Source organism: Moschus berezovskii, chromosome 21 (assembly GCF_049115385.1).
Source record: "Moschus berezovskii isolate FMDL1 chromosome 21, NW_MosBer_1.0, whole genome shotgun sequence".
In the NCBI taxonomy this organism is placed as follows: domain Eukaryota; kingdom Metazoa; phylum Chordata; class Mammalia; order Artiodactyla; family Moschidae; genus Moschus; species Moschus berezovskii.
In genome coordinates, this window is record NC_142480.1 from 47493430 (window position 1) to 47555107 (window position 61678).

Genomic DNA, 61678 nt, shown 5'->3' on the forward strand with positions numbered 1-61678 from the left:
CCCTGGACTTGGTTATGCCTATGACCTTGGTCTCCCCAAGCAGAAAGTGATTTGCTTTTGGTCACATGTGAGAGTCGTAATACATCATATGGGAAGAAGGGTGTGTTTTTGTGTTTCAGGGTTTCTCCAGTGATTGCCTACCCTCTTACCCTCCACCATTCTTCTGGTGAGAATCCCCAATCTTTGGAAAACTGCCTCTCCCCTACTCCACATTGCCCTGAGTTCCGGGACAGGAATTTAAATCTTGAGTGGAAGGAGACCCACTGGAGCCAACAGCAGTAGCTCCTGGGAGGCAAGCTCCAGAGCTACTATGGCTCCTGCCTTTCTAGGTCCTGTGAACTACCCCACACCCTTCCCATGAGTCCCTGCTCGTTGCTTAGACTGGTCCAAGTCCATTTCTGTTATTCAAAACCTGAGAAACGTAACGGTCAGTGTCTGAGACCACCTCATACGTCTCTGCCTCCCACTGGTGGTCAGCTCAGGGTCTGGCATAAAGGAAGTCTGCTCAGTATGTCTGAATGAACGGGTGGGTGAACAAACAAATCAACAACACCAAGGCAGTCTGGATGTGCAGGCTGGGAGAGTGGGGCACAAGAGGAGGTAGAGAAGTCAGAAATGTCTAGTGGAGGGGGAAACACAGGGCAAAGAAAGGCCTGGGGCTGAGAAACCTCTGCAGCTGGGAAAGCCGGAGACAGTCCGGAGTAACTGAGAGGATGACGGCACTGGTCATCCCTTCGGCTGGCCTTGCTGCAGTGGAGGCAGTCGGAGATACTAGGCATCTCCCCAGCTCTACTCTTCTTTCCTGGGTTCCTTTCTTTGCGTTCCTCTTCCAAATGAAGGAGCAGTTCCAAAGGCCTAAGCACCCTCATGCTCAGGGACCCAAGTCATTTTCCCAGTGATACAAGAAGCACAGACTGTATGGCTGTGGCCATGGAAGGCTGAGACTGTCAATCCAGGAGCCAAACCATGGATCTATCTTTCCAGTGGGTCCAGGGACTGGAGGATGTCCTCAGAAAACCCTGCCTGGGGAGAGGGGACCCTGACCCCGTACACCTACGACCACACTAGAGGAGGTGAGCTGGATGCACAGTGGCTGCCTTTATTGCATTCCAAGGGGACTGGGCTAGCTCTAGACTCCCCCCTCCCAGGCCTCAAGAAGGGCTCTCAGGAAGGACCCAGAGTGCTGGGCTGAGGACAACTCCTCAGGAGCCCGTACTGAGGCCCAGAGCTGGAGGCCCAGGATCGAGAGCTGAAGGTTGGAGGCAGGGGTCCTAATCCCCAGACAGAGACGCTTGTCCACCCCACGCGGGGATAGGCTGCATTCTTCCCAGAACTCCCACGTGTACTCCCTCTGGAGAAGAGTCCAGCCTGCTGTCCCCGGTCAAGAGGGCAGTGTGGAATTCACTGTGACCCCTCCCCTTTCAGTAAGGAGCACGAGGTCTCACAAAGTTGACGCCTTCCCTCTGGCCACAGCTGCTGATACAACCCTCACCTCACGGCAGAGGGCCTGGGAGGAGGGGACAGGTGTACTGGGGGTGGCAGCTGAGAGGCCAGAGGGTGTGCTCCTTCCCGAGGTGTGATGGGTAGGGTGGGGGTCAGCTAGGAAGCCCTTGGGTAGGGGGACAGTCAGTGAAAGGCAGGCACAGGCTGCAATCAGGCTCAAAGCCAGGGATGGGGGATGGGGAGCAAGGGGGCAGGGGAGGCAGAGGAGTGAGTGCCTGAGCAACAGGGAAAGGCTGGGCATGAAAACGCATCACCAAAGACCACTGCACAAGAAGGGGACAGGCCCTGAGCCCCATTCGGGCTCAGGGACAAGTTAGTGGCAAGATAAACTGGGATAAATGAGGCAAAATGGCTGAAGGAAAAGACCCTGAGAGTCACCAGGCCAGACAGGGCAGAGGAAGTCTGGAGCCCTGAGGGCAGGGAGAGATCAGAGCCAAGTGAAGGGAGAAGGGAGATGCTGTACCACATGCCCCAGAGCATGACGTTAGTAGCAGGGTCTGGGCAGGACATTGGCTGCAGATCATGCAGAGGACTCAGGGCGGCCCCAGCAGTGGCCATGTAAACTTCAAGGACGGCCAGGCTGCCAGGCACTTGGAGGTGGGGCCTGGGAGCCCTGGTGACAATGGCACCAGGAGAGGCCACAGGACTGGGTGCCACACGTCCAGTGTCTGATGAGGAGCTGAGTAAGGAGCGGCTGCTTGGAAAGGCCCTGGGTGGAGCCTCCTGGGGCACACCTGCTCCAGTTGGTTCTGTACTGGGAACATCTCTGGCGGTTTGAGCTGCTTCCTTGTTGGTCTGCTGCTGGATGGAGGCCCCCAGCCTCCTGTGGGGGCTACCGCATGCCTTGGGCCTTGGTGCCCCCCTCTTGGATGGGAGGCTGTCCCAATAATTGGGTGGCAACCACCTCTGAGGCCTGAGGGGTGGCTTTGGAGCCCGAGGCACTCTTCCGGGTGCCCTGGGGACTTGGGGGGCCTTTCTTCTGGGGCTGAGGACTCAGCTGGGGGCCCTTCCTGCCGGCAGATGGACTCTTGGAGCCTTTGGCCTTGGCTTGGGGGTAGGTGGCCTCTGGGCCCTTGAAGGGTTTTAGCCCCAGCATCTCACAGAAGGTGTTGCACTGGTGGGAGGAGGCAAACTGGTCCAGCAGGGCGGGGAAACAGCTCTCCTTGAGGCCTTGGTACCTGCGGCAGGACACAAGAGCTGAGTGGGGTCCCACCCAGAGAGACAGTCCTCAGGGGCAGACCATGCGGTGGCCATGGCATGGTGTCATGCCCAAGGTACCTCTTACCTCACCTAGGGGTGCTGGGGAGTCCACCTCAACTGGCAGCACCCAAAACCTCACTTTTAATCTGAGACCTCATTTGGCCTTGGCCCACGGAATTCATCATGTGGGATGTCACTTGGTGTGAGGAGGCTCTGCTTTATCAACATAAATTAGTGCAGACTCCAGGTCCCCACTCCACTCACAGGCCCTGTTTATCTGCCCCACAATGAACCTCTACAAGGTTTCTCTGTGAGAAAGCAGAGGAGCGGGTTCACTGCAACCCCAGAATGCCAGGCAGTCCTTTGTGGATAGCAAGAGCTGCTGGTCAAGATCCGGGGTCAGGGCCGCAGCAGGTGGGGAGCAGAGGTTCCTAAGACATTAGGACATGGCCTTGGGCACAACTGGGGCTACTGAGTCACAAGGTCCAGCACCTCGAGGATGGAGAACCAGAACTTTGACATTTTACACCCCAAGACGCCTCTCAGAGGGCATTCTGTCGCCAAGAAGCACTCACCCTCGCAGTTTGGTAGCAATCTGCACATCGGTCATTTTCCAGTTAACCCCTGAAAAGAGAAAGACAGAGAGTATTGGGAGCTGGTGGTAGCCTGGGGCAGTTCTAGGGCCCCTAGGTCTCCAAGATGCATATCATTTTAGATGGGAACAAGCCAAGCTCTAGGCACATCTTCGGGCTCCCTCTCACTGGGCATCACCCAGCCTGTCTCAGAGGCAGTGTGGGTATATTTGTATTATGAGCAGTAATAACAGTTCCATTTTCACAGGTGAGGAAATTAAGTAACTTCAGCAGAGTCATTCATTCATTCATTTAGTAACTGGGCACGGTCTGTGTTCAATGACCACTGTGAATTAAAGTATCATTCCTAGACCCACAAGTCTTCCAGCTAAACTATTCTGTCTCTTCTGGGTGAGATTAGGTCATCCTAAACTGGGCAAATCTCTGGCTTTGAGCTAAACTTTCTCCTCCTCCTTAACAGATCAGCCCATCTGGACAGAGAGAGACGGGTGGAAATGGAAAGGTGTAACAGGGCTGGGCTGGCAGAAGTGTAGCATGGGTAAGACCAGCTTCCACATACTCATCAAGGCAGCAAGCAAGCACTCCAAGCAGCCAGACGGGCTCCAAGGTTAAGAGAGCCCTGAAGGACAGAGCTGGGCAAACTGTGATGGAGGATACACATCCCACCCTGGCCAGGCTACCCCAGCACCTTAACATCGTGCATCAGGCCTGTGACCGCCCTTCCCGTTTGCACTCTGTCCAGCTGCCTTCCTCCAGGAACCAAGCTCTCACTAACAGGCCTGAGTGCCAGTAGATGACAGAGCAGCATAGATGTGGGCTTGAAACCAGGCAGATCTGGACTTCCATTTTGGCTCTGTCGCTTTGGAGCCGTGTGTGCTTGGCCAGTCACTTCCTATCTCTAATCCTCGACAATAAACCCAGTGATCATGCTGCCCATCTTGTGGGGAATTAAGATGATCACGGTATGTGTCAGACCCTAACTTAGTGTCTGAAGCATAGCAGTTATGCAATAAATATTCAATTCTTTGTCTTTTCTCTTTCAGCATTTTTCACATTCCATTTTGCATGATAATGCTCATGATCCCTCATTTGCACAGAACTCTGGTTTGCAGAGGGCATTCCCAAATACAGTCTCATGGAATCTTCATAATAAGTCTGAGAGAGAGGCAGGGAGGATACTATTATTCCTAGAGAGGGAAAGGAAATGGAAGCTCAGAGGGATGAAAGACGTAATCTGTCTGAGCTTCTTTTCTTCTCTGTAAAACAGAGACCCAGCTAGAAAATGAAGAGGCCTGGGCTTGAATTTCTTTTTCTTTTCTTTTTTTAAGGCTTGACTTTCTTTGATTTCCAAGTCCTTCTACTATATTATGTTATTATCCCATTGTAGAAATTGGTATATTTATTATAAATTCTTGAGGACAATGGCTATTCCTAATTCACCTTTTTATCTTCTCAATATTTAGTGATATTAGATGAAAAAAAGGAAGGAAAGAAAAAGGGAAGGAAAAATTTATGAGTTAACAAACGGAATGAATAACAGTTTAATGTGTTACTAGCTCGCCCTTCCAGAGAAGGCAATGGCAAGCCACTCCAGTACTATTGCCTAGAAAATCCCATGGATGGAGGAGCCTGGTAGGCTGCAGTCCGTGGGATCGCTAAGGGTCGGACACGACTGAGTGACTTCACTTTCACTTTTCACTTTCACACACTGGAGAAGGAAATGGCAACCCACTCCAGTGTTCTTGCCTGGAGAATCCCAGGGACAGGGGAGCCTGGTGGACTTCCGTCTATGGGGTCACACAGAGTCAGACATGACTGAAGTGACTTAGCAGCAGCAGCTCGCCCTTCAACATCTAGAGTTATATATAAATATTTATTGTACAGCTTACCCCCAACGCTAAGCACACTTAAAGTCAGTTTTCTATCTCTGGTCCTGGTTTTCTCACTTCCTTACATCAGGCATAAAATGCAATAATGTGTGACATCCCCAGCATCCCTCAATGTGTGTAGGCAGAACTGTATCTTTTCCTTTCTCCTGCCAGGTCTGGTTAAAGAGTGTAGGCCTGGAGAGGAGAAGTCAAAAAAGGAAGGAGAACTCACGCTTGCTGGCCTCCCTTTTTTGGGAAGAATCTGAACAATGGAAAAAATAGAAATAGACTAAAGAGAAGTATGAGAGACTAAGTTTGCTTACATAATATTAATAAAACAACTACCAAAGACTACTCAGTTGGTAAAGAATCTGCCTGCAGTGCAGGAGATCTGGGTTTGATCCCTGGGTTGGGAAGATTCCCTGGAGAAGGGAAAGGCTACCCATACCAGTATTCTGGCCTAAAGAATTCCATGGGCTGTATAGTCCATGGGGTTGCAAAGAGTAAGACACAACTGAGCGACTTTCACTTTCACACTCACCAAAGACTGAGGGGGGAACAGAGAAGGAGGAGACAATAAAGCTCTGTGTGCAAGGGAAGAAGAGAGTTTAGAAGTTAGAGAGGAAGAAAGTTCAGAGCAGAGCTGCAGGGAAGAAGCGTGATTTTGAAAACATGGTCATGCAGCTTGAATTAGATCCCATGAAATAGTCTTCGAAATAATATATTTTTTAAGTGGAGCCTGGAGTATACTCCTTTAAATACAATTGCAGTAAGAGACTAGGCTCCATGAGGGTCTGGTATGTACTAGGGTTGCACACAGAGTGGTTTCTGTCCAGTGCACTTTAAAAGGTTACTGTGAAAGCAGAGGAGAACACATGCGGAAGTGCGCTGCACATCAGTGCCCTGCCCTCTGCATGCTCTCCTGCACATCCACACACCCACCTCACACCCTCATACCTGCCAAGTCTGTGACAAGGAAGCTGCCGTTCGTCCACAGATAGAGCCAGTGCTGGAAGGCCTGGCATTTCCACACGGCCTCAGAGTTGCTAGGCGCTGCAGGAGCTGCAGCACAGCCCCAGTCCCGGGAGCAGTAGGACTCCAGGGGTTGGCCCAGGTCCTCCTCCAGAGTGGCATAGGGGATGTTGTTGGCAGGCCGGTAGATCAGATACAGTGGGATGATCCTAAACAGTGTCACCCCGCAGTGAGCAGGACTGACTGCCCCGAGAATGCCTCCCTCCACCTCAACTCCACACACTTGGAGACAAAAGGAAGGCCCTTCCAAAAAGGGAACTCAGCTCAGAGCCTGAAGGGCAGCAAGGACAGGAGTTCCCCACTGGCTTCAGGGTCCTGTCCATCCTCTGAGGTCAGTGGGATGAGAGCTGAACCCTGCTCTGGCCCCAGGAGGCCTCTGTGCCTGAGTGAGGGGCTGGGACCCATAAGTGACAAACAGTAAGGAATACCTCTGAGAGGATTCAGCCAGGCTGTGTCCACGCCCACTAGACCCTGGATGCTTTAGTCTCCCTGTCACCTTCAGAGAGGCCCAGAACCTGCCATGCCTAAACTCCACAATCAGCAAAAACTGGGAGAAGAGGTAGGGAATTCGGGTGGGTGAGAGGAGACTGGAGACCAGAGCAGAAGCTTTTCTAAAGTGGGCCATGAATCTTGAGGTCTTTGTTTCTAGATCCTGTGGAACCACTGAGCTGAGCATGGGGCTAGCTGGGGGCCCATTTGCACATTACCATTACTCAGGGGGTCCCCAGAGGCTGTGAATCATGGCTCTGTGCAGAAGCTCAAGTCAGACTGCATGACCCCCTCCCTGTGCACTTACTCAGGCACCTCTCCAAAGCCAGGAGCAGCCCGGGCTTCAGCCGCAAAGATTTTGCAGTACTCCCGGCTCATGTTCTGGATCTTGCACCCCTGTGGATTGAAGAGAACCAACTCTAGTCAGCATGGACGCGCCCCTGCTCTCAGCCACGCCTTGCTCTAAGTGGGAGGCTGTCTACTAGAGGCTGCAGGGAGGATCCCAGCCCTGGGGAAGGTGGGGTTCACTCCTACCTGCCTCCCTCATCTGCACCTCATTTTTCTCATTTGTAAAACAAGAGGCTTCGGACATGTTTTCAAAGTGGTTTCCAAACTGTGTTTGCTGGAGCCCTAGTGATAGGTGGCTGTGCCCCAGGGGCCACGCTGCAGAAAGTGCGGCACCTGCCCCACCCACAGTCACCCCCTGTCCCCTCACAAATAAGGCTTCTCTGTGCAAGATACAGCTGAGGGAAGTGAAAAAGGTTTCTGCTGAAAAATACAGTTTGAAGACTATGATCCCAAAGATGTAGCCTGGATTACATCTCAGGCTCTCCTCAAGGTAAAGCAGAGACTGAGATGTCATCCACCTCCATATGGGGCTTCCCAACAGGACCAGGCTAGGAAGGGGAGGGATGAGAGGGTGGAAGCGGGGGCAGGGGCATGGGACAGTACCTGGATGGTGACGTCATAGTTTCTGCCCAGGAGAGAAGTCTCGCTGCTGGGCCCGAACACAAGCAGGCTGGACACCTTGATGATGCACGTGCGGCCTGACTCGAAGATGGGTTCCAGCCCATAGATGACCTTGGCCTGTGAGGCCTTTCTCAGGCTGCAACCGTGTCCACCCCCTCGAAGTTCCTCACTCACCAGGCGCCCAAAGAGCTTGTCCCCCCAGCAGCCAGAGTCAGCCAGACCCTTAGCAAACACCATGGGGGTCATCTCAATCTCTTCTCCAACTGGAGGGAACAGGAAAAGTGTGAAAAAACTAGAAACTCCCCCTCAGGACGAACCTGGCTGTCCAGGGATTAAGATTACGCTTTCAATGCAGGGGGCATGGGTTCAATCCCTGGTCAGGGGACTAAGATCCCACATGCTGCAGGGAGCAGCCAAACAAATACATAAATACACATTATAGAAGCTCCCCCTGACTAATGCAGAATCCACAGGGCAGGAAAAGCCTGGAACTGGTACACACTCTGTCCATTACTGCTCTTTGGGGGTGCACTGTGGGGTCCCTACTGGACTGTGAGCTCCTGAGGACAGACCCTGTAGCTCTGCAACCCTTGGTCATTCACAGTGTTTGGGTGTGAGAAAGTAAGGGCTCAGCCTGTGTCTGTGGAAGGCAGGGGTTTTCTGAGGAAGCAGCAATCAATACAGACTATCAGGATTAGTTTGTTTTAGAATTTGGTGTTTTGATCAAGTGAATAAGTGATTCCATCTCAACCAACATGTTTGACTGAAAAAAAAAAAGTTTGAGACCAATCCAATAGCAGTGAGTACTCCTAGTGCTCAAATTGTGATCACTAAATACCATTTTCCACTAAAGTGAAAGGGAAAGTCGCTCAGTCTGACTCTGCAACCCCATGGACTATACAGTCCACGGAATTCTCCAGGCCAGAGTACTGAAGTGGGTAGCCTTTCCCTTCTCAAGGGAATCTTCCCAACCTAGGAATCAAACCAGGAATCAAATCAAATGCAGGGGTCTCCTGTATTGCAGGCGGATTCTTTACCAACTGAGCTATGAGGGAAACCTATTTTCCACTAAAAGGAACCAGAACTCCCTGAACAAATGGCAGGAAGTGTCTTGGATTAGCCAGAAACATCCAGGGATCAGAAAGTAAGTGAAGTATCAAAAACAACTGGTTGCTTGTCACAAGAACACAAGAGCCAACCTGAAGGGGCTTCCATTGGCCAAAAAAAAAAAGAGAGAGACAATTTTACCAACAAAAAGAATAACTGCAAAGTATTCAACATTCAAATGTGTTAAAATCCATACTTTCATAATTATAAAAATAAAAAAAAAAACTTTCTCCTGGAGAATAAGAGAAACCCTCATTGGTGACCTGTGGAAGATGTTATAGCACTAATTCATTATTCTGAAAGCTTAGCAAGAGGGAAAAGAAAGTAATTTCCATTCATTTTTTTGTTGGACCTATATGTATCAGGATTACCAAATAAACATTTCCTTTTTACTGAAAAATTTTAGCTAGTGAATAAAGAAGAAATGACAGAATTAAAATACTCCATGTTGTAAACCTTAAGGAAATAAAGGATTGAAGTAATAATCAGTGACTGCTAAAACTCCTCGATAATGACAGGGGTTGTATCAGATACAGTTTTAATTAATTTTTTTTTTTAATGTGCCTTGCAGTAAGTGGGAATCTTAGTTCCCGTAACAGTGATTGAACCCAGGCCTGGTAGTGAAAGAGTCAAGTCCTAACTACTGGATTGCCAGAGAATTCCTGTTTATTATTTTTTTTAACTTTAAAGGGGATAGATCAGGCAGAAAACATGTGAATAAACTCAGTGATCATTCTTAGTATTACTAAAACAAACAGATATCATGCGCCTGAAGATTGGAGGTAAAAGGAAACACACAGCTCACCTGTGAAATGTTCCTCCAAATTTGCACCTGAATCGGAGCACCTCAAGCTAATCACCAGTTTAGAGGAAGCCCATTGATGAAGCAACATGTTAAATGGTGATACAATCAACAAAATCCAAAATGGAAGAAATTCTACACATCAAGTGACTTCAAGAAATAAATGGTAAGGAGGGAAAACAAGAGAGGGATGAGGAACTATTATACACTTGACAGATTTAAGAGATATGTCAGGGACTTCCCTGGCAGTCCAGTGGCTAAGACTCCATGCTCCCAGTGCAGGGGGCCCAGGTTCGATCCCTGGTCAGGAAACTAGATCCCACAAGCCACAACTAAGACCTGGTGCAGCCAAATAAATAAATAAATATTAAAAAGAAAAAAAAAGATATGTTAGCCAAAAGCACTGAGTGGTTCCTAATTCAAATAAACCAACACCTACAAGATAGGTAAATCTGATTTTGTGAGAATAAAGTATTATTTGGTTTTAGGCATAAGGTTATATTTGATATTAACTTTGATTTGATAACTGAACAAAAGGTACTAATTGAATGGATGAGTAAAGGAGTGAATGAAGGAAGGAATTCATGAAGCTCTAGAAATCTTTCCATCACCAGCTGCCTTCGCAGTCCCGAATCCTTAATGTGTCTTTTGCAAGAGCAACACAAAGTCTTCCCCTAATATTTGTGCCTTCAAACTGTTTGTCAAACTTCAGGGTGTATGACAATACCAGGGTGTCTATTGACATGCAATCATGTTAGGTCCTTCCCCAGAGACTGTGATTAAGAGTGTCTGCAGCAGGGCTCAGGTAACGGCATTTTTAGCAGGCTTCCCATGTGGGTCTCATGCAGGAATTCACAGACTCCTGTGAGAAACTCCAGGGAGGAAGCCAGCAGGGAGAAGTACCCTGATAGCCAGTCCTGCTCTCGATCAAGGGCTCTGACGAGGGGAGAGGGCACAGGCTGAGTGAACTCCTTGTGGGATGGCCCTCTACCCTTCCTCCCCCCTCAACTTCTGAAGTAGCTGTCCCCCTCCACCTCCTCCACAAGCCATATGCTAAACTAGGAGGAAAGGGTAGCTGTATGTGGAGATGAATGTGGCATTTGGAGCAGATTCCAAGCTTCTCTTGTAACTTAGTTGGTAAAGAATCTGCCTGCAATCCAGGAGACCCAGGTTCGATTCCTGGGTTGGTAAGATTCCCTGGAGAAGGAAATGGCAACCCACTCCAGTATTCCTGCCTTGAGAATCCCATGAACAGAGGAGCCCGGCAGGCTACAGTCCATGGGATCCCAAGAGTCGGACATGACTTAGCGACTAAACCACCACCACCAAATCTTTAAAAAACCCCTGCAGAGGCAGGCCGAGGGACACAGGCCCATTCATTCCTCCCCCTGAGGGGCACTGTACCTTGACCTTCTTCTCTGGAGATGAATCCTGACAGCACTGTGTGGAGAAAAAGAGGAAGTCGCTGTCCTCAGGTGGGTATGCCCACAGAAAGCTCTACCTCTGCAAAGATGACTATCCCCATCCTCCTTGGAGCAGAGACCAGGCGGAGGGGGCAGGGTCACACTCACCCTCGGGGCTGAGGCAGAAGTCGGTGGAGGCTGAGCCATGCTCGTTGTGGATGGTGCATCGATACACGCCACAGTCCACGGGTGACGCCTGCACGATGGCCAGGGCCGCGGGCCCCTCATCCCCGGCACTGCAGAGAGGAGACCCTCCCCCTGAGGCTATCACCATGGCACAGCCCAGGTCAGACTGTGTCCTGAGGGTCCTCAGACCCCACTGTCAGAGGCTGCTGTGGGCACAGGCTCCAGGAGCTCTGGGCAGAGCCAGGCCTGCATCACACAGTCCAGGTTTGCAATCCTGACCCTCACTGGCTGTGGGACTCTGGGCAAATGACTTAATATCTCTGAGCCTCAATGTTCTCTTTACAGTGGGAGTACTAGAGTCTCCCTTACAGGGCTACTGTGAGGATTAACTGAGAGGGTGGATCCAAACTTGGGATGATGCCCCCACAGGATCACTGCTGCCATGTCTTAGGGGGCCAGGTGGGGGTGGCACCCAGCTGGCTTACCTCCTGCCCACCTCGCCCACTGGGCGCTGATCCTTGGCCCACGTCAGGACTGAGTCACTGAGAACATTGAAGAACTGGCACCAGAGCTTCAGGCTGCCGGAGGCGTCAGGAAACTGCTCCACCCGAATCTTCCGAATCACCTGTGGGGCTGGGAGCAAGGGCACAGTGGGAAGGAGTAAGCCCCCTCCCCGATGTCCTGTGCCCTCTCTGGCCTTGCCCCCACTTCCCTGGGTGTCCTTGGTGCACAGGCTGAGAGAAAACAGGATTCAAGTCTCCACACACACCCACACTTCACCCGCCCCCGCCACATCTGTGTCTCTGAGGCCTCTGCCCTGACTTCAGAGCACACAGCTTTGCTAGAAAGAACCCAGCTGTGCGCCCCCACTCCAGGCCAGGCAGAGCCTCACAGCTGAGGCCAAAGACAGCAGTCAAGAGAGGACATTCAGCCTGCAGCTTGGGTTCCTAAGCCTAGGACCCTGCATTTGAGTCCTGTCTGCACCACTCTGTACTCGTGGGACGAGTCTGAAAAGGGGATGATGGTGGTGACGACCACGATGATGATGCTAGAGCTAGGATGCTAAAGAAGCCGGGCCCGGGCCGAGCCCGTGATTTATCCTATCCCACTGGACCTCATAACGCTGGTCCTATTATCAGCTCCAAGCCACAGAACCAGGACAAAAACTAAGCTTTCTGATTCTACAGCCTATGGGATTATTACACGGGAATGCCTTTACAGAGGTGCACCAGGTCTCCAGCAGGCAGGTAACCCAGCAGCATCCTCTGCCTTTACAGAGGTGCACCAGGTCTCCAGCAGGCAGGTAACCCAGCAGCATCCTCTCCTGGGAGGCCATACCCAGTACTCACCTTTCAGCAGGTCTTTGGCCTTCCTGGACTTAGCCGGAGCATCCTGATTGCCTTCCTCCAGGGCCAGTTCAGCATCTAGACTGCTGGCTTTGGGGCTGGGGGCTGGGTCTCCTGCTGCCGACTCCTCCTCTGCCCGTGGCACCTCCAGCATGCCTGCCTTTCTGCCTTGAGTCGGGGAGCGTCTCTCCCGCCCAGGAGTCCCTGGGGACCCAGGTGCAAGGGCCTTCCTGGGGCCCCTGGGGGAGACCGAGGGGCTCTCCCTTTCTTCGTGCTTGGCAGCCTCTCCATCTCCCGCAGCTTTTACCTTTGGGAGAAATCTCTTCCTCCGGGCCCCCAGAGCCAGCTCCTCGGGCGTCGCCGCAGGGAGCACCTCCCCCGGGGCCTCCTCCTCTGGGGAGGGCTCCTGGGCGCTGCTCTCTGTTGACAGCAGGCCCTGCCCAGGGGCTGCCTGCCCACCACCCTCCTCCCTAAGCAGCCCACCCATGCTGCTTTCCCGGGAGGCCTCCAGGAGACCAGGCCCCTCAAGGGGAAGCTCTCCCTCATCCTCACTGGATCCTCCTGAGGCCAGCCCAGGGCCCTCCTCCTCACCAACCACAATGGCGGGGACCGAGAGGGGGCTGGGGCCTGGGCGCCGGGCAGCAGCCAGGGCCTGCCGGCCAGCCTCCACCTCACGGTCCAGGAGGCCGGTGAGGCGGCGGGAGGTGCAGGGGCTCAGCAGGAGGGTCTGTGCACTCTGCACCAGGTGGTTGTTTTCCACGCGCTCCAGGATGCGCCGTGACGTTCGGGGACTCAGTCCGGCCACTTCTACAGTGGGGGCCAGGGTGGGCAGGGGCGCCGGACCTGCAGCAGCAGCTTCCCCCTGAGACTCCAGGCCCCCTCCACTTGTTTCTGAGCTGGACAGCTTTAGCAGCAGAAGCAAGTAGTTCTTCAGGGAGTCTATGAGGCCAGGATCACAGGTCCGGGGACCTGAAGTCCTCCCATCCACATCTGGCACCTTGGCGCAGGCCCCCTCACTGTTTGCCACTACGGTTTCTGGAGGGGGACTCTGGCTGGGTGTCCCTGGCCCCAGGTGCAGTGAGGGAGCAGAGCTCAGCAAGGTCTTGTCTTCAGAGGGCGGGAAAGCAGCTGCACTCCTGGGCTGAAAAGCTGGGATGCTGGGCAGCCCCCCCTGGGAATGACGAGTCAGGCCAGCCTCAGGAGGAGAGGGCAGAGGGCGCCCCTCGGGGCCTAAGCCCCCTGGAGGATGGCCACCCAGAGCTGCAGGTGGCACTCTTTCCAGCTCTTCCTCCCTTGGACCCTGGAACAGGCCCTCCCTTGGTTTGTCCCTCCCTGGAGCGGACCACTCCAGCCCTCCAGAGCGCTCTCCTCCCACCTGCTCCAAACAGACCTCAGGAGGCAATTGTGCCCTGGGAGTGAGGTCCCTCGCCATGGGACCCAGCACAGCTTCCTCCCGGTTCCCAGAGGCTGGTCCTGGTGTCTCGTCAGATGTGAGCATACAACCCGGTTTGTCTGGGACAGAGAACTCTTCCTGGCTCTGTCCAAAGCCTTCAATAACCTGAGGAGACCTAGGATCCTCTGAAGGTGGGCGTTTGGGGGCTCTGGAGTGTGGGCTGAGACTGGTCATGGACGACTTCTCTGAATGACCTTTCATGGTTGAGGGAGTGCTCCCCTCTGACTGTGTCCCCTTGTCTTGCTGCATCCATCCGTCTTCCTGGGTCCTCTCTTCTGCCTGCGTCCCCACCCTTCCTTGTGCCATGACATCCTCCTGGGAATTACGGTCAGACTCTGACCTCTCACTTTCTTGCATCACAACATCCACTTGTGTCATCCTATCTGCCTGTGTCCGCTGGGAGGCTTCTGTTTGGTCTCCCTGTGTCCTCCCATCCACTTGCATCTTCCTGTCTACCTCTGTATTCTTTTCGCCTCCTGTTTTCTGGTCTGCAGACATTCTCCTGTCCTCCTGGGTTTCTGCATCCATGGGCTCAATGATGCCCTGACTTCTAGAGGTGCTGTGACCAGCAGAGACTGGATCGGAGCTGCTGCTGGCCGATGCAGGAGCCATGGTTGCCTGGGACTCCTGGACCTGGGAACACATGGACAAAAGCAAGAACTTAACTACAGGTGCCTTAGGCTCTCTTTCCAATCTGACGTCCCAGTCTCCTCGGGCCTTAACTACAACTGCTGTGATGGAAATCTGGCCACCTGGTTTCTCAGGCCTGTTAGGGGTGACAAAGTCCTATGCCCATCCACCAAACCCCTGAACCCAGAATCCAGATAAAGTAATATCCAGAATCCAGGTCTAGCTCTGGGCCTTCCCACCTCTCCCTGAAGAAATCCTGCCTTTCCTGATGGACTCTGCTCAAGTACTACCCCTCCCCTCACTCCCACCATTTGGAGGGGAGTGTCCTCTCTCAGGGCTTCTGAGCAATCAACCTTTCCCTCTCCTGTGGCACCACTGCTCTGGAGAGAATGATGGGTGAGGTGGGAGAGTACTGAAGGGTCTCCTTGACAGCATCGGGGGTAACATCAACATTAATGTTGCTGCTGCTGCTGCTAAGTCACATCAGTTGTGTCCAACTCTGTGCAACCCCATAGACGGCAGCCCACCAGGCTCCTCTGTCCCTGGGATTCTCCAGGCAAGAACACTGGAGTGGGTTGCCATTTCCTTCTCCAATGCATGAAAGTTAAAAGTGAAAGTGAAGTCGCTCAGTCATGTCTGACTCTCAGTGACCCCATGGACTGTAGCCTACCAGGCTTCTCCGTCCATGGGATTTCCCAGGCAAGAGTACTGGAGTGGGGTGCCATTGCCTTCTCCGCCATTAATGCTGAGTGAGCGGCAATTATATAATGCTAGACATAGAAGGTTAAAGTCATTGTGAATGACAGGTATGCCAGGAGATCCATGATATGTTACAATGTTACCGCTCTGAACACCCATTATTTGTAAAACATTATGCTAGGCCCCCATTTATTATATAGGTATTACCTCATTCCTCACAACAATATGAAATAGTTATAAGAATTATCTCTTTTTTAGAGATAACACTGATGGTCAAAGAAGAAATGTGGTTTGTCCATTATCAGATAGTAAACAGTAGAGTTTATAAGCCAGGTGTGTCTAACATCAAATTGCAAGTTCTTTGCTTTTATACTATAATGTCACACATTTAAATATAATTAAAGGACCTCCTATCTAAACACAGTGGTCTAAACAGTAATTTACTTCTTCCCTCTTCAGTTCAGTTCAGTTGCTCAGTTGTGTCCGACTCTTTGCGACTCAAAACCAACTAAGTAAACAAAAAATAAAGCAAATTCCATTGTTAGTGGAACTGGAGGCTGATAAAACCTATAGTCTCAAAAAAGTATGGGGAGATGAGGACTGCCAAAAGCACACAGATCAAATTGACTGTAGGATTGTGGAAGACTGGGTGGAAATCCAGCAGAAGACATATAAGAGAAATGTCCAAAGGAGTCAGGGAAAGAAAAGTGGAACAGCCTACTGGAGGCAGATCTCAAAAAACATCAACAAAAACCACTCCTAAAGAAACCTCCTGAAAGTTGCTAAGAAAATTGTTTTTGAATATGCAAGGGCTTAAGGATAAGTGTTCCCAGGGCCCTGGAGGAAATCACTGGAGAACAAACTTTAGTCAACCAAAAAATGATTGGGAAACCACAGCAAAACAACTGATGGTGAACAGTGAATATGCAGTTAACCCTCTGGTTAATCAAGACTAAAACCAAAAAAGTTTAGAGTGGCAGATCAGAATGTCAATGCTTATGCCCTGACAATGCAGAAAAGATACAACTAGCATAGAAGGGGAAGGAGCAAGATGAGTGGTGTGAGTGCCTTAATTGTATCACTTATACAAGCTAGGACTCAGAGGCATGATTTAAAGCTGAAAACCCAGGTTATAGAAATATAGGATATTTATATATATAAAGATAGCCACTTAGAAATACAACTTTGGGCTAATAGGAGAGAGAAAATGAAAGGGAAAAAAAGATAGGGAAGAAGTGGAAACACCACTCATAAGAAAGAAAAAGACATTAATTAAATGTAAAACTATAGACATTATATAGAATTTAAATTATACATTATTACATACAAATATTTCCAAGTATCAGAAGAACCACACACAAAACCATAGCTAGAGGGAAGCTGCTGTATATAGCACAGGGAGCTCAGCTTGGTGCTCCATGATGACCTAGAGGGGAGGGATCAGGGAGGGGGAAGAGGGGCTCAGGAGGGAGGAGATATATGTATAACTATAGCTGACTCACGATGTTGTGCAGCAGAAACTAACACAACATTGTAAAGCAGTTATATTCCAATTAAAAAAAGAGCAAAGAGACTATATAATGAAAGACTTTATACATAAACTAAAGTCTAGAATTTAAAGCTACTTTACTGAATATGGAATGCTGTCCCTGGTGGCTCAGACAGTAAAGAATCTGCAATGCAGAAGACCTGGGTTCGATTTTTGGGTTGAAAAGATCCCCTGGAGAAAGGAATGGCAACCCACTCCAGTATTCTTGCCAGGGAAATCCCAAGGACAGGGGAGCCTGGCAGGCTACAATCCATGAAGTCGCAAAGAGTTGGACGCTTTTCAAGTGATCAACTAACACTTTTACTTTCATGGGATGCTGAATGAACAGTATGAATTTAAAAAAAAACAGAGTTTAGAGAATACTCAGTTCAGTCGCTCAGTCATGTCCAACTCTTTGGGACCCCATGAATCACAGCACGCCAGGCTTCCCTGTCCATCACCAACTCCCGGAGTTCACTCAAACTCATGTCCATCGAGTCGGTGATGCCATCCAGCCATCTCATTCTCTGTCGTCCCCTTCTCCTCCCTCCCCCAATCCCTCCCAGCATCAGAGTCTTTTCCAGTGAGTCAACTCGTCGCATGAGGTGGCCAAAGTATTGGAGTTTCAGCTTTAGCATCGGTCCTTCCAATGAACACCCAGGACTGATCTCCTTTAGAATGGACTGGTTGGATCTCCTTGCAGTCCAAGGGACTCTCAAGAGTCTTCTCCAACACCACAGTTTAAAAGCATCAATTCTTTGGCGATCAGCTTTCTTCACAGTCCAACCCTCACATCCATACATGACCACTGGAAAAACCATAGCCTTGACTAGACGGACCTTTGTTGGCAAAGTAATGTCTCTGCTTTTTAATACGCTATCTAGGTTGGTCATAACTTTCCTTTCAAGGAGTAAGCGTCTTTTAATATCATGGCTGCAATCAGCATCCACAGTGATTTTGGAGCCCAAAAAATAAAGTCTGACACTGTTTCCACTGTTTCCCCATCTATTTCCCACGGGAGCCATCAAATATTAAGTCCAACTGAAGAATGTTAGTATCTTTTTACTTCTGATATTCTAGGATTAGGAAATATTAATATGGACATGAGAGCTTTAAATTTACAAAGGAAATGCTGACTTTGCACACATGGCTCACGTGAACAGAACTTTTTATTTTTTTGGCCTTGCCTTGTGGCATGTGAGAACTTAGTTTCTGGACTAAGGATCGAACCTGCACCCGTTGCAGTGGAAGCAGTGTCTTAACCACTGGACCGCCAGGGAAGTTCCATGAATGGAACTGCTAATTAAAGCTATCTTCACTCCCCCTCACCCCTAAACTGATCAGTCCTATAGAACCTACAACTTCACTACCTCAATATCCATTCCCTTCTGTCTCCACAGCCAAGAGCCTAATCTAAGCTGCCAACAATTCTGTCTTGCCTAAGCCTCCTAATTGGTGTCTCTGACTCTAGTCTTTGCCTCTGCAAATTTGCAGCCCAGCTGATCTTTCCAAAATATAAATCTGATTGTGACACTCCCCTGCTTAAAAGCCTCTCAGTGATGATAAGTCATCATCACTTATCATCACTTACAGGTTAAAGCCTAAAAGCCCCAACCTAATACAGCAAGAATTTGAAGAATACTCTCTGCCTGCCAGGGTGTGAGGAAACAGGCATCATCACAGCCTTCACGGAGAGCAATCTGGCTTTACCTACTTAAACTGAAAATACACTCTTTGACCCCAAAATCCCATTCCTAAGAGTTTATAGAAATACTTCCATGTTCAAATGGACATACATACAGGGATATTTGTTGCAGTATAGTTTACAATAGCAAAAGACTAGGTATGATGCTGGGAAAGAATGAAGGAAGAGGAGAAGGCGACGAGAGAGGCTGAGATGGTTGGATGGCATAACTGATTCAATGGACATGAGCTTCAGCAAGCTCCGGGAAATGGTGAAGGACAGGGAAGCCTGACGTGCTGCAGTCCTGACTGAACAACTACAAAAACAGCAAGAAATGATCTAACTTACCTCCATATGGGATTAACTCAATGAATTCTGGTACACCCACATCCCAAATAAGTAAAATAAATATCCAAATAAAAAAGCAAGGTATTGGGACGGAAAATATCATACATCACCCGTGTGTGGGAAATACAGACACATATACTTGTAAATGCACAGAAAACAGATCTAGAAGGATGCCCAGCATACCAGTTACAGGAACTGACTTCAGGAAGAGGAATGGGATGGGGGCAGTAGAGAAAGGGTGAAGTTTAATATAAATACTTCTCATAATTTACGAAGTTTATACCATGTGCCAATGACACATATTCCACAAAAGCTAATGAAGAATGAAAATGAATAAGTAAACAGGCCCTTGTGTGATCAGTGAGGCCTTTCAGCAGGAGAGCCAGGTCTGTCTCTCCAGGCTCATCTCTTGGGTTCCTCCATCCTATAGCACTGACACCATACTGACTTCTGTGCTATTTTATAACCACTTTGTTTCTTTTCTGCTGGACATTCTCAATCTTCTCATTGCTCACCTGTAGGACACCTTTTCCCTAAAGACTTCCCTCAAGTTTCTTCTCTTCTCTGAAGACTTCTGAGTTCCCTTGTGCTGTGCTGTGCTTAGTCGCTCGGTTGTGTCTGACTCCTTGCGACCCCATGGACTGTAGCCCACCAGGCTCCTCTGTCCATGGGGATTCCCCAGGCAAGAACATTGGAGTGGGTTGCCATGCCCTCCTCCAGGTGATCTTCCAACCCAGGGGTTGAACCCAGGTCTCCCACAGTGCAGGCAGATTCTTTACCATCTGAGCTACCAGGGAAGCCCAAGAATACTGGAGAGGGTAGCCTATCCCTTCTCCAGGGACCTTCCTGACCCAGGAATCAGACCAGGGTCTCCTGCATTGTAGGCGGATTCTTTACCAGCTGAGCTACCAGGGAAGCCCTTGAGCTCCCTTCTCCATCCCTAAAAATTTAAGTGGCTTCCTGTCCGATGTACCCACGGCAAATGTACCTAATTCTATCATTATACCCTCATTCTCTGTGGCAGTTATTTGTTTCATGCACGTTTCATCTGCTAATCTTTGAACTCCTCCCTTACGAAGAGGGCCCAGCTCAGGTCCAGGGTTAGATTTGGTACACAATAACTATAAAGGTTGATGTCTCTAAACACTACGGTGTGTGTGTGTCTGCATCTGGAACTGGGTAGAGATCTGAGGAGGAATGCCATGTACTTCTTAAAAATAAAACTTGTGTGAGCTGGGGTGAAACTAGCTGGTTCTCTGGGAGCTTTTTCATTATGAAGAACATTAGCAGTTTTAATTTGCTATCTTGTCTTTCTGTCTTCCCTGTAAATTCTCAAAGATTAAGGAACCAGTTTGATTTACCTTTGCAATGTTCATAGGCCAAGGCACATAGGAGGTTCACAAAAATGAACCAGTGAATGACAAATACTATGGCTTGTCACCCTCTGAGAGGGCATGACCCTGGAGCACTGGTTTTGGGAAGCAGGATTCAAAGCCAAGGGCTTAACAGGGATGAAGCTGGGCAGTGTCAAGGACCTGGAATCTATTTCTTGATGAAACCCAGACCCAGGACTCATATTGAGGCTTCGTCATCTTTAAATCTTTGATATAATTTCCTAGTGAAACCATGTGGCCCTAAAGATTTTAGGGGGAAGACTTAAAAATTACAAATTCAATTTCTTTAGCAGTCATAGGGTTCTTCAAATTATCCTATTTCATTTTTACATGAGTTTTGGTAGTTTCGGTTTGTTTTTTTTTTTAAGAATTATTCTATTTCATCCAAGTTGTTGAATTTGTGTGTGCATTTTTTTCATAATAGAACTTTATTATCCTTTTAATGCTTGCAGGGTCTCTGGTGATATCCCCTTTCATTCATTTCTTAAAAAGCTTCACTGAGGTATAATTGACAAAACAGTATGCATTTAATATATACAACTTGATGTTTTGATATACCTATATACTGTGAAATGATCACCACAATCAAGCTCCTCTTTCATTCTGAATACAGGTAATTTGTCTCATTTTTTTTCTCCTTGTGAGACTTTTTAGAGGTTTATCAACATTATCAATCTTCTCAAATAAGATTCTGGTTTATTTTTCCATAGTTTTGGTTTTCTATTTCATTGTTTTTTGCTCTTTTCATTACTATTTCCTTCCTTCTGATTGCTTTGGGTTAATTTTGTTCTTTCTTTTCTAGTTACTCAATATAAGAGCTCAGAGTTTTGACCTCAGACCTTTCGTGTTTCTAAAATAAATATTTAATGCTATAAATGTTCATCAGTACACTAATTTAGCAGCAGCAAAATTTTGAGATGTTGTATTTTCACTTTTATTCAGTTCAAAATATTTCCCAATTGATTGAAAGGTCTTCCTATTTGACCCATAAAAGTGTGATATTTAGTGTTTGAAGACTTTCCTATTATCTTTCCATCACTGATTTCAACTTTTATTTCATTTTTGTCAGAGAACATGTTTGTACGATTTCAATCATTTTATATTTGTTAACGCTTATGACCCATCCATATATGATCTATTATAGTGAAGGTCTTATATGTACCTGAAACTAGTAAGTATTCTGCTGTTGTTACACAGAGTATTCTATATGGCTATTAGATCCAGTTGGTTGATAAGGCTATTCAACTCTACTCTTTAAAAAAAAATTATTTATGTTGTGCTGGGTCTTCATTGTTGCTCCTGGGTTTTCTCTAGTTTAGGAAAGTGGGGGCTACTTTTCATTGAGGTGCATGGGCTTCTCACTGTGGTTTCTTCTCTTGTGGAGTACAGGCTCTAGGCACATGGGCTTCAGTAGTTGTAGCGGACGGGCTTAGTTGCTCCATGGCATATGAAATCTTCCCGGACCAGGGACTGAACCTGTGTCCCCTGCACTGGCAGGTAGATTCTTAACCACTGTACCACCAGGGAAGTCCCCTGGTTCTTTTTTATTCTTACTATTTGCTAGTTCAATTGATTATTGAGAGGAGTTTTTAAATATAGTCTCCAATTATAATTGTCGATTTGTCTGTTTCTCCTTTTAGCTCTACCAGCTTTTCTTCATGTATTTTGAAGCTCTGTTGTTAGGGGCAAACTCATTTTCATTTTCTTGAATTGACTCTTTTATCATTATGTAATGCATTATTTTTTCCTGGTAATTTTCTTTGCTCTGAAGTTGGCTTTGTCTGGGGGCTTCCCAGTGGTACAGTGGTAAAGAAGCAGCTGCCTGCCAATGCAGGAGAGGCAGAAGATGCAGGTTCAATCCCGGGTTGGGAAGATTCCCTAGAGGAGGGCATGGCAACTCACTATAGTATTCTTGCCTGGTGAATTCCAGGCAAGCAGGCACACACATGCTTTGTCTGATATTAATATATGAAAGTCAAAGTGTTAGCTAGTTGCTCAGTCGTGTCTGACTCTTTGCCATCCCATGGACTGTACTCCACCAGGCTCCTCTGTTCATGGAATTCTCCAGGCAAGAATACTGAAGTGGGTAGCCACACCCTTTACCAGAGGATCTTCCCAACCCAGGGATCCAAGCTGGGTCTCCCACATTTTAGGCAGATTCTTTATCATCTGAGCCATCAGTTCAGTTCAGTTCAGTCGCTCAGTCGTGTCCGACTCTCTGTGACTCCATGAATCACAGCACGCCAGGCCTCCCTGTCCATCACCAACTCCCGGAGTACACTCAAACTCATGTCCACAGAGTCGGTGATGGCATCCAGCCATCTCATTCTCCGTCGTCCCCTTCTCCTCCCGCCCCCAACCTTTCCCAGCATCAGAGTCTTTTCCAGTGAGTCAACTCGTCGCATGAGGTGGCCAAAGTATTGCAGTTTCAGCTTTAGCATCAGTCCCTCCAATGAACACCCAGGATTGATCTCCTTTAGAATGGACTGGTTGGATCTCCTTGCAGTATAAGGGACTCTCAAGAGTCTTCTCCAACACCACAGTTCAAAAGCATCGATTCTTCGGCGATCAGCTTTCTTCACAGTCCAACTCTCACATCCATACATGACCACGGGAAAAACCATTGCCTTGACTAGACGGACCTTGGTTGTCAAAGTAATGTCTCTGCTTTTTAATATACTATCAAGGTTGGTCATAACTTTCCTTCCAAGGAGCGTCTTTTAATTTCATGGCTGCAATCAGCATCTGCAGTGATTTTGGAGCCCAAAAAAATAAAGTCTGACACTGTTTCCAGTCCAAATTTCCATTGATTAGTGTTTGCATTATACATATTTTCTATTACTCTACTTTTAAATATATATATTTATTTATTTTGGCTATGCTGGGTCTTTGTTGCTGCCCTAGGGCTACTCTCTAGTTGCAGTGTGCAGGCTTCTCATCGTGGTGGCTTCTCTTGTTGTGGAGCACAGGCTCTAGTCATTGTGGGCTCAGTAGTTGTGGCTTCCGGGTTCTAGAGCAGCAGCACAATAGTTGTGGTGCACAGACTTTGTTGCTCCACAGCATGTGGGATCTTCCTAGACCAGGGATTGAACCCATCCCCTGCACTGGCATGACAGATTCTTTACCACTGAGCCACAAGGGAAGCCCTGTTATTTTTATCATTGGAATTGAAGTCAATTTCTTGTAAAAAACAGATTTGGGTAGGTGTTTTTGATCCAGGCTCAAAATTTATGTCTTTTACTTCATGTATTTAGATCACTTAACTTTAATATAATTATTTAGATGTTTAGACTTAAATATCGATTATTTTATTATTTGTTACTTCAGTTATTTCTTCCTGTTTCCCCTGTCCAGGTTTCTTGTAGATTATTTGACAATTCTTAGTATTCCACTTTAAATTTGTATGTTGTGATATTTACTATATTTCTTTGTATAGTATTTTAATTATTACTCTAGGGCTTACAATACATACACAGAACTTCCCACAGTCTCCTCAAAGTCAACACTTTACCATGGCAAGTGAAATGAAGCAATCTTACAACCACATAGGTCCCTTTACCCTCTCCCTCTTTATATATTAATATTACATTCACATACATTAAAAACTATCAACACTATAATTTTTTTGCCTTCAAACATATTTTAGAGAATTCAAGAGGAGAAAAATAATTATATTTACCCAGATATTTATAAGTTTCTTTCTGGTATGTCCCTTTTGTCTGAAAATTTTACTTTAGCAATTCTTTAAGAACAGGTCTGCTAGTGACGTAGTCTCTTAGTTTCCCTTTATCTTGGAATGTCTTTATTTCATCCTCAATGCTTAAAGATATGTTTGCTGAATATAGAATTATTGATTGAAAAGTCTTTTCTTTCAGCAGTTAAAAAATATTATTTTACTTCCTTTTTAATCTCCACTGTTTCTGATGAGAAATTGCAGTCATCTGAGTTACTGTTCCCCTATAAACAGTGCATCATTTTTTTTTCTACATTCAAGATTTTATTGTTTTTTTGTCCTTAGTTCTCAGCAATTTATTATGTGGGTGTTTCTTATTTGGGGTTTGCTGAACTTCTTGATCTGTAAGTTTGTGGGGTTTTGTTTTTATTTTTTTGCCAATTTTGGAAAGTTTTCAGCCATTATTTCTTCACATATTTTTTATGCACCACACTCTCTTCTTTCTGGGTATCCAAGGACATGAATTTTAGACATTTTGCTATTGTACCACAGATGCCTGAGGTTCTCTTCATGTCTTTTTCTCTCTCTTACTCAAATTGAATAATTTCGACTATTTTCAAAGTACACTATTTTCTATCGTCCTCATTTTTCTGTTGTGCCTAACCAGCAAGATATTTTATTTCAATTATTTTATTTTTTCAGTTCTAAAATTAATATTTAGTTCTTCACATCTTGTATTTCTTTGCCAAGACTTTCTATCTTTCAACTTATTTCCAGACTGTGTACCCTTACTTTTTGTTATTGCTTTAAAGTCAGATAATTCCAATATATCTGCCATCTTGACATTGTCATTCTTTAACTGCCTTTTCCCATGTAAGTTGAGATTTTCCTTACTTTCTCATATACCAAGTAATAATCATTATATCCTGGACATTTTGAATATTATGAGATTCTGGTTTCTTAAATAAATCCTATAGAGGAATCCTATAGAGGATGTTAATACTTTTGTCTCAGAAGACAATCTACTTGGTTGTGGTCAGGCTCCAAGTTCCATTCAACCTTCTGCGATTATAATTTCAATGGTAGTTCCATTTTCAAAATCTTTGCAGTGTTATTCAGATCTGTGCGTGTGCCACCCAGTGGCCAATCTGGGACTTGGATAATGGTTTCTTAGAGAAGGCAATGGCAAGCCACTCCAGTACTCTTGCTTAGAAAATCCCATGGACGGAGGAGCCTGGTAGGCTGCAGTCCATGGGGTCGCTACGAGTCAGACATGACCGAGTGACTTCACTTTCACTTTTCACTTTCACACATTGGAGAAGGAAATGGCAACCCACTCCAGTGTTCTTGCCTGGAGAATCCCAGGGATGGGGGAGCCTGGTGGGCTGCCGTCTGTGGGGTCACACAGAGTCGGACACGACTGAAGTGACTCAGCAGCAGCAGCAGCAGCAGTGGGTTTTTTTGGTTGCTCCCAGAGGCAAGTGGGATCTTAGTTCCCCGAACAGGGATTGAACCCATGCTCCCTCCACTGGAAGTGCAAAGTCTTAACCACTGAACCTTGAGGGAAGTCCCTCTTAGTTCTTCCTGATACAATGTTCAGAACCAGATCCATGCATGAATAGCTTGGAAATAAGCCCAGGAATTTATCAACAGCTTATGAAGTCACTTTCCCCAAACTTCCTCCCCATGATCTACCCTTTACTTCCTGAGTCCTTAGGATTACCTTTTCCACTCCTCTGTCCAGATACTTAGGCTTCACTTAGCCTTCTCTGTCGCATACTTTCATACATGAGCCCCTGTCCTGGGCCAAGGAAGAAATCCAGAAGAGAAAAACAACAACAGAAATTGATCCCACCCTCTTGGGACCACAGCTCCTCCAAACAGAAAGATTCTCCTCCATTCTCTTCCCTCTTCTATTTCTCAGGCCTGTCTTGAAGGCCTTTTCCTGAATCTCTCTCTATACTGGTGCTTACTTCTGAGTTTCTGACTGCATAGACTAGGCCAGGGAATAGTAGGAGATTTGACAGATTTTATCTTCTTGGGCTCCAAAATTACTGTGGACAATGACTACAGCCATGAAATTAAAAAACGCTTGCTCCTTGGGAGAAAAGCTATGATAAACCTAGAAAGAGTATTAAAAAGCAGAGAAATCACTTTGCCAACAAAGGTCTACACAGTCAAAGCTATGGTTTTTCCAGCAGTCATGTATGGGTGCAATAGCTGGACCATATAGAAGGCTGAGCACCAAAGAACTGATGCTTTCAAACTGTGGTGTTGGAGAAGACTCTTGAGAGTCCCTTGGACAGAAAGGGGATCAAACCAGTCAATCCTAAAGGAAATCAACACTGAATATTCATTGGAAAGATTGATGCTGAAGCTGAAGCTCCAACACTTTGGCACCTGATCTGAAGAGTTGACTCATTGGAAAAAAAAAAACCCTAATGCTGGGAAAGAGTGAAGGCAAAAGAAGAGGGCGGCAGAGGATGAGATGATTAGATAGTATCACTGACTCAATGGACATGAATTTGAGCAAACTCCAAGAGCTAGTGAAGGACAGAGAAGTGTGGTGTGCTGCAATCCATGGAGTCGCAAAAAGTTGGACAGGGCTTGGCGACTGAACAACAACATTGCCAAATCAATAGTACTGATCTTATTCCTGGTCTTATTGAATCCTGGTCTTGTTCCTCAGTCTGTCTGCTACTATTTATCAAAGTCATCAAATAGCTGCACCAGGTGTTTTGCCCAAGTTTTTAGTTGCATTCAGTGGGGGATACAGGGTGGATGGTGTTCACTCCATCTCGTCCAGAACTGGAACTGCCATAACCACAAAAGCTAACTTAACATTAGTTATTGTATTTTCTAGTTCTGGAATTCCAGTTTGCATCATTTTAAAGTCTTTGCTACTTTTTATAGTTTCTAGTTCTCTGCTGAAATTTTCAGTCTTAACTTTTTATCTTTGAGAATATAGGATGTACAGTTTTTAGTTTTTTAGTTTATGTCTGATCATTCCAAAAGTTGGAATACATTGTGCGGCTGTTTTTCCTGGTTCTTTTTTATGTTGTTTTTTTGTTTCTTTGTTTGCTCATTTTTGTGTGTGTGTGTTCCAATAAAGCTTTATTTATGAACACTGAAATTTGAAGTTCATATAATTTTCACATCACAAAATATACTTCTTTTGATATTTTCCCCAACTATTTAAAGAGTGTAAAAAGTATTCTCAGCTCTTGGTTCATACAAAAACAGGTGGCAAGCCAGATTTGGCCCATGAGCTGTAGTTTGCCAACCTCTGTGCTTGACCTTGCAATGATGGACACAGTCCTGGCCTCAGGATGGGAGAGATGGATATTGAAGAAATAATTTGAATAGTTTTTATGTAATTACGAATTGCATAGGAAGGAAAATAAAGGGTTAATTAGGAATTATAACAGGGAAATATCATTTAAATTGGGGAATCAGAAAATGAAATGAGAACAGAGACCTAAAGATGAGTAATATCTAGCCAGGAAAGAGTGGCTAAAAATGGCAGTCTTCCAGGAAGAGGAGAATTATAAGGTCAGACTGATAAACTGAATGGTGGGTTTTATTCTTCATAGTCCTATTAGGTAAGCAAATACTCCAGGAAGTTTTCAGAGAGAATGTGGTACCTGGTGTGTTAGGGACAGTGTGAGGGAACCACCTCATCTCCAAACGTGACACAGGAGAAGTTCCTTGTACCTTCCTTACTGTCATTCTGTGTTTTCACAGAGGTTCTGACCTCTTCATGCTGCTCTTTTTCCTCTGTGGGAGGCAGGTGAGAGGCAGTGACATTATGAAGCAGAACAGGGACTCCACAACTGATAGTCAGGCACCCTGAGTTCTGGATTCAGTATTGCTATCCCTTGTCCTCTGGTCCTGGGCACATTGTTTAACCTTACTTAAACCCAAAAATGAAGTACTTTTATACATCAAGAGTCCAGACAGGTGACTCCAGGCCTCTTCAGAGCAGTTCATTAAAAAACAGAGTTCCACGAAAGGCCATTGGACTTGGTGACTGCTGGGTCCTCCCCAGGCCTGGCTCTCAGTACTTCTATGAGAAGAGTCTTTTCTCCAGACCTGTCCGTGTTGAATCCTGAGCTAGGAGGGAACCCAGGTCTGGCTGCTCCCAGGCAAATGGAATGTGGAAGTTTCCATCCCAGCCCTCCCTAACAAGAATCAGGAAAATACCAAGCCATTTTCTTCAGGAAAATGATAACTGCAACTTGTTGGCACACTATCAGGAAAAAAGCAAAAGTATATGATTCATATTGAGGTTGTTTCAGATTTCTATCATTTCAGTGGCACCATAGGCAATTGGTAACATAAACTAGGTAGCAGGCCTTTAACTTCCCAGTAAATAAGCATCCTACTATGAGAGGCTCACACCCCAGAGAATGCTGAGCCAGGCTGAGTTCCTGCCCCCTCACACCTTCAAGTGTCACAGGAGGCAACTTCAGGGCCTCTGGCCAGCCCTGTCCAGCGTCCTTCTGTGTCACCTTAAGGCTGTTCCCATCAGAACATCTATCTGCCCCTCGGCTCTGGTGATCCGGTAAGCTTTGCATCTGGGGTTTGTTTCGGCTGTGCCACTAAACTTGCAGGATCTTAGTTTCCTGACCAGGGATTAGTTAGTCCCCTGGGGCCATGGCAGTGAAAGTGCCGAGTCCTAACCATTGGACTAGCCAGGGAAGTCCCCATTTTCATGTTTTTCTCTCTGTGCCTGGGTATCATTTAGGTGCCGAATATTACATTTGAAACATTTTTCAGAAATAGGTTTGAGGCTTAAGATGATGCTATCATCCTCCAGGTGATTTCTGTTTGTTTCTCCCAGGTGCTATATGCTCACCCAGGCACTGGAGGGCAAGGTATCTTGAATCACCTTAACCTGACTTCAGGGACCGAGATATTTCTTGGTCACCCAGGTAACTCAGAGTTAAGCCTCAATCCCTGTGAGGGTAATTTGCTTCTGGTTCCCTTAATCCTATGGTACAAACCTTCAGGGTTCCCCACCCAAAGACCAGAGGGTTTACCAGGGCTACCACTCTTGAGACCGTGGGCTCCAACTGTGGTCTCCCAAGTCCCTTGAGGCTGTCTGCAACACTGCTGAGTGTCTCATTCACCTCTTCTGGAGTGACAAACAACCCCAGGACAAAAGCTACACCAAGTGCTGGGCTTACCATTATGAATTCCCATCTTCTCCCAGATGCTGCAAAGTGATTCTTCACTTTGTTAGCTCTCCAGTGCCTTCAAGCAGACATTTTTATATTTTGCTCTACTTTACTAGTTGCCCTCAGTAGGAGAGTTGGTCTAAATTATCTAACCCAGCATTACTGGAAGCTAATACTCAGTAAGTGCTAGTTCTCTCCCCTTTCTGTCTCACGCCCAAGCCTGAAGGATGTTACAGTTAATGCTAAACAAACTAAAGCAGAACACAAGACACAGAAGAGAAAAAGTGTTGAGAGGCTTTAAATGCACCAAGGCATTAAAATTAGGACAGTTCAGTTCAGTTCAGTCGCTCAGTCGTGTCGACTCTTTGCGACCCCATGAATCACAGCATGCCAGGCCTCCAAGCAGGTGTGAATTCCTTGCCTAGCCTACCACCTTCCCTTTGTTTTAGGCTATGTGTCCTTCCCAGAATGTATTCCTTCCTCTCTTTCACCCATTACTTTATTTTTATCTGAGGATATTATGGGCACTATTTTACACTAAAAAAATTGTATTGGATATTTTTCTACTATGGTATTTCTAGTGATGAATCCTATACATGCTGCCAACCAGTCTGGCCTCTTTCCAGATGCCTTCCCTCATGACTGCATACTGCCCCACGCTTCGTCCCTGGAAACCTACAGTAGTAACACTCAGCACAACCTCTTTGAGCTTATGGTTTGGAGCAAGTCTAATCCCCTTGAGTTATTAGATAATTCCTTAAGCAACAATCATGTCTCTCCCCAATCCCTCCTTCCTTCAATAGTTTTCAGAAAATACTTATATTCATGTAGGCTCTGAAAACCAAAGCGCCCTCATGGTGGGAGTGGAGTTTCCACATACTGAGACGATCATCCTCAGGATGTGTAGGGCATAAGGTACTGTGAGGTCTCGAGGTATTCAGCAGAGCCTCCTCATGTCAATACCATCCCCTCAGAGGATGGTATTGACTATATCCCCACACTCCTATACCTCAGCTCCAGAGTTCTGAGCCAGTCACAGAAAAGATCTCAGGTTAGGGCACTTTTAAAAGGGGAATTAATACCCCACGATGGACATGAGTTTGAATGAACTCCAGGAGTTGGTAATGGACAGGGAAGCCTGGCGTGCTGTGATTCACGGGGTCGCAAAGAGTCGGACACGACTGAGCGACTGAACTGAACTGAACTGAAGCTGTGAGGGGTCACCAAAAAAAAAATTTTTTTAATTAAAAAAGTAAAAAAGAAGGCTTGAATGACAGAAAGAAATACCATACTCCCAGATGAGAAAGCTAAATATTAAGATATTGATTTTTCCAAATTAATTTTTATATTTAATGCAATCTCAATCAGAATACCAATGGTAGAGAGACAGAAAGCAGATTAGTGGTTGCCTGGACCTCAGGGTGGGAACAAGGATTAACTGCAAAAAGGAACAAGAATATTTTTAGGGTGATGAAATGTTTTAAAACTGGATTATGTGAGTGACTGCACAACTATGAATTGTGTGCTCTGACCTGTACACTTTAAAAAGATGACTGTTATTGGTATAAAATCATACCTCAAACAAGCTCTTTAAAAATATATGCCTAGCAAATTTTACAAAAAGACCATTCAAAATTCAAATCTGACTGCTGCTGCTGCTGCTAAGTCACTTCAGTCGTGTCCGACTCTGTGTGACCCCATAGACGGAAGCCCACCAGGCTCCCCCGTCCCTGGGATTCTCCAGGCAAGAACACTGGAGTGGAGTCTCCCATAAAAGGATTTAATATATTTTTGATCTTGTTAAAAATAATTCATCACTTTTTTGAAAATGTGTGGGTTTTTTTTAAAATTTTGAATATAAAGATACAAGGCAAAAAAACAATGATATCTGGGAGTTTGGAAAAATTCAAACAATGATTCTAAAATTTTCCTAGAGGAATAAATAAGAGAGAATAACTTCAAAACTGTTCAAAAGAAGTATAAGAGGGCTGCTCTGTCAGAAATTAAAGCTACAACAATTAAATGAGATCATTCTGTTTTAAGAATCAACAAATAGATTAATGGATTATGATAGATGTATATATGGGAACTAAAATAGACTTTAGTGGGTATAAAGGTAGTTTATAAAGAAAGAATCATAAACTAATAGGAAAAGGTTGACTATTCAAGGTAGATATGAGGGGAAATTACTTATTATTGAGCTAGAAACTGATATTATGCTATATACCTAAATCAATTCCAGACTGATTTAAAAGTCAAATAAAGGAATTCAAACAATAAAAATCATAAAAACATAGATAAATGCTTAACTAACCTTGGAATAAGGAAGAAAATCATAAACACTATTGAAAAAATGGTTAAAATACGTATATTGTGGCATCTTACATAACCACAAAAAGTGAACTTTTTCAGATAACTTTAAGGAACCATTAGAAAATGCTCATAAAATAATGAGAAGTAAAAGAAGCAGAATATAAAACTAATCAAAATAATGTAAATTAAATTTAAAAAATAATAAAATACATATGCAAAAAGATTGGTAGATACAGCAAGATATCTGGATGGCAGACTTATGGATGAGTTTTTACTTTTTCCTTTTAGTTTTTAGAATTTCCCCCACATTTTTTACTATGGCCATGTTCTTTCATTATCAAAAACTAAAATGATTTGGTAGAATGAGAATATGAGAAACCAATCAAATTCAGCTACTAAAAAGAAAATCTTCAGAATACATATGGCCATTATATGCATTTTTCATATGTATGATGATACATTCCACAATTTTTTTAAGTATGAAAATAAAATAAAAGCCACACAAGCTCTCTGCGGCCACAGCAGAACCTCTGCAGACAGCCTCTCCTGCCCTGCGCTGCCCGAGCCCATTCATCGCACCTCGGAGAAGGCCTTGCCAGGAGGATGCAGCCGTCTGGCTGTAGTACTCCCCACCACTGTGGGTGGAGAAGCCAGACTCACTCACAGACTTGGCCACCAGCCTGATCTCTTCCCAAATGTGCTCCCTAGGGGCCCGTGAGGGCCATCCCTACAGTACGCCCTACAGTCCAGCCTGTGGGCTGTCAGGCACATGGAGTGGCCCCATCTGGCCACTAGGAGCTCACCATTCCAGCTGCTGAGATCTCATGAAACCAGGCATGAGAGGCTGAGAGTCACGAACAGATTCCAGAGTCTGGTTTGAGGTTCACCCCACTCCAAAGACCTCTGAGCTACTGTCCCCACAGACTAACCTCAGCACCCACTGAAATAAAACCATCTCCCCTCATCACCGTAGAAACTGGCGCTCCCTCCTACCTCTTTGAAAGTCCTTTCAATAGGAGAGGCAGCTCCTCCCAGTTCTCCTTACCTTCCCTACTGCACCCTCGGAGGTCCTGCAGCAGTGTGTACCTCACATCTGTCCCTTCACCCTTCTATCTTCTGCCTCGACCCCTGTGAAATGCTGCTCCCTGTTTCCCCAGACCCATGCTCCTGCATTCCTGTGACCCAAGAAACAATTTCATCTTCTGTTCTGTTCTATTCAGTCGCTCAGTCGTGTCCGACTCTTTGCGACCCCGTGGACTGTAGCCTACCAGGCTTCTCCATCTATGGGATTCTCCAGGCAAGAATACTGGAGTGGGTTACCATTTCCTTCTCCAGGGGATCTTAATTTCATCTTAGTTCCCCCAAAATCCTGTCTCTACTTAGGGTTGCCAGATTTTGCAAAAAGAAATAGAGGACACCCAGTTACATTTGAATTTCAGACAACCAACCAACAATTTCTTAGTGTAAGTGTATCCCACCTATTTTACCCAACCAACCTCCAATCTTTTTTAAGTTGATATGTTGTGTTTTCATTTTTATTCAGTTTAGGAAATTCTCTTTCTTCTTTTTTTGGAGACATGGCATGTGGGATCTTAGTTTCCTAACCGACCTGACTGGGGACTGAACCTGCACCCCTGCAGTGGAAGTCTTAGCCACTAGGTGAGGGAGAAAGTCCCTCACCTCCAGTCTTGAAACACTTTTGCTTTCTGCCACTCATAAGAAATACTGTCGTCTTTCTGCCCCTCTATAAAACACTCCTTTCTCTCTACAAACTCCTGGGAAATAGTGCCTGCCCTCTCCTCTGCCCTCTGAAACATGAAACACTGATCAAACAGGACAGTTTCCTTTCTGTTAATCCCCTCAATCTTGCTCCTCCCCTCCCTCTTCACTCTCCTCTCCCTTATCAAACTCCTTATGCTGTCGCCCACCAGCCTCTTTCTTTGAAGAATGCATGTCCCTTCCCCATCTCCACACAATACCTCTTTCCTCAACTGGCTACCAGATACCCAGGAAAACACCAGTACTCCTGTTCTCAGGTAAAACAGTTTGCTCTACCTCCCACCACAGGAATATCTTAAACCCATTGCCATTTGTCTTGTTCTTAATATGCACCAAGCCCTGTGCCAAGTACTCTGATTCTCACAACAGCCCCATGAAGTAGGCATTATTTTTATTACAGTTTTATGACTTGCTGAAGATCACACAACGTTAAGGACAGTCAGATTTGCACACAGGTATACCTGGCACCAGAGATCAAATTGCCAACATCTGCTGGATCATGGAGAAAGCAAGAGAGTTCCAGAAGAGCATCTATTTCTGCTTCATTGACTATGCCAAAACCTTTGACTGTGTGGATCACAATAAACTGTGGAAAATTCTGAAAGAGATGGGAAACCCAGACCACCTGACCTGCCTCTTGAGAAACCTGTATGCAGGTCAGGAAGCAACAGTCAGAACTGTACATGGAACAACAGACTGGTTCGAAATAGGAAAAGGAGTACGTCAAGGCTGTATATTGTCACCTTGCTTATTTAACTTATATGCAGAGTACATCATGAGGAACACTGGGCTGGAAGAAGCACAAGCTGGAATCAAGATTGCTGGGAGAAATATCAATAACCTCAGATATGCAGATGACACTACCCTTATGGCAGAAAGTGAAGAGGAACTCAAAAGCCTCTCGATGAAAGTGAAAGAGGAGAGTGAAAAGGTTGGCTTGAAGCTCAACATTCAGAAAACAAAGATCATGGCATCTGGTCCCATCACTTCATGGGAAATAGATGGGGAAACAGTGGAAACAGTGTCAGACTTTATTTTTGGGGGCTCCAAAATCACTGCAGATGCTGATTGCAGCCATGAAATTAAAACACACTTACTTCTTGGAAGGAAAGTTATGACCAACCTTGATAATATGTTGAAAAGCAGAGACATTACTTTGCCCACCAAGGTCCATCTAGTCAAGGCTATAGTTTTTCCCGTGGTCATGTATGGATGTGAGAGTTGGACTGTGAAGAAAGCTGATCGCCGAAGAATTGATGCTTTTGAACTGTGGTGCTGGAGAAGACTCTTGAGAGTCCCTTGTACCGCAAGGAGATCCAACCAGTCCATTCTAAGGGAGATCGATCCTGAGTGTTCATTGGAAGGACTGATGCTAAAGCTGAAACTCCAATACTTTGGCTACCTCATGCGACGAGTTGACTCACTGGAAAAGACTCTGATGCTGGGAAAGGTTGGGGGTGGGAGGAGAAGGGGATGACCGAGAATGAGATGGCTGGATGGCATCACCGACTCGATGGACATGAGTTTGAGTGAACTCCGGGAGTTGGTGATGGACAGGGAGGCCTGGCGTGCTGTGATTCATGGGGTCGCGGAGAGTCGGACATGACTGAGTGACTGAACTGAACTGATACCTGACTCCAAAATCTCAGATTAAAAACCCAGATTAAGTCAGAATTTTCTGGACATTGGATATGTTTTCAGTCTTCTAATAAGCATCCGGGTGAAGACCCACTGCCCACCACAGACCGCTCCTCGGTCTCCCCCTTCTTTTCCTCCCCAAAGAACATTCTCCTCCTCCACCTCACTCTGGGACATCGTCGCCTGGCAGTGAATATCCCTGCTATCGGAAGAGATGGTCACAGTCAGGCTGTGCTGCCCACATGCCTGGCAGCTGGGGACTGCCTGGGGTGGGGGCCAGGCCTGTGGTCCCTGCTCCTGGCTAGCACCCCACCCCACCCCCTTCTATAAATATCCCACTGTTCACTGGCTGCCAAGCTGTTACAGCAACAGTTTCCATGAGGTCAGCGCCCCAAGTGGCCTCCAGGTCCCAACACCCACACGTACCTTGCCTGGAGCGCTGGGGCCTGCTCGCCCCTGCAGGGGGCTGTCCCGGGTGCTGTGTCTCCGACGCGCAGGGGGTGTGGGCACTTGGGCACAGGCCTGGGATGGAGTCTTCCCCAAGCTCTGCGCCGCGGGTTCCAGATTTTGACTCGGGGAGGAATCAGGCTTGCTGCTGACAGTGGGCTCTCCTTTGAGCTTTGGAGGGGCAAACCTCTTCCTGTTGAAGGGCCTGGTTGGCTGGGGGGCTGAAGGCACAGGCTGGCCGGGGGCAGCAGGCCACCTCTCACCTCCAGCTTCGCTGGACTCCCGACGTGAGGGTCTTTCTCCAGGTGTCCTGCCCCGAGGGGACTGGGCCTCTGCTTCCACCTGGGGCTGGTCTGCTCGGGTGCTCTCCAGGTACATGTCCTTCAAGGAGAAATACACTTCCGGCTCTGGGCCTGCGACAGAGGCCAGGGCCTGGATCTTCTGGGCCTGGTCTGGAGTGCCTGCACCAGAGGCTGGCTTCCTGGTGCCTCCTGCTCCAGGGGATCCAGGACCCCGGGCAGCCCTGCCTCTGGGCCGGGTCTGAACCTGCTCCATGTCCAGGGGACCTTGTGTCCCATGGGAGTCAGGCTTGTCTGAACTGGGAAAATGGTTTTCCGAGGCACGACGGCTCTGAGCTGCCTTCTCCACCTCTGGTTTCCACACTCCTTGCTTAGGTTCCATGTCTTTCTTCTTCTTCTTGGCCCCAGACTCCTTTTTGGGAGCTCTCTGAGGCCCCAGCTCCATGGCCTCACAGATGTAGGTCAACAGGCCACGCTCTCCATCCTCCCCGTTCTCAGGGGCAGCCTCCCCATTGGTGGTCACCTCTCCAGAAGCAAGACTGTTAATCAGGCCCAAACCTGGGTGCTGACCAGGCTCAGTCTCTCCCTCCTGCCAAGCCACGAGGCGTCTGTCCTCGACTTCCCGAGCAGGGGCCGAGGGGATGGGCACCTCAGCCCCGCTCAGCCGCCGCTTTCGCTGAAAGCGGTCAGGGCTGAGTTTGCGCAGGGCATCAGTCTCACCCACAGCCTCCTTCCCATGCTTCCAGCTCTGCTCGATTTCCCGCATCTTTGCTGCAGCCTTGCATTTCAGCTTGGCAAACCAGCGCTGGTGGATCTTGTATTCAGTCATGGTGCCCACCTCCAAGACCCCTGAGCAGGACACAATGCCCTTGGTGTTCCGGGCAGAGGCCTGGTAGATGGCGGCATCTTCCTCTCGACACCTAGAGGCAGGAGCATGAGGCGGGAGGTGGGGGATGGGAAAGACCCCCATCCCCACAGCCAGAGTCCTGCCCCTGCCAGCCCTGCCTCAAGTGCCCCCCTCCACTCTCACCACAGCTATGGACACTGAGGCTGGCAAGAGGGTAGGAGCTGACTGAGGCCATGCTGTTCTAGGAGGGATTAGACCTGGGGCCCAGGAGGCTCCCTTCATGAGCAGGTGACCCACATAGCCCGTGTGGGGTAAGGGTGACTTGGGAGCTTTTTTTGGCAGCTGACCTCATGGAAAATGTTTCTATGGGTCAGGACCTCCTCTGGCTGTGCTCAGCTCTCTGGCTGTCAGAAATACTCCCATCCTGGCCTTAGGAGATCCCAGACACTGGCAGCCAGACACGCTTCACCAGGTGGTTCAACTCTGCAGCAGAACCCTGCCCCCACCCCGGACTTGGGTCACAGGACCTGCAGGAGGACAGACAGAGCAGAACAGGCCCCGCCTCCTCACCTGTAGAGCTGCAGGGTGTGACGGTTGCCCTGATGCATGATCTCATATTTGGGCAAGCCACAGTAGCGGTCCAGCTCTGTGTCATCCTTGTACCAGGTCACCTCTGGCTCTGGGTACCCTAAGAAGGAAGCAGCAGATTGGGTTGCAGGGAAACCAGTTCCAAAATAGTGGGCAGAGAGAAGAGGATCCCATGGCTTCCCCAGACCACCTGAAGAGACTGGACTGGTCCACCTGCCCCAGGTTGGCAGGAGGAAGAGGGCTACCCTATGGTTCGGCTTATATTTAGAAGCTAGGCCCTATCAAGGCCAAAAACTGTTCCCCTTCAGCAACTGGAAGGCAAATATAGAGGAGAAATTTCCTGGCTGCTTATTAGAAAGGAAGCAAGGAGTTTCCAGAAAGCTTTAGCTGGTAGTAATAAGCTTCCTCTCTTCAGTGGCCTATTACAAATCCTCATCTGTAATAACAGCTCTACTCTCACAGGTCTCTCCCTAACACCCAGCATCAGCACCAATGCCAAGCACCCTTCTTTCATTCCAGGTTCCTGAGCTATTAGTATTTTTTGATGACACAGCTAAAACATCCATCCATCCATCCATCCATCCATTCGTCATCCATCTATCCACCCATGCATACCTACCTTCTCACCCATTCACTGCTGTGAAACTGATTGAGGTATTTTTCCAGCCTGTCGTCTCTCAACTTTAAGCCCTACTCACAAAGACAGCTTCTAGCTGTGAGGGCCACATGTCCCTGCCTCCCTGGCCACCTAGCTGATTGGTCCAGTAATGGACACATAACCACTTAATCTAATTCAATTCTTTTACCTAGTATTTGGGAATTGGAACATAGAGACAGTCTATCCTTGGGTCTGGAAATAACTTGGATGGGGTGCTGCAACCATATTCTGCACATGGACTGAGAAGTAGACAAAGCTACAGTGAGATGGAAATGAAGCTGATGTTCAGGATAGAATGAAAAAAAGGAGACAGAGAGGGTGGTCCTGATATCCTTCCAAATACTGGTTCCATTCCTTGCCTGGCCACAACCACACTCCTACTTGTGAATTCCATAAGAAGTCCATCTAAGCCTTACCAAGGAGTTCTGTTTCATTTCTTAAGCTGACTTCAATTAATTTGCAATGGTTATTAGAAATTAGAGACTCCTAATATTATTGCTGTTCAGTCACTAAGTCCAACTCTTTGCAACCCCATGGATTGCAGCACACCAGGCTTTCCTGTCCTTCATTATCTCCCAGAGCTTGCTCAAACTCATGTCCATTGAGTCGGTAATGGCATCCAACCATCTCATCCTCTGTCACCCCCTTCTCCTCCTGCCCTCAACCTTTTCCAGCATCAGGGTCTTTGTCCCTTCAGTTCAGTTCAGTCGCTCAGTCGTGTCTGACTTTTTGCTTTGTTCCTTTAATATATGTATATATTAGGTGTGTGCTGACTGCCAAGCAAAGCTAATGAAGATACAGAAGCTTGACAGCTCTGCTCTCAGGGAACCTACTGTACAATAGAAAAGACAGGTCTCCACACAAGGCAGGGATGCACCTGCAACTGGGCACCCATACGCTCTGCCTTCCCTCCTGTCGCGATAAACTGCCCAAGTGCCTATCTAAGATACCCTCACTGGATCCCATCTCTTCCTGCCTCATCGAGGACATCTCTCCAGCAGTTGTTCCTCTTTTCCTGCATCTTCAGGCTTTTCCTCTCTTAGACCGTTCCCATCAGCATACAAACCTCTGTACTGTCTTCCTTCTTTTCTTTGACCTCACATCCTCCCCGGCTCCTGCCCCCATTTCTCTTTTTTCTCCTTTACAGAGAAATTATTTGAAAGAGCTTTCTGTACTCACTGTCTTTACCCTGTCTCCTCCAATCAGGCTTTTTTACCTACCGCTGCACAGGAATTGCTCCTATCAAGGTCACCCGTGACTCACATATCACCAAATCTCTCAGCATTGACCGCCCCTTCCTGAAATCTTTTCTTTGCTTGCTCCTGGATGCCCCTCCTTCTGAGTGCCTGTGCTACTCTACTGGCCACTTTTTCTAATCTCTTTCATCTGCCTTCTCCCCACCACCTAGGCCTATAAGCGTTAGATGGGCCAGGGCTCAGGCCTCAGAACCATTTTCCATTCTCTCTATATATAACCTAGGGGATCTAATCCTGTCCTGCAGCCTTTAAATAGCTATATCTTCCTAACTCCCAAATTTGTATCTCTAGCCCAGACCTCCCCTGAACTCCTGGTTCTTATTTCTGACTGTGAACCTGACATCTCCACTTGAAGGTCTCATGGATATCAGACTTACCTAGTCCCAAGCTAAGCTCCTTATTCCCCTCACCAAGCTGAATCCCACTTACCTCAGTAAATGGCAACTTTATCCTTCTAATTTGGCACAAGCCAAAAACATGGAGGTAATACTGTATTCTTTTATTTTCCTCACATCCACTCCATCAGATGATTCCACAGACCCTCCCTCCAGAATATGTTCAGAATCTGATCACTTCCTGCCACTCCCTGCCACCAACCTGCTCCATCAGCATCATCTCACACCTCAATTTCTCAACAACCTCCTTGCTTATCTCACTAGTTCCACCCTGGCCTTACTTCAGCCCATTCTCGGCACAGCAGCCAGAGGAAGTAAATAAGGTCAGGTGATAGCACTTCTCTGCTCAAAACACTCCACTAGCTCCCATCTCATGAAAGCCCTCATGATCTAGGCCATATCAGCCCACTGGCCTCGCCTCCTCCCACTCTCTACCTTGCCTGCAGTACCCCAGTCATACGCCCCTGCTGGCTGGCCTCAAGCATCACATCTTGATTCCTCCGGCCCCTGTCCGCATGTTACCTCCATGGAGAGGCCTTCCCTACCACCTAAATGCGGTAACGACTCTCTCTCCCTGGTGATTCTTATCTCTCTTACTGTTTCTTTTTCTTCATATTCTTCATAGAATAGTGGCCACAGGATTGGAAACAGTCAGTTTTCATTCCAATCCCAAAGAAAGGCAATGACAAAGAATGTTCAAACTACTGCACAATTGCACTCATTTCACATGCTAGCACGGTAATGCTCAAAATACTTCAAACTAGGCTTCAACAGCACGTGAACTGAGAACTTTCAGATGTTCAAGCTGGATTTAAAAAAGGCATAGGAACCAGAGATCAAATTGCCAACATCCACTGAATCATAGAAAAAGCAAGGGAATTAAAAAAAAACCCTATGTCTGCTTCGCTGACTACACTAAAGCCTATTGTGTAGATCACAACAGTGGAAAATTCTTAAAGAGATGGGACTACCAGACCACTTTATTTGTCTCCTGAGAAATCTGTATGCAGGACATGAAGCAACAGTTAGAACCGGACATGGAACAATGGACTGGTTCAAAGTTGGAAAAGAAGGACGTCAAGGACGTCAATTGCCACCCTGCTTATTTAACTTACATGCAGAGTGCATCACGTGAAATGCTGGGCTGAATGAATCACAAGCTGGAATCAAGATTGCAGAGAGAAATATGAACAAACTCAGATATGCAGATGACACCACTCTAATGACAGAAAACAAAGAGGAACTAAAGAGCCTCTTGATGAGGGAGAAAGAGGAGAGTGAAAAAGTTGGCTTAAAACTCAACATTAAAAAAACTAAGATCGTGGCATCCAGTCCCATCACTTCGTGGCAAATAGATGGAGGAAAGGTGGAAACAGTGACAGATTTTATTTTCTAGGGCTCCAAAATCACTGAAGATGGTGACTGCAGCCACAAAATTGAAAGATGCTTGCTCCTTGGAAGAAAAGCTATGACAAACATAAACAGCATATTAAAAAGCAGAGACGTCACTTTGCCAACAAAGGTCCGTATAGTCAATGCTATGGTTTTCCAGTAGTCATGTATGGTATGAGAGTTGAACTATAAAGAAGGCTGAGCGCCAAAGAACTGAAGCTTTTGAATTGTGGCACTGGAGAAGACTCTTAAGAGTCTGAGCAAACTCTGGGAGATGGTGAAAAACAGGGAAACCTGGCATGCTGCAGTCCATGGGGTCACAAAGAGTCAGACACGACTGAGCAACTGAACAACATGCATTGCTACCTGACTGAATATACCCTGATGAGTTTCCATCCATCTACTACAACTTCCTGGGGAAAGAACAGCTCCATGACTTGTCTGTGTTATTTGCTGCTATGTCCCCAGTTCCTAGAATAGTGCCTGGTATGGAGTCAACACTCATTAAGTATTTATAGGTGAATGAATGAAGCAATGCGCTAAGGGCTCAGGGTACAGAGAAGGGAACAGGCACCTCTGGCTGAGGATTCAGGGAAGGCTTTATGGCATGAGAGGCATTTGAAGTGGCCGTGAAGGGGGTGGAATTTCAGAAAATGTGGCTTCAGTGTCTTCACTTCCCTTCCACAGCACAAATCCCGATCCTGGAACCAACAGTTCCCTTCTCTGTCTCCCGTCCTCTACTTATGCCCCATGTGCGTCATCATCTCTCCTTCACTTCTGTATCTCTACCACCTAAGACAGTGCCTGGCACATAGTAACTACTTAATAAAAATCTGCTGGATGAGTGGGTAAGGGGACGAGTGAGCAAACAAACAAGACGTGGGCAGGGAGGGCATGCTGACGAAGGAACCACGACACCAGAGTTTGGGGGCACACTGGGGAACTGTGACAAGAACAGGGAGCAAAGGAGGCAAGGCTGCAGCCACGTCAGCCAGGAACAGACTCTGGGCAGCCCTGACTGTAAAGCGAGCCCCATGTTTCCACTGTGAGCTAAGTCCCTGGTTACATCACCGTGCGTGTCCTCACCATCTCGAGCAGTGAGCTCATCCCTCCAAGAGCCCGGCTCAGAGCCTCCTTGCCCCATGATCTACCCAGTTGGGCCTCAGCCTTCAGGGCATCTGAGTCCAGTCAGGCTGCAGCAGGAGGGCAGGGATGGGCAAGAAGGGAATGTTGAGTGGACCCCACAGCCACAAGGCTGGGGGGCTCCAGCCCCCATGCCACTATTTGGTGTCTCTTCACTAGGTGGGGGCCAACCTGAAAGCTTGGGATCCCTGGCAACAATGGGTTCTGGAAACAACTTTAGTTGAGCAGAAAACATTTCTTTGTCCCCTGGGTAATATGAACTGTATTTTGAAACACACAAAAGCAAGGGAGGTCCATTACTCCCAGCTGTACACACACATGTGCCCATGTGTATGCCCATAGGCTGGCATACACACACACACACACAGCCCTGGCCAGGAAACCCCACAGTGGTACTGACGCCTGTGGCCTTCCCTCCTCCCCTTCCTACCCTGACACCTCTGCTCCACAGCCAGCATGCCTCAGTCTAGAAGAAATCTAGCTCAGAGACTTACAGTTCCATCCTAACCACTCTCAGTTTGGAAAAGCTCGGATTCAGGAGAATAATACTGAAGAATGTATACATTTAGAGTTTTCAAACAGCTTTCAAAGATAGAATTTTATTTGGTCCTCATAATAACCCTGTGAAGACAATTGTGAACATTTATTGAAGACTTACTATAAGCCAGATACTGAGCTGGACATTTTTCCTGTATTACCTCATCTGCTCCTCTCATGAGTCCTATGATAAAGGTGCTGTTATATATCCTCGACTTAAAGGAAAGGAAACTAAGGCTTCTGTCCAAAGGTGTCCAGCTGGTACATGGAAGAACCAAAATCCAAATCCCAAAATACAAATGCCCCTCTTCTACAAAATAGGCAAGGCGGGTTTCTGAATCTGTCTTACACAAAAGGAACATGAGACTCAGAGAAATCAAGTAACTTACTCAGGGTCACATGGCTGGCACATGAGAAAGTCCCTGGCTTCCTTTCCCTTATTCCTCTGTTCTTCCCACTAGGAATTCTGGAGATAATATGTAAGTTTCTGCCCCCAGCAGTCATCATCTTAGACTTATTTCTCTAAAAAGAGTATCTTCAGGAACTTGGTTCTGTCTAAGTCTAAAGGCTAACTCCCTCTGTCCAGCTGGCCGCACACATGCACAAGCTAACAGAATTGACAACAGAGGTAAGGAGAGTAGGGGAAGGGGATCACCAAGCTAGACAGAGGTGGGCACCTTGAGAAGGATGGAAGCCCTGGTCAGGGAGCCCCTGGGGAAGACAGGAGCCAGAAGGCTCCACCAAAGCCCACTGTCCCCCATACGCCCACTCTGAGAGGGAAGAACTCCAGGGTTGTAAGCCACTTCTTAAAGTCCCGAAGGACTTTCTGCAGAGTCAGCCAGCAGGGGCTCTGCCACAAACTATTCTTCCTCACCTGAACCAGGGTTTCACCCACCACAAAAGCAGCACCTCCTCCTGGCAGGACCCTGCTTAGCCTGACTTATCACAAACTCATCTAGGGAATGCTACCAGCAGGGTGGGAGGAAGAGAATCAAATGTGATCACTCTATCTCCATGGAACAGGCCAGGATCACCACGCCAGTTTCAGGTGAAGGTGTCAGGTTTACAGCCACCCACCATCCTCCACTCCAGATGGGGATGGGGTGAAGGGAAGTGGTGGGGAGACCCACTTTCTAGCTTTGTTTCGTTCTCTGATCTTTCTGTATAATCCTTTCCCTTTTCTCGGCCCCTCTCTTACAGTCTACCTTTTAATATAATTGGTTAATATAATTGGGAAAGGCTTATTTACAGTGCACTGTGGTAATCACAGAGACTTCACTGCTAATCTGCTACATGAAATTCATGTAACCTAAGATCTCTGACACAGGTAGGGGTGAGGAGTGGGGAGGAGGAACTAGGTACAACAGTGGACTAAGGTATGGACGGTAGAGACAGCGAGTGCCTGGGAACCTCACAGCCTTACTTGATAGAGCTGTAGATCCCATCATGGCAGGTATTCCTGAGCAGAAGCCCACCGCCCTGGTGGGTCATCATGAGACAAGGGGATTACTGCAACTGAGGGGAGAAAAGCTTGTTCCTTTGAGTTGGGCTTGAGGTATGGAAAAGCTTACTTCCATGATGACACGGGGGGTATTCAGTAAAATACCCTGAGACTCTATAAGTCAGACTCAGGTCACCTTCAGCACGTTGTTCTCAGAGTCCGTGGCTACAAAGGACAGAATGGAAGAAGGACAGGAGGGAGGCTCCTGCAGCAGCTGCTGTTGTCAAGGCACTGAGGCTGCAGATGCAGTGAACAGGCAATGTGGAAGGTGTCGTCAGCAGAGTCAGGGTCACCGCAGTCATACTTGCAAACATGTACTGAGCACCTTCTTCGAGCCTGCTGCATGAGGAGTCAGGGGTATGCTCTGTCTCATGGTCTTATGGGGAGAGAGAAGTAGGAACCAAGAAGTTGCACTGTGAAAGGCACAGCAAGAGCTCTCTGTGGAAATGCTGGAGATTACCTCCTAGAGGGTAAGTTGGTTGAGCTGGGCCTTGAAAGATGAGAAGGAATTTGCCAGGCTTCTAGGTAAAAAGCAGCATGAGCATACCATCTACTTTCACTCTCTCACCCAAACCCACTAAACCACATTAGTAAGTTTTTTATTAAAAATATATATGTGTGTATGTGTGTTAGTTGCTCAGTCATGTCTGACTCTGCAACCCCATGGGTTGTAGCCCTGACAGGTTCCTCTGTCCATGGAATTCTCCAGGCAAAAATCCTGGGTGGGTTGTCACTCCCTTCTCCAGGTGATCTTCCCAACCCAGGGACTTGAACCCATGTCTCCTGCATTGAAAGCAGACTCTTCACCATCTGAGTGACCAGGAAAGCATGCGTGTGTGTGTGTGTCTGTGTGTGTGTGTCCAGCAAAGCGTGTGTGTGTGTGTGTGTCTGAGTGACCAGGAAAGCGTGTGTGTGTGTGTGTGTCTGAGTGACCAGGAAAGCGTGTGTGTGTGTGTGTGTGTGTCCAGGAAAGCGTGTGTGTGTGTGTGTGTGTGTGTGTGTGTCTGAGTGACCAGGAAAGCGTGTGTGTGTGTGTGTGTGTGTGTGTGTGAAATGAAAGCAACAGGAACAACAATATTTTGAAAGCTGGAAAGCAGATGGACAAGTAGAAACTGACTTAACAGACTCAAGGCAGCTTAACCCTAAGACAAGAAACTGAGAACTTTCCTTTGAACACCAGAAAATCCCCAAAGAGCACAGGAACTGGCCACCAGATACCTCTGGGACTGGGTATAAAGGGAAAGGAGGAGAAGTTAAAAAGGGTGTGGAAAACAGGTCTCTGGATTTCCTCACCCACTCCATACCACTGGGTAACCAACTGCTCCTTCCCCAACATGTCCAAAGATGAGGTTTAGTATCTAGAAAAGTAAAACTTTGCCCTGAAAGTAAGCCAGCACTGTTGAGGGCATGAATTTTCTATGGAAAGACATATCTATGAAAGAAATATTCTATCCTGGAAGCCCATCCAACCCTCTAATCTGCAGAGCTTCCAGAAAACTCAGCAAGACACAAGAAGAGAACTTATTATGGAATCTAGCTAGTCCAAGAGAAAGTAACTAAAGAAACTCATTTTGTCACTTCCCAACTCTAGTGGTGGCCAGGTCACCCTGGAGTGAAGACCCAAGGTTTCAGGCTCCTCCTGCTTGCTCAGAACTTCCAATCAGCTTTTTAGTCTCCTATTTGTAATAATTATCTGACAACCAAAGATTACTAGATATCTGAGGAAACCCTATAATTAGGAGATGAAGAACCAAAATAATTAAATAGAAAAAAAGCAAACTGGAAGAAACATAAACTACATAGGAAACTTTTAGAAAACTACTGTTACTACTCTCAGAGAGTTTAGAGAAAATGTTCATGAGAAGAACAGAATGCTTTAGAAAAAAATTTTTTAAAAACTCTTAGAAATTAAAAACCCAACAAAAGAGTTGAAAGATAATACTGAAGAAATCTCTCAAGAAGAACAAAAAGACAAATAGTTGAAAGGGAAGAAAAGGTAAGAAAATGAGTCCAGGGAGGAGAAATGCACAGGTGTTCCAGAAAGAAAGGACAGAGAAAGCAGGAGGAAGAAATCAAGATCAAAATAATCTCAAATTTCTCAGAACTAAAGGCCGTCAGTTTCCATACTGAAAGTGTTCAAGTATGCCCCTGGATGAAGACACTCGTATCAAGATACACCATTATGAAATATCAAACATTCTTAAAAGATTCCAGAGAGGAAAACCAGCCTCCTATACAGAATCAGGAATCAATCTGCCCTCCTGCTCTAAACAGTAACACTGGAAGCAAGAAGGCAACCTGCAGAAAAGTTTTCAAAATTCTGAAGGAAAATTATTTTCAACTTAGAATTCTATACCTAGCCAAACTTTCCATCAAGAGTAAAGCAAGTAAATAAATAAAGACATTTTCAGACATAAATTTATTTACCATATATTCCTCCTAGGAAGCTAACAAAATAAGAATGTAAGTCAAGAAAGAGACAAACGTAGAATACAGAAAAACAGGAAGTCCATTACAGGAAAGGTAAAGGGAACCCGCAGGATGATGATGAAGGGAGATCCTAAGATGACAACTGTGTACCAGACACACAGAGCAACCAAGTCACACTGGAACAGGATGACTCAAAGGAGAGAAAGGCTGAGAGTTTGTCATCATAATGCCTCCCGCTGTTGTACCATCTTTGGGACCTGAAGAAGCCACTAGATGTAGCTCAATAAAGCCAGAGAGTAAACCAAGAAAAAGGAAGACATGAGACCCATTAAACAGAATCAAGCTCAGGAGAAGGGCAAAGGGAAGACCCAGTACAGTTCAAATAGAATAGGGATGTCTCTAAGGAAAGAAGCTGACAGAGAACTGATGGTATCAATCTTGTGGAAAGTTGTTTTAAAAGGCTATTAGAAAGTATAAGAAAATTTAGTCATAGACACTAAATAGCTAATTAAAAGAAAAATTAAAGAAAGGACTAACCTTATGAAAAACAGAAGAAAGAAATATAATCATAGTATACTACAATGTTCAGTTATGACTAATATTGCAGAGACTAATAAACAGTAAATATCGATTAAACAAAATTATGATATAACTATTTTTAGAAGGTAAGTGAGATGAAGCAGAGAAAATAACTGTAAAAAGAGCTAATTTCCTCTCTACTATAACAGGAAGACTGGGTAGCATCTAAACTTGAAGACTCAAAAGTTAGCAGTATTCACATACTACACCAGCATTACAGAAATGTGTACACATCATAAGAAAGTGCTAAAGGCTAAACACAGTTGCTTCTGGGAAGGCAAATTGATGAGAGGGGTGAATGGCTGTATTTTGATAACTGCATTTTTAGTTCAATTTGAAATCTTAAGCTATTTGTAATATATTAATTTGATGAAATAAAAATTAAGTTTCGTTAAAAAGGATTAAGGATGTTCTATATGGAGAAAATAACAGATGCAACAGCATGGTGTTGTGAAAGAGCTGAGTTTTCCTAGAAAATGGCTACTGCCAGCGTAATGCAGCAGATGCAGGCATAAGCAAGCAGCATCAGATGCTGCAGAGTGCAACAGCAGCATCTCTTTGCAAACTTCGTGGGCTTTGGCAAGTCACCTAACCTATTCTAGTATCCTTCTCTATAAAATCTGACTAATAATAGCACTGACTTCACTGGGTTTTGTAAGAATTCAACAACAATGGAACCAGATAAATTTTGCAAAATGTGTTGCGCTGTACAAAGGTGAGGGATGCAAGCACACCTCTGTGTCCTGGGAAATATTCTCAGTTGGGAGCTCAGAAGGTTCTGGGCAAGGTGAAAACTGCCCAGGGAACCCAATCCTAGAGAAGTTGTTCAGCTGGCTGGGGCAGACACGCTCCCCAGAATCAGGGCATGTCACTGCTGGCATGTCATCAAGGGCATCAATGCTTTTGATTTACTGGGAAAAAAATGGGGGAGGGGGCTCTCGGAGAGAACCTTGACCTGATGGCTGCAGAGCTGGGAGAGGTAGGGCCCGTAGGTGACTCCTACAGCCCTGGTGGCATTAGTGCCATGGGAGCCAGTGCTGGGAGGTGTGGGAGAGGGGCAATGCCCAGAGCCAGCTTCCTAGCCCTCACCCCTTTACCCTCCCCTTCCAAGGAGTATCTCTCTCTTTCTATTCTGCCAACCTGTTGCTTCAAATTCCACCATGGAATTCGGTGAAATGCACATAATGATAGCCAATTGCTAACACTTATATGGTACTTACTATAAGCCAGGTATTATTCCAAATGTTTTGCATTCATACCATTAGTCTCCACTTTGCAGATGAGGTACTCAATATCATATAACTGGAAAGGGGACAAGCCAGCATCCTAAGCCAGGCAGCCTGACTCCAGCCAGGGTCTGCATTCAGAATCACTATATATTACTGTCTATCAGGCTTGAGACTCCAAAGTCTCAAACTACTCAGCTGTAAAATGGGAATATTTGAGAAGATGGCCTTGAAAACCTCTTTCAGCTAGAGAGCTTCTTTCCTTGGAATAAGATTCATCAGTCGCATAAGTATGTCTGAGTGTGAGGAACCTATATGGAAGACAAGTTTTGAAGAACAGCAGGGTGTATGTGTGGCTTCAGAGTGGGAGGAGGAAGGGACCCCCGCCCACATGGAGAAGTTAAACTGGAGAGAAAGCTAAGAAGACCAATGACAACTTGCACAGCCACCCCCTCTCCACGCCTGTGCCCACAGACCCCTTGGACCCTGACAGCAGCCCTGGCATGGATCATACAGACAGCTTCATTACCTGTGACGATGCAGGTGAACTTGACATCGCTGTCCTCGGACACAGCCCGGGACTTGAGTGTGGTCTCAAATAGCGGCTGGGTCTCCTCTGTTAGCTGAGCAATGATGGAGCAGAAGGTGCTCCTAGGAAAGGCAAAGAACTGTTCAGAGCAACGTTTCTCCTATCTCCACTGCACGATGCCATGGCCTGGAGTGGTCCAAGGTGGCTTATATCTTACCATGTCCATCCAGCATCCTGTAGCCATGGCTCCAGCACCTGGGCAAGTCTTTCTTCAGGAGACCTAGGTCTCGTGGCCAGGATGGGGGCAGGGAAGTGACCAGGGGCTGAATGGAATCCTGACCCAGACCCGTTAAAATAGGTCCCTTCTGACCAGGGACCAGGCTCCTGTGCATGCCAGACCACTAGTCCTGGCCTTCCCATTCCATCCTTATTGGGGGGCCTGGCTTCACACTCCACCTTTCATCTCCAGGTAAGCTCGTGCATGGGGGAGACATACACATGGACAGGCCCAGCTTCAAAGATGGAGGTCTCAGCATAGCAGAGCCTCCATTCATGCCATGGAGGGAAAGCCAGCTGACCCCAAGGATAACAGGTCCCAGGAGCTCAGGGGTCAGAAGAAAAGCCCCTGCCTTTGTGAGGATAGACCCATAGAAGACAAAGAACAAGCTGGCCAATGCCAGGGGTCTAGACCCAATGGCAGCCTCTAGTTCCTAGGAGTATCAGAAAAGAAAGATTCAAATGAATCCTGACCCTACACAGGGCTATGGACCTTCAGTGGAAAGCCAACCATGGCTCCCTTGCTCCCCGGTGGGTACCACATGCTGAAGTGAATACTAGCAGCTCCAGGACCTACCAGCAGGACTGCCAATCACAAACAGATCCACCCATGTGAGAGTCCGGGCTTTTGGTTCCCTCGTGAAAGTCCATCTCCCAGAACTCAGAGGCATTTGTGGGCTCACTGAGTTGAACACAGACTCACCAGCACTGCTCAGCATTGACAGTCCTCTCCTGCCTGCCCACAAGCAGCAAACCACCATGCCAAACCCTTCATGGGCCAGCAGAGACACAATGCATCCCTAGGCGTGACGTGTAACCACATAGCCAGGTTGTGTGGTGCACAAGCCGTGCCCAGCCCTCCTCTTCCCGCCCCAAACCCACACACCCTCTGGTAAGCAGCAGGGAGGACTGTGAGGGATGATGTGAGGAGGAGCAGGAAGAACTGCTGGGGGGCAGACAGATCAAGGCTGCTTTGCTCTGTGCCTCGGAAGAAGGGGCGGTTGCCCGTGAGCAGTGTGTGTCTGCCTGTGACCTCTCCACAGGGGCAGGTAAGAGTCTGTGGGAACACAAGCAGACAGGAGCTACAGCCCTGCTTTGTTGGGAGGGCATCCCCATTCAGCTGACCATCTCTGTGGATGTCATTCCAGACTTGAGTTTGAGGAGAAAGCTTGCATCCCAGAAGGAAGGCCTGAAATCAAGTAAGACTTCTGGACTGAGAGGGGTCCAGCCGTCTCTGCACAGGATCGCAGATGCCTGGGTCTCTGGGAAGCTGACAGGAGCCCTACCCCAGAAAGACTACCCAGAAAGAGGATCCCAACTAGGGACTGTGGTGAAGGCTGCCATAACACTCCCTGCCACGCTCCCACCTGGAACCTAAGTAACTTACTAGACAGTTGTAAGAACTGTCTTCTTGTAGCTTACTGTTGGAAGAAACTACTGTCCTTTCCTTTCTCTTTTAATTCACTCGAAAAGAGAGGATCCTTCAGGATCTAGACCGTCAGCTCTCTGACACTTGGGAGTTACAACATCTGAAAACATTTCTCACTGCTCTCATACTACCAGCAATTTCTGACTTTAGGGAATACCAACTCCCAACCAGCAGTTTCTAGAGGAAACTGCCCTGCCAAAAGTCATTGGACTTCTATGATTTTGCAACTAATTCAAAACATCCCTAATTATGTTCTCCCTACCTAATCTGAATCTTAACCTACTCATGAATATGAACCTGGCTCTCATACTCAGCCTAGGCTCTTAGGGATGAAGCTGCTTGGACAAGCCTAAGAAAATAAGCAACTGGGTAAGTGAGGAAAACAGGGAAATCAGGCTTCAAGAAAATTTGCAGACAAGTGCTCAGGCTAGATATTTAACAACAAGGTAGTTATTTCATTATTTTTGTTTTATAAGAAAGAATGCTTATCTTTTCAACTTTTCAGATGAGGTCCTAACTGTATTATAACATTCTTATAATGGAAAATCCTAAGTAACCTGCTGAAAAGTATAGCTAGGAAAACACCCTCTAGGAAAGTGGATCCAGGGTGCATTTGGCAGGGACAGAGTCACTGCATATACTATCATATTCTAATAAATTGTCACCAGCTTTTTGTTCCTATTTTCCAAACCACTCAGACATGAGACGGACTCCAAGTCTGCTGCTTCCAGTCTCCTGGGAAGCCAGGAAGTCCACGCACCTGGAAATGGTCTAGTCCTACCCTGACACCTCCAAGTCCTTCCAACTCCATGAATTCATAAGAATATCACAGCCTAATCATGTATCTCTATAGAACTCCAGAATCATCACCGGTTTTCAACATCTCCAAAGGAGCCTAATCCTGCCCATAGGTTTGGTATTTACCTTGCTTTAAATAAACTTCCAAACTCTCTTTTAGCACTTACCACACTCCGCTTTGAATGAGCTGGATACCCTGTCTTCTGCCCCTTCAGTATCCATCCCTATCACAGGAAACGTACATAGTAGCTACTGACTATCCCTGTATATGTTATTAGCTATTCAGAAACCAGTTAGCTATGCAGAAATCTTTCTGTGTGAAGAAACTACGGCCAACTCTTCCCTAGATCTACCAGAGTCTGGGAGGAGACCCAAGTGGTGGAAAGTAGCCAGGAAACGTTCCCATTTTGATCACAATTGTCAGTTCAGCCAGGGGTGGAGAACTATCTCCAGTTAAGGAGGTAAGAGGACAGTCGTTCAACAGGCAAACTCTGACTGCGGGCCTGCTGGGGTCCTGCTCTGTCTCTGAAGCTGATTCAGAGAACAAGTTAACACAGAAAGACACTCACATGATAGCCCTGACCTCACAGAGTTCACAGTCTGCAGGGGTGGAGAGAAGTCAAAGGAGAGGGAAATTCAGAGAAGGAGATAACAGAAGGAGAATTTAAGGGAGTGAGGAAAAAAAGTTTTTTTAAAGGAAGTAGCCATGGTTAGAAGACAGACAATAAGGTGTCAAACCTAGATATGTGGTTACGAAAACCATAGATATGTGGTTACAAAAACCATGAAAACCTAGGCTGAGGGGGAAATGGGTCATGTGACTGGAGGCTCTCTGCTCTGGTCCCATGGTGCCTATTCTAGGGACACAGAGATAGAGTTGCAGGCATCTTGGGAACCCCTGCCTATCTCTGGGTCCCAGCACCCCCTTCAAATGATCCATGCAAGCATCAACTCTGGCCCCCGTGAGATCCATGCTCACTGAGTGCCCACTCACACCCTCCCCAACCACTCTCTCCGCTCCCCTCACCCCATGCAGCTTGGTTATTAGTGCACAAGCAGCCACCCAGAGACCCCTCAGTGCCCAGACCCAAGAAAAAAAAAAAAAGCAGTCAGAGAAATGTAATGCAATGGTGCGTTTACCTTCCAGAGCTGGGGTGAGACAACCGGTTGCTTGATAAGCTAAGCAAAAACAGCAAACGGAATCATTAGGCCAAAAAAGCAAAGAGAGGAGGAGGTGAAATCAACAACAGTAGGCAAAGTATTAATCGGCCACCATCTGGGGCCCAAGGGCCTTTCTATTAAAAGGGACCAGCTGTCTTACTTGGCCAGCTCCAGTTAGCAAGTGGCCTCACCACCGGACACCCATGTATCTGAAACCAAGAACTTGTTAAGTGTAGCAGGGTCCAGGGAAATGATTAGGCAGGAGGGAGGCCCCTCGGGGCTGAGCTTTAAGAAAGGTGTGTCCTGGGTCCTTGAGTCACTCATAGCTGCCTGGCACATCTCCCCGCTTCAGCAGCACACCAGCTGCAGGGGGCGGGGGGGGGGGCAGCTCCTGCTTCAACCCTCGACCTTTTGGGGGAGAAGAGCCCCCAGTTCCCGGAAATCCCCTCAGAGGCTGGGAAGGAGACAGGTGGCTTAAAGAACACCCATTAATATGTTAAAGTATGGTTAAAAAGGCCACGCAAGGCAAACCAGCTGGGAGAGTCAAGAAGAGAAGGAAAACAAAGCAGTTAATTCAGCAGGAGCCAGGAGGCACCCAGTTGGGTCAGACCAGCACAAGGCCCATGATGCTGATCACCCCTCCTGCCCCAGGACAGCTGAGAGCCGAAACCAGCTGGGGGCTGGGTAGGCCAATGCAGGGTGAGGATCACACAGAGCTGCCCCCTCAGTGGAGATCCAATGGGTATGAGCCAACTTTTACCTCTACCTCCACTCCTTCCAACACAAGTATCTCCAGAGGGGTCTAGGGACACAGTTCTCTGGGAGATCTCAGGCCTCCGCCCCCCCAACTACACTCTCCCTTCAGCTGGACCCACCGTGAGAACAGCTCTCCCTTCATTATCAACAGCCCAATCTGTTCAACAGTACTGTCAGTCTGAATCCCTAACCACTGACAGCCTGTATCTGTATACCAAAAAAAACCGAAAAACAAATTCATCTTCTGCCCCAAACATGGCTTCCACTTCTGTGTGCCTGGATTTATGGATACCACTAGGGAAGTACAGCCTTCAGACCTGAACAGCCCTACCCCCAGAGAAGCTGCTGCTCCAGAATGCAGTTGCCTTTGTTCAGAGCCTTAAAAATCCTCCGGAGGCCATGAGGGCAGACTTCCCATGGTTTCAAGGCACTGGTCAACTCCATCCTTTCCTTATCATGGACTTCCTTTGCCTTTCTCCTTAGAATGGAGAGATTTCTCCTTTGCTGGGTCTGGATTTCTTCCCTGGGAAGGGGACAGGGAGAATCAGCTAATTCACAGGAAATGACAGCTTCCACCTGAAAGTGGGCAAGGGACTGAGCTGTGACAGTGGCCCCTCCCTGGCTCTCTCCAGGGCTAGAGTTCCCCAGCCTCATCCTGCTTTCTCCGGGCCTCATCCTTAATCAGCCATGTAAGGAGGAGTCCCAGGCAGTGAAGGCACCTTGTCTTCAAAAGGTGCCTGTGACCTGCTGGCTGAGCCAGAGGTTGGCTCAGGGCTCTCACCCAGGAACTCCCCGATTACTGACTGTGAGGGGGTCTGAATCAGAGGCATCAAATGTTGGGATGTTGTTGTTGTTTAGTCGCTCAGTCATGTCTGACTTTTGCAACCTCATGGACTGTAGCCTACCAGGTACTTCTATCCATAGGATTTCCCAGACAACAATATTGGAGTGGGTTGCCATTTCCTACTCCAAGGGATCTTCCCAATCCAGGGATGGAACCTGCATCTCCTGCATTGGCAGGTGGATTCTTTACCACTGAGCCACTAGGGAAGCTCAGTGATGGGATAAATAGGCCTAAAAACGTTCTTGATACTTTCATTTTATAGAATAGAAATTCAGGGCCCATGAAGGAAAAGTTTCTTCATAAAGGAGAAAAGTAGGCCTGGGAGGTGGGGGGAACCAGGACTGTTCCTAGAAGCTGGGGCCTCCCATTCCTCCTGGCTTTCATATATTCTGGGATACAAAAGGCCTTCAGAAAGTCCTGGCCTGATGCCTCAGTTTTCCTGAAAGCCCTAGACAATCTGCTTTACCCAAGCTGAACAGAAGAGATGTCACAAAACTACAGCAAATATCACTGGCTCTACTGCTCCTCTGGGCCCACTTGGGCCAGGGCATCCAAGAAATGAGGAGGCAGAGATTTCTGGAACATCTCAATGTCCCTCACAATCCAGTTATAACTACAAACACCTGACTGTTGTTCCTTAACCTTCTCTAGCTCATCCAGGCGCCATCTTCCCATAAAAGTGAGGTTGGATCTACAAGAAGTTGGGGCAACAGTTTTGGGGGGTTACATGCATGTTGGACCTCTCACTCCTGAGCTAACTATGGATTGGAAATCCGCCCAGGGTTGGAGAAAGGAATGCACAGGAAGACAAGTTCTAGACTTGGGCCATAGCTTCTAGTACCTGGCTCCCACTGCAGCTGTCCATCAGCTCACAGGGGCAGCCCACCTTCCCAAGGCTCACAGAATGATGACTCACAAGCTCCATGATAGATATGTATGGAAGTAAACCCAGGAAAGGTTGAAGTCAGGAGTAAGTGGGCAAGAATTTGCCTCTCAGTCAGAATTCTGAAAGAGTCAGGGCTCAGGAGCCAGGGTTAGCTGACGAAGCCCTCAAGGAACCCTCTTTCTTCATCTCTTGGCCCCTCTTCCCATCCCCACAGGCATTCAGGTTGCTCTGAGAGACAGAAGGCTGTATGGTTACCTGCTCTAACACAAGAGTCAGGTCTTGACAGAGAACTATGAACTGGCCCCTGCCCCACCTCAAGTCCCCAACAGCCCCATTCACTGTCATAGTCTCCCCTCCTTGGCCAGAGGCTTTCCCAGAGGTGAGAGAAACCTGGCCTTCCTGGTGCCTCAGGACCTGGCTGGTCTGTGGCCACCTAGAAGGGGCAAGCCCACAGGCCACAGTCTTGGCCTCTCTCCCTCTCTCCCAATGTCTCAGCCCTGCCTCTCCAAGCACTTGATGAAAAGAATCTCCATTTAAGACCATTCTCACTTAGGCCCAAAGGGACCTAAACCAGACACTTCTAACCCACCTGCAGTTCTCAGGCTGACACACTGCTCATGAGATGTGTAACTGTATCTACCATACAACTGCTAACCCTTTTTCCTAACAGCCCCATTCCCCTGACCTCCCAGTTATGTTTGGTTTGCAAGCCGCCTCAATGCTGTCTCCAAGAAGGGCCCTGCATCCCTCTTCTGCTGTACCACTGGTACTGACAAGGGCCAGACATAGAAGGAGGAGGCAAAGCCTAGACACTATCTCGGTTACAAGTGTGAGACAATTGTTGAGGCTCCCACAGGGCAGTCAGCTTCACCACGGACTGGATAAATACACACATTTCATTCCAGTTTTTCCATAGATCCAGTGGTTAGAGGAAGGGGCATGCTTTCTTGGCAGCCAGGGGCCTTGGCAAGTCTGACTCAGTCACTAACATCAGCCCTCCGCCCTGCCCCAGACATGTGACACCGTTTGACGAGTTTTATGCAGAAACCGGTTCTGGTTACATTTGAACTTTTCCAACGCCAAGGTCAACAGAACTCAGCCAATCCACGAGGAAGTGCCTGGGACTTTTCCTGAATGTCCTTGATGTCTGTTTTTGTGCCATTTTAAGAATGGAGGACAAGAGGTCCCCAGGCAGCTTCTCAGAGGAAGGCTGTTTTCCGTATATAACCTATGATTAGCCAAGTTCTGGGGCAGCGACACAACCACTCACCCACTAGTCATTCATCACAATTCCCTTTGGAATAGACTCCAGAGCTGGAGGGAAACTAAGCTGCCCAGAGGAGACAGGAAGTGTCCATCTTCATGGTAATACACATGTCTCTGTGTGCCTTTGAGGGCCAAGAGACTAGCTCAGTCCTGTCCGACTCTTTGCAACCGTATGTAGCCCCCGCCAGGCTCCTCTTTCCACGGGATTTTCCAGGCAAGTATCTTGGAGTAGGTTGCTGTTTCCTACTCCAGAAGATCTTCCCAACCCAGGGATAGAACCCCTGTCTCCAGCATTGCAGGCAGATGCTTTACTGTCTGAGCCACCAGAGAAGCCCTTGAGGGCCAAAATGCCAATCTACTGTCTTGCGAGTCTTTCCACCTGCGGGTAGCCTAGCTCCTAAAACAAAGCAACCATACCTCTTCAACTCTTGGAAGAGAATCATTCGGGCTCCTTTCCTTGGCATGCTGGGGATGGCACCCATTCCCCGAAACTGGGCAGGGCGATTGGCGGCCTCAGAGCCTCGAGCTCTGAATCCTCAGGCAGACTGACCAGCATTTCAGGCCACCCCTTCACCTCACCAGCCCCCACCAAGATCCCAGGAAAGACCAGGGCCCAGAGGAAGCACCTTCTTTGCACAGTTTATTTCTTCCCAGTGACTCCTGAACTAAGCAGAGCCCCTCAGGGCAGTGCCTCTGGCATCCCCCCCCTCGCCCCCCCCCACGCCTCCGGCCCACTCCCGAGAATGTTCTACCCCTCCCCGTCAGCCAGCAGGAATGTCAGCCCGTCTGGCTTTCCTTATCTCGGGCTGTGGAATCCGAGGCCAGAGAGTAGCTGAGCGTGGGGTGAGGGTACAGGAGGGCGGGAGTGAGGTGGGGAGATAAGGAGCCACTCGGGACCCTGGGAAATCACCCCAAAGTAGGCCTTCCTCGTCCCCAGGGCCTCGCATGGCCTGAGGCCTGAGGCCCACGGAGCCGGCAGAGGCCAGGGGGACCCTGAAGGGCCCTCAGGGCCGATCCGGCGGCCCCCACGATCTCCACAGGCCGGGCGGGGCCCCTTCTGAGGCCTCGCTCGCAGCCTCCGCTCGCCTGCCTGCCCGGGCCACCGGCCCGGCCCCCAGGGCACGACTCACCTGGTCTCGGGCCGCACGCTGAGCAGGTAGCTGCGGCTGGCGGGGCTGGGGATCCACACCGGCCCGTCGTCCTCGCCGTCGCCCCCCGCCTCATACCGTCCGCCCGAGCCCCAGCCGCGGCCGGGGGCCCTCCGCGACCCCATGCTGCTGCCGGCCCTGCCCGCCTCCGGCCCCTGCCCGTCAGGCCCGCGCCGCCTGCCGCCTCTCTCGCCCGCGGCTGACGCGCGCCCCTATTTATAGCCCCGGGCCCGGCCGTCATCACCTGCTGCTGTCCCTCCCCCGGCCCGGCCCGGCCAGTCCACCGCGGCCTCAGAGGCGCCGGAGGGCCCCGGGCCGCGAGGGGCCCCGCCAGGCCCTGCCTGAGAGGCCCACTTCGGGGCGTCGACTCCTTCCCTCAGCCGCCCGCCCGACGTGTGTGGAGCGCCCTCTCGGCGCCCTCAGCCACCCCGGGCGTCGGGGTCAGGGGTCAGAGGCCTCAGGTAGCAAGAGCGGAAAGGGGGCGGGGTGCGGTTCCAGAAGGGACGGAGCGTATGCCCCCGACCTTGCTCACCCGGTCTCTGGGACCCAGGCTTCCCGCCAGCCTTCATTCCCCACTCGCCCCGTTTTGCAGGTATGGAAGGTCGGGCTCTGCGGCCTCTGCCTAGTGGAAGGTGCGGGAGGACCAGAGCAGCTGCGTTCCGGTGTAGGGGGCAAAGCCCTGAAAGACCAAAGATCGCCCGGGTGGGGGTTGGAAGAGGCAGTGAGGGGGTTGGGAGGGAGGCTCAGAACCTGGACTGAATCCAGCGGGAGCCCAGAGAGCCCAGGACCCGTCCCTCTTCCTGGCAGCAGCCCTGACTGACCCTGGCCTGTCATACCCACGTATCTACATAAGTAAACTCAGTTCTGAGAAGGCCAGAACTCCTCAGATGTTCCTCTCCATTATCTAGTGTAGATTAGGGGTTCAGTAAACATCTCTAGAATTATTGAACCTCTTTCTCCACCCTCTTCAGCCTCCATTTCTCAGCACCCCAGGGGGAAGTGGGCTGAGTCCTAATGCCCAGAAAAACAATGTAATCATTCGACACTTTCTTAGATCAAAATCCTAAGTACTATCTAATTCTGGTTGTAAAAGTGAAAGTGACCACAATCTGTGTGTGTGCGTTAAGTCACTCAGTCGTGTCTGAGTCTGTGACCCCATGGGCTACTGAACTGTAGCCCACCAGGCTCCTGGGTCCAAGAGATTCTCCAGGCAAGAATACTGACATGGAGAATACCCCTCCCTCAAGGGCTCTTCCCACCCCAGGGATCAGACCTGGGTCTCCTGCATTGCAGGCAAATTCTTTTACCATCTGAACCATCAGGAAGCCCTGTTTACCCATCCTTTCTTCTCCTACCCCATTGAAAGCATCCAGAACGTACCTGAGCTGGATGGTTATAGCCTAGAAAATTGGAACAAAGGAGTAGAACCCTCTGTTCTATAAACTGCACTCACATCCCTACTCCTTTTGGAAATGGCTCTTCTTTCACTGTGTGCTTCCAATGGCAACTGTCTCGATCCTACACACTCCCTCCCTAACTCCCTGAAACCTCCCTCTGACTCAACCAGTCTATTCATGGTACCCAGGGGCCCTGATGCTGGGAAATATTGAGGGCAAGAGGAGAAGCGGGTGACAGAGGATGAGATGGTTGGAAGGCATCACTGATTCAGTGGATGTGAATTTGAGCAAACTCTAGGATTGGACAGGGAAGTCAAGTGTGCTGCAATTCATGGGGTCTCAAAGAGTCAGACATGACTTAGGACTGAACAACAGTGGGCGTACAGACTGAGCACGCACGCGTCTCCTTGACCACAGAAGTAAGCGTCAGACCTGAGCTGTGCCAGCCAAGGTTCTTTACCAACATGTTTTCAACTGGAACTGGGAGAGAGAACCTGGACCTCCGTGGCGGTTAGCTGTAAGCTGCAAGGTCCCAGCTTTTAGTAGCGATGTTTCTTGCTGTGTGGAGAAGCCAGTCTGCAGTGAGGAAGAAGGACGCTGACACAGAGAGGAGCAGAGGCAGGGGGCACAGAGTCCTGCTGGCTTCCAGGTGCCTTGTTGCAAGTGTTCCTGAGACCCAGCTTTATCCGTGGCCTTCCTGCAGGTTGGTAGTTCAACCCTTTCCTGGAAACTGTATCCAAAAATTCTCTCACTTTGCTCAAGCTGATTCAAGTTAGGCTTCTATTAGTGAAGTCTAAGAGTCTTAGCCAATACTGAACACTTTTCTTCTAATGAGCCTGAACTTGCCAAATTTGCCCCCACACACCCATGCATCCGTGTTTCTGGTTTCCTGGGGGTGGGCATATTAAAATCTCTTCAGTTGTCTACAGGACAGTCCTTCACATATTTGAAAGTCTGCTTGGAGTCTTGGTTCATTTGTTTAAGTTTAGAGTACCCATGGAGCTTCCCAGGTGACACTAGTGGTAAAGAACCTGTGTGTCAACGCAGGAGACCCAAGAGACCCAGGTTCAATCCCTTGGTCAGAAAGATCCCCTGGAGAAGCGCATGACAACCCACTCCAGTATTCTTGCCTGGAGAACCCTATGGATAGAGGGGCCTGGCGGGCTATAGTCCGTGGGGTCGCAAAGAGTCAGGCATAACTGAAGTGACTAAGCATGCACCCATGTATCAGGCTGGAGCACATGTGCTAGAGTCAAGGGTCACAGGATCTGTGCCTTCAAAAATCTTATGGTCTAACAGGGTGAGAGGAATAGAAGCAAAATACACTGGCAAGGTAAAATGTACAATTATAAAGCTATGTATAGGGAAGCATAAAGTAGAGAGGAAAGAGTAGTTGGCTATGCCTGGGGATTTGGTTAGGATAGTTTTCAAAGAAGAAAGTAAAGCTGAAGAAGGATTTTGGAAATGGCATAGGCGCTCACAAATAGACTGTTGTGGGTGTAGGGAAGGGTAGAATATTTCAGATAGAGAGACTAGTATGCACTAAGATAAGGACGTATGAAACAGCTCAGTATCCACGTCACTGAAGTGTAAAGGATTTGGGCAAATAGAGAAGTGGAGACATCCCTGGTAGTCCAGGGGTTACAGTGGTTACAAATTTATGATTCCAGTGCAGGGGTCATGGGTTCAATCCCTGGGCAGGGAAGTTCTGTATGTCTCGTGGTGTGGCCAAGAAATAAACACACATTTTAAAAAACTGAAAAAACAGAGAAGTGATTTAGGCAGGAACCCTCATTGTGAAGGCCTTACCTAGACCATTGAGGAACCTGGACTTACCTTTCAGGCCATTTCTCTTCCGAAAATGGAATATGGTGCTACTAGTTACCCCAGTGACTCTCCAGTTTATCCATTTCCTTTTGAAAATGTTACACACACACACCCCCACAGAGGTCAAACCAGAGCAGCCCACAACTGATTTAGCACCTCTCTGCATCTGGGCGTCACACAATTAGCAACAACTTTTTTGGCAGTCAAATTATTCCAAAGCCTGTAAATTTTCAACACAAACCTCTGTTCACCTAAGTCCACTCCTACTTTACCTACTTGTAAAGTCTTTTTTTATCCTAAGTGTGAACTTTCACTTTTTTTTGTTGTTAAATCTCGTTTTCCTAATCTCACATTCCCTTTCCTTCTTACCTGAATCTTTTTGAATTCTGCTCCTGTCATCCAATGTATAATCTGTTCTTCTCAGCTTCTTGCTATCTGCCAATTTAATGATGATCAGGGCACAGCTGAGAAAGGAGGGTCAAGGCATTCAAGGATGGAGAGATGGGAAAGGCACACCTCCTGGATTTATAGTCTAGCAGGAGAAAGAGGATATATAAATTGGTGTTTAACAAGAACTAGGCCAAAAGTCCAAAGACTCGGGTTATAGTTCGGCCTTTCCACTGAGTGTTGTGTGACCTTGGGCAGGTGGCTCACCATTTCTGAACTTTATCTCTCTCCTTTGTTAAGAGGAGTGAGGTCATGATCCTTTATGATCCTGAAGGTCATAGCTGTTGATCCAATAAGAATTTATTAAGTCACAGCTGACTACAACACGCCAGGCATTATGGCAGGTATTGAGAGTGTAATAGTCTCTATTCTTGAGAATTTCTCAAGCCTGAAAGAAAGACAGAAAATTAAAACAGAATCGCCATCAATCCTCTGACAGAGGTTTGCGCAGAAGAGCACATGCTGTGGCTCTGTGTTTGGAAATAACCATGATACAAGGCAGTCAGTGTTTGCTATTAAATACAAGCACTGATGAAGCATGGTATGAGCTGGTACTGGTGCCAGGATCCACTCTCCCAATTGTTTTGAACTTCCTGGGGCCCCCAAGTAAACTGGGTGCCTGTGGTAGGAAAATCTTGGGCTACTGTTAATTATTATCCTTGTTGTTCAGGCACTAAGTGGAGTCTGACTCTTCGCAACCCCAAGGACTGCAGCCAGGCTTCCCTGTCCTTCACTGTCTCCCTCAGTTTGCTCAACCTCATGTCCATTGAGTTAGTGATGCCATCCCACCATCTCATTC

The 61678-nt window shown here is 47.6% G+C and overlaps 1 protein-coding gene across 2 annotated transcripts; it reads right to left on the reverse strand.

Annotated features, from left to right (window-relative positions):
- Window positions 1-1079: 1079 nt before the first annotated feature.
- On the reverse strand, window positions 1080-57424 carry ALPK3 (alpha kinase 3). 2 transcript variants are annotated; one of them, XM_055417877.2, is made up of 14 exons: window positions 57191-57424; window positions 52288-52326; window positions 48645-48766; window positions 36981-37098; window positions 35244-36483; window positions 12502-14584; window positions 11638-11785; window positions 11135-11262; window positions 10968-11003; window positions 7637-7917; window positions 6993-7081; window positions 6122-6345; window positions 3279-3327; window positions 1080-2681 (listed from the first exon to the last, which is right to left on the reverse strand). In XM_055417877.2, exons 1-14 carry the CDS (start codon window positions 57331-57333, stop codon window positions 2336-2338), a joined length of 5046 nt encoding a protein of 1681 aa, XP_055273852.2. In that variant the 5' UTR covers window positions 57334-57424; the 3' UTR covers window positions 1080-2335. The 2 variants fall into 2 exon arrangements, with proteins under 2 accessions (XP_055273852.2, XP_088685730.1); XM_088829604.1 differs by lacking the exon at window positions 52288-52326 and having other exon boundaries at window positions 57191-57423.
- Between the last annotated feature and the right edge of the window lie 4254 nt (window positions 57425-61678).

Coding starts and splice junctions, on each gene's coding strand:
- ALPK3 (XM_055417877.2), bottom strand. CDS start 57,333: ATGGGGTCGCGGAGGGCCCCCGGCCGCGGCTGGGGCTCGGGCGGACGG. Junction 36,484..36,980: donor CACACCCTGCAGCTCTACAG/GTGAGGAGGCGG, acceptor TCCTGCCTCTAG/GTGTCGAGAGGAAGATGCCG. Junction 2,682..3,278: donor ATTGCTACCAAACTGCGAGG/GTGAGTGCTTCT, acceptor GTCCTGCCGCAG/GTACCAAGGCCTCAAGGAGA.